The sequence below is a fragment of the Stegodyphus dumicola genome, chromosome 4, assembly GCF_044657685.1.
Source record: "Stegodyphus dumicola isolate Sdum_Otavi_A_Nest chromosome 4, ASM4465768v1".
Taxonomy (NCBI): domain Eukaryota; kingdom Metazoa; phylum Arthropoda; class Arachnida; order Araneae; family Eresidae; genus Stegodyphus; species Stegodyphus dumicola.
The window spans coordinates 251,854,100-251,911,809 of record NC_140771.1 but is presented as its reverse complement, the minus strand read 5'-3'; the positions used below and the strand labels follow the sequence as shown (position 1 = coordinate 251,911,809).

Below are 57,710 nucleotides of genomic sequence, written 5' to 3'. Positions count from 1 at the left end.
CAAATAGCACTGCATCGTCAAATCTTGTTACTTTTTGCAGTTTTTAATGAACTCTCTACAGAACAGTAGCAGCGAAGTTTTTTTACTATTGTGCATTTCTAGATGAGCAAATTCATACACTTTTTTCTAAAAAATTTAAAATCAAAGATTAGAAAATTTCCCAACCACAATCATACTTCATAAGAACAACGCAAAGCTAGAATTTAATGAATGTAGCTGGTAAGTCAATTCTTTGTTATTGAATATACCATTTTGGCGGACATTTCCTGACTCTCCAGGCTCTTGAAATAAATCATTGATGTATTTTACCTTCCGATAGTGAACAAGATCAGCCATTTACACAAAGATGTAAATAAATAAAGAGGAGAGAAAATTCTCTTTTTAATGAGGCTCTTCCCCCCTCCAAAGAGAAAGTACGGAATTCGAGTGGAAAAAGGTGGGAATTCTAAAATATCCAGGCAGTTGCAAAATAAGAGTACAACAAGAGGATAAATTGCATAGACTCAGAAAAATAGAAATCAGACTGTTTCAGTCTCCAATAACTCCTTTAAAAAAATAATAAAAGGCCTCCTACGACGCATTTCTTTTCAAAAGGAGATAAGCTTAAAAGGTTAAAGATAAGTTTTCAGAAATTTGATGCACGAAAGGTGTTGCCAAATGAAAGTGCTATGAGTAAAGAGGTTATCACACATGGTTACAGTCCCTGCTAGAGGGGACTTTTCTGAGAAACGAGATTCTGGTAGCACTGGTTTAAACGGGAGGATGCCTAGAAAAACGATCCCCGCCTAGCTATGGAAGCAATGTTGCGGCTACGCGGGATTTTTTCTAACCTCACCGAAAATGTCTCGGGTCCCGGGTAGAGACAACCAATGAGACGAAAGTTCTGCTTCTGAAGGATCCCGATGTGAGAGATAATAGATTACTATTTGGCATTTAAGTCTTTGTAGTAAGTGAAAATGGTAACCTAGCTACATGCGTTTCCTGGAATTGTGCGGGTTCTTAGAATTGTCCTTTTCGACATCAAGTCCCGCATAGCTCAAACATAATGTAATTGGGACTTAATGTAAGACGAATTTCAAAGATGAATTCACGACTATTTCTTCCAGTTCTGTGATAGAAAACTCTTAAAATAACGGCAGTTTTTCCTCTGATTTTGAATAATTCACGTTAGAGCTCCAGAGTGTACTTAGAGCAGATTATGTGAAACAGACATTTGGAGTATATTAGGTCCCACTCACATTATGTTTCGGCTACGCGAGACTTGACGTTGAAAGGAACAATTCTCAGAACCCGCACAATTCTAGGAAACACACGTAGCTAGGTTACCATTCTCACTTACTACAAAGACTTGAACGCCAAACAGTAATCGAATATCGCTCAAATCGGGATCACGTGATCCTTCAGAAACAGAACGTCGACTATAGGACTATTAAAACAGAACGTCGACTATAGGACTATATAAATTGTCTTGTTTGGTCTTGATTGGTTGTCTCTACCCGGGACATTTTCGGTGAGGTTTGAAAAAATCCCGCTTAGCCGCAACATTCCTTCCTTAGCTAGGCGGGACTTCGCTTCAGGCGAGGCTCTTTTTCCTAGGAATCCTCCCGGTTAAATCAGTGTCTCCAGAATCTCGTTTCTCAGAAAAGTCCCGTCTAGCAGGGACTGCAGCCATGTGTGATAACCTCTTTACAGATATGACCAAACTGCAGCTCGCGAGCTACTTGCGATCCTTTGCCATCTGAAATGCGACTTGTTTTGAATAAATATAATTTAATTTTTTAATACAAATGGAATTTGAAATAGAAATCATGCAGTGCCATGTTTCTTTATTAATCACTAATTTAATTTCTGATGTTATGTACGTAAAAATTTGATAGATTTCAAAACTTTCCACTGCTGGCTTATCTGCTTATCGTATTATAGAGTAACAAATATGTAAAATTACAAATAATTCCATTTTTGGTAATTACTATTCTGGTTATATTACTTTTTGAACAGGTAATATTCATCGGAATACACTAATACCAGGTTAATCTAAAACTCAATGCTAATATTTTTATTTAATTACACTCCCTAATATTTTTTCTCTCAAGTTTACTTCAGGCAGTATTTGCTTACATTCCTGTGTGATCCCATTGTTCACAACAGTTGTGATCCACATGGAAGATTTGCTATTCTATATAGGGTACTACTTTTATTCAGTCCTTGAATGGCGGGAGTAACTGTTGAAGAAACCTGTTTCGCCTTGCATTCCATATAGAGCTCTTTTAATCTGTGGAAGAAATTTATGAGGATTTATTTTTGGTGGAGTGAACATTCAGCCTCTTACTTGGTTAGGAGATTTAGCTTAATTTTTTTATTTCTTGTTTGACCTTTCTTTCTACTTCGTACTAGGTTAGAAGTATTTTGCTGCAATTGGTTAGCATAGCCAGTAAATATCGCACTAGGTTTTTGCTGCCCGGCATATTTAAATTTTTCACCCCTAGTACTGACACTCTGTAACTGCACCAGCTCTGATGCCAGCATTACATTCTTTTAATCTGTTGATACCTTTTGTCATTCTAATTTTCGATCATCATGTACATCTGACACGTCCTTCATAAGAGCTTAGTAGCCAAACGAAAAGTTGCACAATGATTCACTGTTTGATCACTACAAATTTCAAGCAATAATGTGAAATTTTGCTCTTGTAAAAATTTATTTTTTAAGTCTGTTCTTTTATTTTTTAAAGTATCCTCTGCCTACAGATCCCATTTGAGATTTATTTTCTGTACACAGGTTAGATAATCCAATGGAAAGTTGTACAATGTAACCATTAGGCTGATAATAATTTTATCTTAAACTTTCTTCTGAGTTATTTTACTTAGAAATTCAAGAGAAGACGGTGAGTCATCTGACCACCCATATTGTTCCAGCAGTTAAAATATGGTGGATTTGTTCACCTATTTGGCAAGAACTTAGGAACTAAACTATTGTGCAGATGTCTGCTGTGTTACAAAACGCCTCCACATTGAACATCTGTGCATGTCCATAGAAATATGAAGAGTTACGATCTGCATTTGTGAAATAAATTCATTATAGTAGTGAATGGTATACTTTCTTTCTGTAACATTAGTTTTAATTTGCCCCATATCTGAAAAACAGCTCAAAATCAAACAGCTAGGTTGAAGAGGTTCGGCTGGTAGACGGATGGAATATGTGCTCGACGAAGCGTTTACATAGCCAGACATGAACTATTAGTTTTATTAGCAATAGTTTATATATGTTCAGAATTATTGTAATGATACAAGAGGTGGTTTCAAGAATTTTCAATGATGTGCATGAACTTCATTATCTATGTAAAAAATTATTAGGATAATTCGACAGATAGTTTTGAGAATTTCCAATGATGCGCAGTGCACTGATTACTAAAACATTCTGGCAAATTCTGTTGTATACCACACTGAAATACTGTACAAGTCGATGCTGCCATGAGAGATACTGAGTATTCAAATACCATTGAAATTGCAATCATACTCTTTTTTTTTTTTTTTTTTATATATATATATATATGTGTGTGTTCTTCTATACTGGGTATCAGTAAAAGTAGTTATTCCAAAGTTTTAGGGGGGGGGATATTTAAGGATTTCTTAGCTTATCCAAAGATCCAAATGATCTCAGTATGTTGGTCTTTATGTTGTATAATTGTGTGGAGAAACAAAATTATTTTTTAAACAAAAGCCTAAACAAGTTAACAACTTATTTTTAAATAAGTATTCTTTCTCGAGTAAAAGTTTTCTTGCAGCGCGCATTGACACGTATCATTTAATTTTTCCTTTCTAAAAGACTGCTCCCGAGTTAAAAAAACGCTCAATTTTCTCTTAAATAATGATTTGTAATTTACTCAAATAACATTTGTTATGTAATTGTAGACCAATGAATATGCTTCCGATTCATTTTACTTCTTAAAAAAAAAAAAAAAAAAAAAAAAATATTATAATTATAATAAACGGAGAGGTATAAAGGAAATCAGAAGAAAATATTTGGTTTCTCTTCCTGAAGAAAAAAAAGCTCAATTGCCCAGTACAAGAGTTATAAATTTTTATTTTCTTGGGCCTTAACTTTTCTGAACACAAAACAGAAGATATAAGATCTATTTATTCATATTTAATGTAATCATGTTAATCACTTATTCACTAATTTACTTCCAAAAGTTTCTTTATATTCAAAACTTGTCTTGGGTTCAAAAGAAAATTGACAATGTTTTCACACTATGGTATAACAATATATCTGACAAATGACTACTACAAAAATGCTGAACTATATGTCAAAGATTTTGTTCATTATGAGTAATGTTGTATCCTATGAAGACTTAATTAAAACAAAATAAGTACAAATAATTTTGCCATACCACATATTTTATGTGCATATGTCTTATGTCAAGGATTAACAAATGCATTCAAGATCATATAAAAAAAGCTATTATTGCACTCTATTTTATCAAAAATTTTTATCTCTTTCAAATATTCAGAGATCAGCTAAATCTGTGACAATTTTAGATGCAGCCTGCTGAATGTTACAGGTGTGGAAAGTGTTAGCTCAAACTGCATTCAAAAATATTTTCAGGAGGTGAATTTTTTTAAAATTAATTTAACTGAGACAGTGATAATGACACAAATTATCAAACAGCTCTTTTCAAGTTTTGATAACAGAATGTAAGCTGAAGAGTGCACCACATTTGATACGTACAGAAGATTTTATAAAAAAAAAATTAAATGTTACACACACACACAAACACACACACAAAAAAAAAAAAGAAAACTTCTAAGAGAAACTAAAAACTGGGAAGCAAGTAATGTGGTAAATAATAAAAATGTTCTGAAGTACTTAAAAATCATGCAATATCTTGATGCATGTGTTTCATTTAGTTTTTAATTAAAGATAAGTTTTTTAAAAAATATGAATTGCATAGTATATTTACTTTTTTCACAAACTCATTCACTCATAGTTAATTAGTTATGTATACTTTATGTTATGTTATCTATACTGTTGCATTCTTAATAGGGCAATTTTTAAAATTTTCTATGCAAAAAATAAATTTATTTCCAGATTATATATTTATTTGCACTCCTTGATAATGAACTAAAGCCTTGGTATCATGAGGTCTCCTAACAGGAAATTTGACTATATCATAATAAATTTGGGTGAAATGCCTTAAAATCTATTTCACTCTATCACTATCCAAAAAAAGAGGAATGTCCAACTAGAGATGATAAAAAGTCTCAGGATTTTGAATGTTGTTTCAGAAACACTTCCATTTATACTTACACCACTCACTTTCTTTAAACTATGGTCTTTGATGTCTTTTTAATGGAGATTTATTTCTCCTGGAAATGTTTCTAGCTTTGTTACAGTTGCTAATTTTTTTTAATGTAATTTCAGCTTATTGCCTGACTTGCCTCAATGGGAAATACCTGACTTTCAAATTAAAAGTATTTATATTTATAGTTCGAGAAAGTATCCAAAAATAATTACACTACCCTGTCTAATTAAAAAAAAACATCAAAAACTCAATATTTATCATATAAAGACTATAGGCCCTCTTATAGCAGCTAAAATGATAGCATTCTGCACCTGATCATCTGACCAAAGAAGAGTTTCAAAATATGTTCAGTCACGTGATTGTTCAAAAGTAATCATGCATCACCTTTATGTATATAGCATATGAAAGCTAAATTAAATGGAGACCTACATGTAACAGGTCTACATATTCAGGAATACATATATATATAAAGAAGGAGTAACCCTTAAAGAAATAACATGAAATGTAATAAGCACTATAAGAATAGCAATGTAATTAATTTTTAATAAAACTAAATAATCTAAATATGCTTGCTATTTTCCTCTGAATTTAAATTAACCAAGTCAGTTGCACATTAAAATAATACTGGGTAATGAAAAGTGTTTATCCATGATAAAATATACTGGAAACACAACACGTGAAATGTTAAATAAAATTTTTAATAAGCATGCACCATTCAGTTTTATCCACATTTAAAATACAAAGACAAAATATTAAAATACTATACACATGCAATGGAATCAACACTAACACATATCACAACATGTTTTTTAATATTTAAGGCACATTCAGACATCAACAAGATAAAGATTCAAGAAGAAATTCAAAATTCACAAGTGGAAAGGCACTTAAAATTTATTCTCTCTCTCTTTATGAAAAGGCAATAATAATAAATATATTTAGGAATTTTAAATGCATTTAGTATTTTTTAACATATAAAAGTTCTTAGTTATCATAAAACAAGAATATTAAAATAAATGCTTCAAAATGAGCTAATTAATTCTAAGGCTTTAATTAAAACTCAGAATATGAAAACATGAGAGTAAGATATTTTGCAAATGGTGAAACTAACTTTATAACTACCACATGAATATCTGATCACTAATAAAATTTTCATATTTAAAGAAAACAAACAAACAAACAAAAACAAAAAAAAAAAAAAAAAAAAAAGCCTTAAATTGTGCAACTCATATGTAAATTCATTATAAACTTTCTTAAATAAATACTCATGTTCATTGATTTTATAATACTTGAGTACAATAATAAACACTCCTTTTCTTTCCTGTTAAGATCATTATTAGATGAAGCTAAAAAATTACGTTAAAGTTAATAAAATTAATTAAAAAAATCTTTATTAAGCTATAGAGGTGAAAATATTCTAACAAAATTGCAAAAATATTCTAATGAAACAATTAAACAATAATGAAATTTTTTAGTTAAGATCAATTATGAATTAGAAAATTAATTAAAAGCAAATCAGAAAAATTACATGGTATATATATATATAGAGTAGTACCTCGGTATATATCATTAATCCTTAACATATACCAAATGAATTTTGGCAGTAAGAAAAAAGTGAAAATAATTAATCCATCCTTATAAAAATAAATCTTACTGTTACTACCGTAACATATTTTAATACTAAAATACAAATGTATTAGCTGAAATATATACTGAACATATATAAATCACTGCACATGATATTGTGTGTAAATGCTTTTCTGTTATCCAGATTAAAAGCAGTTTTTCCATGTTCCCTCCCTCCCCCCAACCTTCTCTGACCTTTGTTTGGCAATCAATTTCACCCTCTTTGTAACACTAGAGGATTTAATAGCCTCTTTCTTTTTTATAAGTACCCCCTTACACTCGCCATTCGGTATGCAAGAGCCAAGTCCTGGATATGTATCGAGGTGATTAATTGGATACATTAATCTCCACACTTTTCAATAATCCCCTTTTTTCACCTCCATGATGATGTGATCCTAACCATTCTCATCTTTGCTTGATTCTTCTCATTTACTCACTGTTAATGAATTTACAAAAATTTTAAATGAAAAAACACAAAATCACTTGAAAAATCAGTTATAATGCTGGTTGTTTACAGGAGCAAAAGATGCTCTGGGAAGTCATGGCATTGTTTTGAAAGAGATAAACAAGCGGAGTGTGCACAGCCATGACTGATCGAACTCGGAGCATATGCCAAGTTGGACGTATTTTTAAAATAGATGTATACCAAGGTACCACTGTATATATGTTATAAAATGAACAATAATATTTGTTCAAATAAACATTACAAATTACATCTGCTGTCACAATGCTGAAACACTGATTATCCTACTTTCAATCTAATGCTAAATTAAAAGCATCAAACAAACAGTAAAACACAAACAGCAGCAATAGCATTAATAAGGAAGGGGAAAAAAAGCGGTACTTACGTATTAACGCAACCAGGCCAAAATTCGCATAAATTACCAAATTTGGTGACCCTACTTACGGCAACCCTATGTGTTATACATAGTTTTGCAAAAAGAGCATGTGGAGATTCACAAAATTTTCCTGCATTTTTGTGCAAATTTTTGTAATTTATGAGAAAATAGCAGTGTACATGGATAAAGTCAAGAGTGTGCGCAATGCCATTTTTTTTGCAATTCTGGAATGTTTTTTTAAGTAAAAATAAGTCGACGTGTACATGGTTATGGCGAATACGGTTTTCAATCAGTGCTAAAAGCAATAGCCAAAAGATTTCCACTGAAAAAATAATTCTGCAACTTATTCAAATTTGAAACCGGAAGGGTTTAATTGCTATTTTATATTTTAAAACAAAATAATATAAAAAACTGTATTAAAAATTATCTGTAACTAATAAATGTACATTTTCTTTCTATTGATACTTTTTTACTCAAACTTACAAATAGCGCCAACCTGGTTGCGATAATACGTAAGTACCAAAAAAGCCTATACAAATACTGTGCACATGCATGTTCTTTTCTGAAACTCAGTTTAATGATGAACAGATATTTTCTCATTATATTTATTTTGAATCATTTCTGACTAGATTTGAAATAAAGCACACACATATATTTATATGGTATAGTAAATAAATATTACAAATTTATATACAAACAGAATTCTAAAAAAAAAAAAAACACATTAAAATACATTGAAAATATCTTATGTTTCAAATACTTAAATTACTGTAAATACTAAAATGTTTTCAGAGCTATGGAAGCTTATTAATTTTATAAATATTAGAAATAAATTTATATTCCATAATAAAAGTTCAATTTTATATAAATTGAATTTTATATAAATTGAAATAAAATTAAAAAATTTAATAATACGCGAGTTTCTGATTACATTACATTTATCGATATGAAGTATCTTAACATTTGAAAGAAAATTTATTACTATTATTTTTCAAAACTAAACAGTTGCAAATATCTACCACATTGTAATTAAATGTACTACAATTCTAAAATACAGTCAAAAGTCGTTAATTCGGACACCCATAATCCGGAACTCAAAGCTAAAAACTTTCTGCGCATGCATGTGCCGCGTTGGCACATGCGCACAGGCGTTTTACGCGTGCGCGTAAGACCTTGACTACTGCGCATTTGTGTGTGGGCAAGTGCAGAATACGTTTTCGCCTGCACGTTTAATATATAAGTAAGCTAAAATTATCTAATTATCTATTTCAGTTAATGTTAATGATTGCGTTGTTCCTTAATCTTCGAATTGGATCCCGCTTATTATTTTTTGCAGACTGTAAGAGCAATTTTATAAAAGTAAACTTGAACTTTTGATTATGTCAAATAGAATTTCCGATGCTGGAACTTCCATAGGATTTACAAAACGAAAGTATGTTTCGATGTCCAACAAACAAAAAGTGGAATTGCTGCAAAAAATGGATAACGACATGAAGAAGGTGACAGAGAGGTTAGTGAAAATGAAAAAATTTCGATTGACAAGTTAGTCGGTATTCTCGGCACAGCAATTAACGGGACTTGAACAGCGGAACTTTGTAACTGAACAAGAAATTATCTCTGTTTATAGAATTAAAGAGAAAGTATTATCACATAAAACGAAGCAACTTAAAAACTTGCATTGAAAGAAATGTTTAATAAAGTAAACAAATAAATATTAAGCTTTTTTTTTTTTTTTTTTTTTTTTTTTTTTTTTTTTTTTTTTTTGTAAATTTTGATATCCTTTAGATCATAATTTTTCTTTATTTCATAAATTACGGTTTCATATTTTTAATTTTAGAATTTCTGCTTACGAGATTTAAACTGATGATCTATAATCCGGAAAAATCGATAATCCGGAATCGCCGAAGTCCCGACGAGTCCGGATTAACGACTTTTGACTGTATAAAAGTATGGATTTCAAAATACATGTATATAAATTATATATTACACATTTAAATTACCATTTGAATAATTACCTAAAATTATTGATGTTTTAAAAATTCATTTCTACAACAATCACTTAAAAATGGAATTAAAATTTCTATTTTTATGACATCTTTAAAATAAATAAAACTGGGAGGGGAATGGTATGTAAAGCAAGACTGACTGTTGGTGACTGTTGAGAACATTAACAAAAATTAAATATACAAAGGGCAAAAAAATATAATAAAAACACACGCTTCAATTTTTACTAATCTGGTTGATTTATTATTAAAGTAATAAGTTAAAGAAATTAGTATACAGGTATCCTCTGCTTTATGAAAGTTAACTTATACATTGAAAAGTAAATAAAAGTATAGTTCTGAAAAAAAAATTGCAGAAGAATGTGATTAATTATTACATAAAATATAGGTTTAATGCAGTTTCTGCAAGATATTTTGATAACCTGCAAATTATACGCTAGAATAAAATATGTCAGTTTTAGTGGCAAGGCATTTAAAGCATTCCAGAAGTAGTTCAATAAACCATTGTCATTGCCCCCACATTTATGGCTCACAGTGCACTTCTGCTTTAAGTTTTAAAAGATCCTGTCAATCTTGAAAGTAATAAAATGTGGAAAATTACATCACACATATGCTACTTCTATTTATGTAATTTATGTATTTGTTATACAATAACTTTTATTTTAAGTTTTAAGAGATAGATGGTATGATTTGAAAGATTTTTTTGCAGAATTGGGAATGCCCAATATCTTTTTACATGTAAATTAATGGCAATCACTTTTTTTAAATCTCATTTTGATTTTAAAAGGTTTCACAGTATTATTCTAATTCTATAAGGCAAGCCTAATTATATAACTTGAATAAGTTATTTCAATTTTATTTAAATATATAAGATAATCTTTTGCTTTTAATGTACTATATGCTTCTCTATAATTTGGTAACTTCTGCTGTAAAAACAGTAACATACTTATAACTAATCCTTCTAAGTTGCACCACTCCTGTGTGAATGCATGACTTCTTTCTGAATACATTGCAATATGTAAAATTTTCAAAAGGGAGAATGCTTCACATTTGCACCTATGGCCATTTGTACCTAAATCTGCAATAGTGGTTATTTTGACTGCCCCATTAATAGATTTCTGAGAGTTTATAAAAGTAATTCATTAATTGTATATTAAAAATAGAAGAAAATAAAATAATATACAAGCAAAACATTTTCCAAAACAGCAGTGAACGCTACACTTATCAAGAAATATGTAGTACATCATATTTTTGTAAGTGTGGATAATTTTGATAAATCTCTTTCTAGTGTGCTAAGTAGATTAGCCATTTACTTCATTGCGTTTTGCAGTGAAAATGCATCCAATACTTAAAATGGGGGAATATAACAGAGTTTACAAATCCTTTTCTCAATACAGAAAGAAATACAAATGCTGATAATTCCCCTATTTTTCTAACACCTGAAGAAAATTTAAAAATCTAAATAAGTTTAATTGGAATAATGAACTGTTCTAGAAAATAAAATACTATTTCTAGCAAAATGTTTTGGAACTACCTTTCGCACAGCAGGCATTTAAAAAAAAAAAAGTACAACTAATATTAATGCAAAGTCGAGGACTATTAGGAAAAAATATCTTGATCACATTATATTCAAATGAAAAAGTAACAGCCACTGTAAAATACTATAAAAAGTGGCATTTCCGTTTCAAAAAGAAAAGAAAAAACAGCATTTTAAAATGTCATGAAGTATGGTATGGATGTTTCAAACAAAATGGTAACATATATTTGATATTAGAGATATATTTCTAGATATTGGTAAATATCAAATATTTTATATTTATAATTATATGGAAGATTATGTACAAGAAAGTTATTCATTGTAGAATTATCCAATAGAAGTTATTAAAATGCTCAGAGAAACTTTAAAAAAAGAGAAAATAAAGCTCATCATTAAATAAATTACAGCATTGTTTTTCTAAAATAGAAATGCCAACAAAAAAAGAAATACCAAGAGAAATGCTGCTAGTGCTATGCCCAGAAAAATGCATAAAAAAAAAAAAAAAGAATAAATAGGTGTAATACATAAAAGATGTATCTATATAGAAAATGGATATCATATTACTGGACACTGTAACAACATAAATAGGGTAAAACTGGTGCATTTTGCAGTTAAAATTTCGTATTATATAATGCTTATATCTATTGCAAAAGGTTTGAGATAAATAAAAATGTTTCTCTAAAATAAAAAAGTATGATAATATTTAACTTTCTTTCCCTGAAGCAGTTCAATCATTCATAAAAAGCACCATTTAGGCACATTTTAAAACAGATAAAAGAGCGCAAAGTTTGTTCTTGACTAGAACTGTACCGATGCCTAAACATCAATCAATTTTCAATAAAATTTAAAAAATAATTTATAAAGCAACTTAATTGCTATATACTTTATTTTCTACTTAGCAGATTATTTAAGAAATATCATATAGAATATTTCCAATTTTAAGCAATAAAACTGAAATCTTTATATGTTACAGTTTTATGCATTTAAAAAACTCAACAGTTCTAGTGTTAATGTTTCAGTCAAACCCAGTCAGTAGTGCCAAATCTGTTTTAACTAGCATTACTTTCAATTAATTTGGCTATATCATTAAATAAATTTAAAATTAATGTTCCAGGCAAACATTAATTTTTTTCTTGAACTTAAAATATGAGCAACAGTATTTTAGTCATACTCATTTCATGCCCGATCTTACACGGAATTTAGCCATTCATTGATTATCTAGCTGTATAGTTACTTGGTGACATATAACACTATTTATCAATTCAGATGACTGATAAATAGCTTTTCTATTAAATTTCTTTTTAAAAATTCAGAAATAAATATTAAATAAATTTCTTTTTTAAATTATATAAATTCTTTTTCTTAATTACTGTTAAGGCAAAATTTAAGACACATAACAATAAAATAAAAATCTTCACTTTTCTTTAAATTCCTATAAATCAAGACTTGTTTAAGTACACTTATTATAGCTGCAAGTAAAGCAAGCAAGTTTTCAACATTTATCAGACTTAAAATGCTACAGATCAGTGCTTCCAGTAGAGAGCTCTATTGACACATGTGATAGTTTTTTCACAGCACCTTCTACTTCAGATAAAGCATTTAAAACTTTTTCCTTTTCAAACTCGGAATCATTTGCTATAGCTAGAAAAGGGGGAACATATGTAACTGTAATAAAAATCAGAATATAAATACTATAATGCATTTTATATATTAAACATAACATTCATTTTGTTTCAAGTACTCCTGCATTTAGCTTTATTCTTAAAATTATAAAACATACCCAATATGTGTTTGTTGCTTTCTTACTTACAGCAAATGGCAACATATTTTTTAGGCAGCTAGGCATTTTGAATTTTTATTTTTTCTCAAATAAAACTCATTTCAAAACTTTTTTTTTTCATAGAATTCATTATGACTTAACAAAATAATTTAAAAGAATCTTTAATCCATCTGCAGTGGTGTTGCTCTAAAAGCTGGCGGTGTTTATAACTCTGGCTTAAGAAACTCCCCCCCACACTTCCTACTTAAAAAGTAAGGCAAGTAGTGCACAGACGTCAAGGATTGTTCTACGGAGATTATAGATCCTAATATGCTCTGTCGAGCTGTGCATCTGGGAGCCATGGGTTCGTTTGGAAATCGGTGTATAAGCATTTGATGTGATGAACCAGAAAACATGATTCATTGGACCATGCAACTTTCTTCCATTGTTCTAATGTCCAATTCCAATGTTTCTTGGCCCATTACAGATGCAGCTGGAAATGACGTGCTGTCAATGCAGGGACATGCTTTGGCCTCTTGCTGCATAGGCCCATATGCAGCAATGTGCACTGCACAGTGTGCTGAGAAACACTGTATGGGTTGCCACTGTTGTAACTCTTCGGTCACGGCAAACAGTACGTAGTAATCTCCATTCTCCTCTGGAATCAATGCACCATTGATGACAAACTGCTGGCCGGCGACTTGTCATTTCACTATTCATATACCACTTTTGATATATGCTCACAACAAGTGCACGTGAACAGCCCACTAAATGTGCCGTTTCTGAAATTGATGTTCCCAGTCGCCGAGCCATAATGATTTGACCTTTATTTAAGTCTGATAAATTAGCTGCTTTCCCCAGTATGTCGCCATGTTTGGAAAGACAATGCATAGCCACTTTATATGCTCCAAAATCAGCCATGCACATGCAGTGGTTTTGTTCCTGGTCAAGCCTATTGTTACAGAAGGAGGTTGGTAATAATGTAATGCCTTTGGTGTATATTGAAATTAATCTTCATTTACTAACTTTGGATTAATATTTACTAAAAATTCAAATTGCAGGTTAACCATCATAATTCAGTTATCCAAGCAATACAGAATTAAATCATTCTGAAATCATGGTTACCGAGTTCAGAATTAAACTCTATTTAAAGTGAAAATGGAAAGACATCTAAAACCAATTTTTAGTAAACATTTGGCATATAAATGTAGTTTTACAAAGTTACTTTGTTATGAATTTCTTTGTCTTGATATTATGAGAAATGCTGAAAACAGCGATAATAATAATAAGAAGAAATAGCTAAAATCATTCTGTTAATTTACATTCTTTCTGATCCAGTTCTTGTTAATATAGACTTTTTTAATCATTCAATGTAGATAAATATGATAAGTAACACAATCAAAATAGCAATTTTAATTTTTTTTAAATTGAGACAGGTTTCTACCTAAGAGAAAGAAACACTTCATAGAGCACTTTTTAAATGAAGCTGGATTACTTTCATATTATCGAAGGAAAGAACTACGAAAATGCACATGCAGCCAAACTGTTCATCACCAGGACATAAATCTGGATCAAGCTAGAAGCATTCAGCAATCTAATCCACTTGTCCACTGGTGGTTTCTTAGACTTTACAGTCCCTTTCATGTATAAATATTAACATGATTAAGATGTTATATATTCTACTGGTTTATTTTCTGCCTACTGAATAAAAAGATGCGTGCAAATAATTACAAAATGCAACATTAATGAAATTATGTATATGCAACACAAAAGCAATTCTAACTCATTTAGCATACATTCTAAAAGTCTTTTTATTTTACATGTTTGCCTTGTGGACTACTAGTTTTATTTAAAAATTCTATCAGAAACTTTTTCAAAACAATGCTAACAGTACATCACATACAATAATATGTTAAAGTTATTTTACTAGGATGAGAATGCACCTTTATCTGCAACAGCAGGGCCATCTGATTGTTTGTTTTCAAACAACATATAACAACTAAATGAAAAATTGTCAAAAATATATATATATATATATATATATGATCTTTCAGCAAATTTTAACTGCATTCTGAAGTGCAATAGATTAAAAAACTCATAATCAAGCAACATGCAAATAATTATTCTGTACTGAATCAAGTAATACAGAGGATTAGAAATGCCTCTCATAATTATAATGATGATATAAAGTTTATAAAAATCCTTAGTTAGATACTATATAAATTATATGAATTAAAAGTATAATGAATTACTTCAGTTAAATCAGCTTTAAATATATTAAAAATAAAATAAAAACGTGATATAAAGTATATAGAGGCTAATTTTTCAATTTGAAAGCTATATTAAATACTTTAATGAATGGCAACATTGTTCAGAACAGACAACTGACAGACCAAAGACATGATCTCATATTGTGGGGAATGGCACCATTTGCCTGGTTATATGCCTTTCTAATAACTGAATCATGCCTCCACAAACACTGATTGGTTCTTGGATGTTCTCATAATTAATTTTCAATTCTGAATTGTTAAATCATATACATGCAATATCGTTAACATCTATCAATGAGTAATAAAAATGTTTTTCTAATAAGAAATTGTTCACGAGATTTAGGGAATTAATGCTAACATACACTATTTCAAAATAGTTAATGCAACAATTTGATGAAAGCACAAGTGTAAGACTTAGCAATTTAACACTTTTGCTGGCTATTATGCTCAAGAGTTTTAGTTGCTTATTAACCTGAAACTGTAGCTATTTAAAGGGCTAAGTATTAAAATTTTTAATCTTTATCGTTTAAATTCTACCAAAAATTTAAATATCTGCTGTGAATGGGTTAATAAATTTCTCTAATTGGTATTATAAATCTTCAAATTTTATCGTAGCATTTACTACAACAAAAATGTTTAAGATCAAAGAAAAATGCATTACAAGAGTTACTTTTTAAAACTGTCAGATGCACAAAATTACGATAAAATTTTTAAAAATGACATTTGCAAAATAGTATTATTTCAAATTGAACAAATGTTCTGTTAAAAAGGTGACTTCTGTCTGATTGCAACAGACATACAATATGATTTGTGAAATGTAAACCTGTTGCAACAGACCTTTTAAACCCTCCAAGCAGCCAAGGGTTTGGTACCAAATCTTCACAAAGAAGACTTTGAGTTGTCCAGACCAGGGGTGACAAACCTGTGGCCTGTGGCAAATATTTTGATGGCACACCACATGTATATATTTACTTTTATTCACTTACATTCATTAAAAATGATATTTTAAAAAGTTTGGAACGGTCAATATTGCCCTCCTCCACCATGGAAGTCCCTGTAAGGAAGACACTTTTTCTTAGAGAAGTACGCGAGTGGGATGAGAAAGAACTCTACAAATTATGACATAGTCTCCATTTTCTTTTCTTTTATTTGAATACGAAGGCGGCATGCAATAAAACTTATGTTTCAAGATACAGCGAAATGATTTTTTGTGAATGACAGCACCCATGAATGCTATCATCTTCTTTACTGATTCAGGCGATTTGATTTTCTACATATAACAGTCTGAAAATGTGAAAGGTTAAAAGGCTTCAACATCATACAAAAACTTAATTTTTAAATAAATGTCACATAAAATATTTATATTAGAGCAGTGGTTCTCACACTATGCCAAGGGGACAAAGTATAATTTTGAAAATTAAATATTTGTTATTCATGTACTAAATCAGCAATCCTGTTTGAAAAAAGGTCCATCATGCCCATAGTGTTCAAAAAGGGGTAGTGCTTGTTTACCTTTCTCCTTTGCACCAATGCAAAGAATCCCACAAAAATAACTGCTTGCAGATACAAAGATCTGGTGAAAAATGAAGGCATATTTTGAATTGTGCTGATATATCTAATTATTCATACTAAAAGAAAAGCATTACCTTTTCACTTGCAATAAAGGACATATACTTTAAGACACTTTACATTATCTTAATATCAAACTGAAATATTTTTAAAGTACCATTTCTTCAGTTTACATTTGATGCAAGTTAATAACTAAGCAAATATAGTTACAAAATATAATTTGATAGCTTGAAATCAAAGCAGGTGTTTAAAGGTGATTTCTAAAAAGAACTACAACAAGTGACACACTAGGCACATAAAAATAATAAACTGTAATTTAACTAGCATTCTAATCAAAAGGGGTTCACCATCCCTGGTCTAGATACATTTCAAGATCACCAAAAATATTTTTGTGTGTGCATATTTGAATATACGCATATGCCTAGGATGCTTGAAGAATTAAGGAATTAAATCTAGCACCTATATAAAGTAATGAAATGAAATTAACTTACAGGACACTTGAGGAAGCAAATCTTCTATTTGTAGCATTATTGCATTCAGCTCTAATTCTAACTTTTCCAAACTTCCATCTTTATTCACAGTATAAGTGGATTTGTGATTATTTTCACTGTTGTTTGCTACAGAGAAATGTGCTGAATTTCTGACTGGAGAAACAAAGCAACTATACTCAGTTCCTCTTCTATTTAAAGATTCATTCCATTCACTCTCAGAATACAAATATACTGGGCTTAATTTACTTTCACCTCCAAGTTCCGCAATTTTTGCAGATAAATTTAAGGAACTAGAACTGTTCCAAGCATTACTCAAGTCAAATGACGACGAATGATTTTCTTTTAAATAACCATTGGAAGCAGAAGATAAGAGCTCTGTATTTTCGGAATGGCTATTGGTAAACATACCATTGGAAAAGTCTAGAGAAGTATCACATGCTCGCTGTTTTTCTGTAGTAACATTGCTGTTGTCAAAGTACACTTGCGTCTCATCTTTTGTTTGAACAGGACAAGTAGCAGAGTTGACTGGAGTACTTTCAAAATAATGATCCATTTTGCTGAATGGAGCATGAGGCACAGGTGAAACCCCCATTTCCTTCTTGGCTAAAGTTGATTTTTTTAAGTTCTAAAAATTAAAGAAATAGGAGAAAATAATTTTTAGTGAAACTGATTTACAATATTTCTAGCAAAGCATACTAATTTGTTAACTATATGTAAAAGCACAAATATATAAATTACATCAACTGAAATTTAGTAGTAGAAAACAGCTTAGTTCAAAATAAGATAATTAAATTATCTAGTTCTACAAGAAGTAAGCAATTTTTTAATACGTTAAGATTATATCATATCTGTCTGATACAGTATATGTATTTTTCTTCAATAATCAGACTCACAGAATATATAAAATCTGCTGTATTAGAAATTTTGTTTTTTCCTCACAAATAAAAGAATTTCTGCCAAATCATTAACTAGAAATTTTCGATTTTTGAATTTAAAAAAAAAAAAAAAAAAAAAAAATATCAATCATATCTTTCAACTTATCATGAGAAAATGTTAAGTTCCAAATAGAATTTAGTTACAAAACTGGCTGATCTAACCAATTACAGTAATTAATTTTGCAAATCCAGGAATACACTGAATATGAGCACATATACATGGCTATTCATTTTTTTAACTGATTTACAATACAGCAACAACAACTTACTACTTCACCATTAACAACATTATGGTTAACAACTTTATGAGAAAATATTATGTTTTAAATGGAATCTAATTACATAATTGGCTGATCAAATTAAGCACTCTAATTAACTTTGTAAAATGCAGGAATGCACAGAAAATGAGAACAGACACATGGTTATTCATTTTCATAAATATATAGTTATTTGTATTTGAATATAGCAAGTCAGACAGTAGAAATCAGCCAGTTTTGTAACTAGATTCCATTTGGAACTTAACATTTTCTCATGTCAAGTTTATTAGGAGAGCCGACTGCGATACCAAAGGGCCTGGAATCGAATCCCAGAGAAGGGCATGAATGTAAATTGTCTATCCCCTCATAGGAGGTAGCGGTGGCCACCTATTAGCTGCCTCCACAATAAAATGATGACTACTTCTGGGCTCAGGAGTCTCCAATGATAAAAAAAAGGGAACTGCCCACCATTCAATACATATATACAGTCAAATACCGAATATCACCGACATGAAATCCGTGTTGCCTCTCAAAATATAAATATTCAGTTTACAGATTCTGGAAACTGCAACATTGAGTACAAAATATCGAAAAAAAAAAATACTTACCGAATAATTATGTCATAATTACCGAATAATAATGAGTCATAACGGAAACACCAAATTATTAACATTATTGATAATTCCCCCCCCCCTCTAATCTGCATCAAGGTAAAAAAGCAGACAAGTCACTCAACTCTTCTTTCAAGTTCACGATAATTTCCCCCCCCCTAATCTGCATCAAGGTAAAAAAGCAGACAAGTCACTCAACTCTTCTTTCAAGTTCACGATTCCCGTTGTATTTTCTGAGCTTTGTTATTTCACGAGACTGTTTAGTGCTGCCTTTTTTTTAATCCGGACATTTTGTGGATAAATTAAGAATATTTTAACTTGCAACGTTGAAAAACGTAAACACGTTGCATTGACAGTAATACAAAAAATGCAAATTCTGCAAATGATGGAGGCAGGTGCTACTCCTCGGTTTATAGCAGAATCGTATGGAATTGCGACACGATTGTGTATGATATACAGAAAAATAAAGAAAAGCTGTTGAAATTTTACAGCAACAGTGAGTCTAACACAGGAATCCGAAACTGGAAATCTTTGCATGAGGCGAAATCGACAAACCTCGGTGCTGCACTTTACCCATGAATTACAATAATATATATAACAATTTAATTAAATGTAACTAATACGTCTTATTTATTTTGCGCTTTTAGTCTGAATATTATGCTTTATCTTTTCTGTCCTGAAATCCACACAACCTCTGATCCCAAGCTTTGCGGATTTCTGGACTACCACTGTATAATGAATAAAGGGTGTTCATATTCCTGATTGCTTTCGGAAACAATTCAAAAATTAGCAGTATCATACCTGCCAACCTCTAAAGATAAAAATTCAGAAGATTTCTCCCGCAAATTCAAAAGAACACGAAGAATTAATATCATGCTTTGATATTAAAAAAATAACAATTTTTACAAATAGAAAAAAGAAAATTGTACTTACATTAGTAAATCTCAATTAAGTAGTAACTAAAAAATTTATTAGGAAACATAAAACAAGAACTTAATGTTACACAAAAAAAATTATTGCAATGAATTTAGAGTGCATTTTTTGGCTTTAGCCAAAAATTCTTTGGAAAACTTCCTGTCATAACAATTAGTTTCCTCATAACATTTAGCAATTAAAATGTTTTCTAGAGTTTTTGGTGAAATTGAAGAACGAAACATAGTTTTGTTTTTCTTCACAACACTGAAGACTCTCGCACTCAGCATTACTGTGTGGAATTATGAGAATAGCACATAAAACTCTTGCTAGTTTATCATATTTTGGTGTTCCATCAGCTCTTTTTATTCTTTTTATAGTACCAACGAGGACATCAAGTCTATCTTCTCCAGAACTGGCAAAGTCCTCAAACTGTGCAGCAGAAAATGGGTTCTGTAGTTCATCTAAAGCATTATTATGGCATTCATTTTCTTTAATTGTTAACAAAAATGGAAATTTATCAATAAAAAAACGAATCTTTTCAAAAGATGAATTTTCAATTTGTTTCAAATTTGCCATTTCAGCATTTAAAAGAACTTCATTTTGCAAAGGAAACTTCCTTACAATGTAATCACAGGCTGAGGAAAAGTACTTTCTAACACATTGAAAAAATTCTTTTTTCTCATGATCTTTCAAAGAATTTACAAGTTCCCTGGTTTGATTTCCAATTATAAGATCATTGTCATCCTTTTGATTTGCCAAACTATTATAGGCAACACGAATCAACACACTGTTTTTCACAACGGACAGTTTTACAAACTTAGTATAAAGTTCTTTCAAAAGATCATTAAGAATTTGGATAAGCAGGGGAGATTTTGACGCCCACAAAGAAAAGTGTGGGAGAAACAAGTTCAGCGCATTGGATTGGCTGGTTAAGCGGCGAGTTGGGAGAAACCGCAGGTTACTGGATTCGAAGTAGTCGGTAGTTGGCGATAAAACACGATGCAATTGGTGAAAAATTCTAAAATTTCGACAAAAATCACTAAAAACACTTGAAAAAGGAAAAAAAATCGTAAAAAAATGGATTACGATCGTAAAATCGTAAAAACAAACACATTTTCGTAAAAATTACGAAAAATTCGTAAAAGTTGGCAGGTATGCAGTATCTTAAATATAACAATTTTGTTAAAAATCATTATGATTATGATATTTATTATAAAATAATTCTTACCTTTCTCCTTTTAGAAAAATCTGATTCAATGCAATTAAGTATGAGCATTTTAAACAAAAACAAAAACAAAATTTTAAAAAAAGTTACTACTGAGAGTTTTGTGAGTAACGTATATATTTATTCAATAATTTAAGAGTATAAAAATTACTGTAATTGGCATACAACATTTTTACAAAAAGTACTTTTGATGTATTTTTATGAAGGAGTTTTTTTACTTTTCAAAATATTTCCCTATCATATATCCTTTTTTTCTTCACTAGGCTTTACCTTTTGTTGATATTATTTTCTTCATATATAAATCTTTTAAGAATATACTTTTGTATTCAATAAATCTTGATTAAATAATTCTTAAGGTATCACTGTAGTACGGTTATTTATGTACAAATTAACTAAATTTAATATAAAAATTGGAAAAGGGAACAAAACTCAGAAAGGCATGATCCATAATCTGCATAACATTCCAATCCACATACCCATTCCCAGATTTGTGCATTATAAGAATTCTACTGTATATCATTAATAATAAAGTTTAATAAGGGAAACCACTTCCCTGATTCATACTTTTTAATACACTAAATTATATTTTAATAATAAATAATATATTATTTTTAATATACTAAAAAGGGCATAATTCAAGCAATGTCCTTACTTCTAACAAGGTTTTTAGTCTTCCGAGTTGTGTTTCTAAATTAGAATTCAGTTCAGATAATGCTGGTTGATCGGGTAAACTTCTTTTATCTTCATGTGCATCATTAGACTTCTGCTCTGCATTCTGCTGCATGTTTTCATTATATAAACCTACTACAGCAGAAATTTGCCTGAAATAATAAATTTTTATAATATTTATATTATTTTATATAATTATAAGAATATACAACAAAGCTGCAAATATTTTCATAAAATAATCCATGTATAAATGTAATTTAAATTTCGTAAAAAATATTTGATCAGATTGAGAATAATATGAATGCAGTTAAGAGATTCACTGCCTATTGCTCCTTACTATGTCATTTAAAAATAATTTGTTAATTGTAACAAAAAATCATTAAATCCATGAATTGAATAGAGGAAAAACTATCTTTAATTAGAACTTATCTTTCACAGCATAGTAAGGAACTGTCATTACAACAATAAAAGCAATTTAATATAAAATGCAACTTTTTTTAAAAATTCCCATGCAGCAGCAATATTAAAATATTTTTATTACACAATGATTGTGACTTTAATCCTTAATTCAATACAGGCTCAAACAGAACAAATTCCTTTTTAAAGCAATTATGATCTTTAACATGTTTGAAGATGTTTAATGAATACATATGCTCATATCAAATGAATTAAATACAGGGTAACTGTAATTCAAGTAATTAAGAAAACCAAATAAGAATTATTATTATCTTCAACTCCAAAAGTGCCAAACTTCAAATTTTATATTTTTCTTATGCCTCATTGCAGTGATTTATTACACTGGCTTCTAAATGTTAAATACACGAAGCTTTGGAAAGCATAGTTGATTTGTGTGGCTGAAGATCACAGAGGGTGCAAATGGCAGTATCGAAATACCATATGTTACAACCAACCAAAACTAACTGTTTAACTCTTTGTGGCTCAGTGTTCCACTACATGGAACACCCAAATTGAATCGCTTCTGAAACCTTTAAATTCAACCGTAAATAGATAAAAATGCCTTTGTAATATACTTTGAACTTTTCTTTTTAAACAGTAGATAGCAGCATATCACAAGGAGACACAGAATTTTCATTCATTATGTGTTATTAAAATCCACTTTTTTAAAGTAATTTTCTCTATTTTTTTTAATGATATAAAAAATTTTATTTGGAAAAAAAAATTAGGCATAATCCAAATTGTTTGTTCTACACTTTTTTTTTAATCTTTCATACAAAAACCATATGCAGAATCATTGAATAAAATCGGGTGTTCCATTAGCAGGAACACTGCGCCTTTAGCGATCTCATGCTGTTACGAATCAGAACATCTGTGCTTAGGAGAAAACATCCATTGCTTACGTTGTTTTTTTTTGGGGGGGGGAGATGAATTCAAACAAAGCAGTATTGAGGGGTGAGGTGTGCTTTGTGTTATGAAAGCCCTAATATTGGCATCTTGAATTTTTTGGGAGAAGTTTTTAGGCGGGAATTTTATTACTAGCTTGACTCATCTTTACTTAGACCTGTGCGAATTTTTTGCTGTCGCTTTTTAGTCTCTTTCCCATCTATTTTCAATAATTGTGTAGATATTTTTCGTGTATGTATATATTATAGGCTTACTTTTCTTTATTGTTAATATTAATCATAGTTAATTTTTTTATTATTAATTTTCCATAAATGGCGCGGAGAGGTCTAACTCTTTCCGAAGCTCTAAAAGTGTTTCATGAATTACCCTCGGATTACAGTCCAAAGATTTCCATTTAAATTTGCTGTATTCCCTCTGTGCCATGAAAGCGTCAGAGATTAATTTGAAGAGGCAACTTCCTTCAAGACCTGAAGATACTCCCAGGCATAAAGTAAAGGTCTCCGGGGAAAAACGCTACAGTAGTGTTGAACACATACCAGTGAAGGGTACGCGTAGACGATGTGCACATTGTAGCACAAAGCAGAAGCCACACAAAACAAGTTTTATGTGCAAAACCTGCAAAGTTGGTCTGTGCTTCCATCAAAAAGGTGTGACTTGCTTTGAACAATTTCACAAACCTAAGAAATAAGAAAATTTGTGAATATTTTTGTATATAGGACTTGTGTGTATAGATATTTATCTCATTTATCCATATATGTTCAAGAATATTGTGTATATCCAGGAAACCATGTATACAGCCATAATACAGTATTTATTCATTACTATAAAAATGCTCCTACTCATTTCCGTGCTTCACTGCAATGCTCGCTTAGTCGCACTTTTAAAAGCTCTGGCGGCGCAGTGTTCCACCTCATGGAACACCCACAGAATTAAACCGGTAAGTGCAATTTTTACAAAATTTTACCTGTATGCTCCTTTAGGACTAAATAGACTGCATACAACTTTTTTTTGTTGAAATTCTGACGTTAATGTATAGTGCGCCGCAAAGGGTTAAACATATGCTAATTAAGCAGTCGTTGAATACACCAGCATTCTGAAGGACTTGAGAAGATTAATTTAAACGCTGATATGAAGTGCTTAAAACTTTTATAGCATAATTTTTGATTATATTTGTATTTCTGTGGCTGAAAGAAGACAAATGGTTCATAGTATGTATTGCCATGCTATCAGATGCATTGAAGCAGAACAGCCAATCAAAGATGTTGCGCTTTTCTTTGTCGTCGATCATTTAGTAATTTTCCAAATTCGGAACAATTCCAAACCAGTCAAACAGATGTCTGGAGATCCAATCAACCAAGGATTAACCCTTTCTCAAGATCAATATATTGCTATGGTAGACAAACAGAATCGACGAAGCACCTCCACAACTCTTACATCCATGATTGCAGTGTCCTCTAATAACAGAATATCTGCCAGTACTATGCACTGAAGGCCTCACAGGAAGAGACTGTACCAAGAATCAAACATTTGTGTTCCAGTAACCACCCAATATAGAAGAATACGACTAAAGTGGTGTCATCAACATCTCAGTTTGCCCTGGAATCAGATAAGCATGTAAGGTCTGTTAAGAACAAGGGGGATGGACTCAGGCCCAGAACATCAAACATCACCAAACATCACACATTTGGAGGTAACAACATCATGATGTAAGCTAGAATTTTTGTGGGATGTTGCACCCAGCTGAATATCTTTATGGACGGTTCTTTGATGGGGGTTCGGTATGGGGATAAAGTCCTGCACTGCATTGTGTAGGCCATTTTTGCGACATTCAATATTTTCTTTTAGTATATATCACCACTAATAGCTATGGAATTATGCTCATCTGAATTTAGGTCAATCAGTCTGAATATAACTGTATTTAGAAGCAAAAAAATTCACTTCAAACAAAAAACATTTTCAAAACCAAACTTCCAGACGAGAAGGTATAATAACAATTAAGAGATCATATGTTAAATTTATGAATGGATATCTTCATAAAAATTTAATCTTCAATGAAATGCATTAATTAAAAAAAAGAAAGGAAAGAAAATGAAACTTTCATTAAATTAAAAGAAAAAAATTCAGAAACAAATGGGAACAAAAAATCATAAGATTGATTGTAAAAATATTCTTTAATAATTTATTATGAATAGTTGTATTTATATTTCAAAATCAGCTTTTAAATAAACAATTCACTGTAAAAAAACAAAAGAAGATACCTTATAACAGAAATAAAATATCATATTAAACAATAACTGTTTACTTACTTTTTCTCCTCTTCTAATTTGTTAATAATACTGGACAATTCCTAGCAAGATTAAAAAAAATGCTATTAAAATATAAGAAGTTGTTAAAAACTGCTTGAATATTCTCAGAATTCAAGTTGGAAGAAGCCTTCTTCCACTAAGTTATTTTGGATTTAATCTCTTTAAAATAAGTTTATAATTTGTTTAAAATAATTTTATAAATAAGAAGGAAAAACAAAATTCTGCATCAGTATCACTTCTAACAAACTTAAGTAAATAAAAATTTACCAGCTTCAGTTTTTATGGAACTGTCCTCTTTCTTTAGACAGTTCATGTTTATTAGTTTCATTTTAATATATATTTACAAAAAAGAAAGTATGTTTTGTTACATATGAATGTATATACATATATAACTATAAAATAAACACCATGCATTACTTATGAGAATACTAATTAAAAGTTATAACAGAATCTAAACGAAAATGAAAGGGAGGGGGAAAAAAGGCGAATGCAGAAATTAAAGCTATTAAACTGGTAATAAAATTCAGAAAAAAACATTTAATCAACATAAGAAATACAATGTACAAGTTTTTGGTAAAATTACTATTTTTTAATAGCTAATCTCCCTATCATTTTATAAGTTTCTGCTGCCCCAGCAATCTCAGGTTAGTTTTTTTTAATTAAATTATCAAAAATTCTTTATCTTTTACTCAAAGTCATAAAATAATTATTCCAGATACACCTCTTTTTTTTTTTTTCCTTTATCTAACTTCCAAATAAAATTTATACTGACAGTTCCAATTTTTCAGTAATTAAAATAAAACTTTACATTTCAAAGAACATAAACCTTTTTTTACAATAGTAAGAATTAGAATTCAAACACATAATTTTTTAAATTATTAGGTTGGCAAGAACGTAGTTTTGTTTTTTAGTGTGAAATAAAACTCATCTTTTTTCTGTTTAGAAAATTATCTTTAATCAATCAAATATCTCTCATTCTGTTCACTGACTTTTTGCCATCTTTCTAGTGACTTCATGATTTCATGCTCACAGAGCTTCTGGTCTTTATCAGCAAAAAACTTAACCAAGTGTGATTTAGGTCAGCATTATTACTGAAACTTTTACGGTTTAAGAAGTTTGTAAACTTTGAAACACATTATAATCTGGTTGAGTAAGGTTGAGGCTATATGGGGGTTGTGACTGCTCCAATAATTTCATACATGTTGCTAAAGATCTATGAAGCTTCGCAATGTTCGCAATATAAGCAATTCCTTTGCGATTTACCAATTTTGGCTTTTTCTCTTTGATTGCTTCCACCAATTTCATAAGTTACTTGCCGTAAACATTGAGTTGAGCATCTGTTTGCTTAAAAGCAGCCCAAAACAAACAACACCTTTGTAATCCCACAAGATTGACAGCATGATCTTTTTGTGATGCAGTTCAGCTTTTGATATGATTTGTCCTGATTCATCATGCTTGAATCGTGATCTTTTTGATTAATATATGTTCCATTTCTCAGCCCCAGTAATAATTAAGTTTCAAAAAAAGGTTCAACTGCATTACGTTTGAAGTGCGTACCACAAATATTGATTCGTTGCGATAAGTACATTTTTTTCATTTCATTTGGAACACAAATATTGAGCTCCTAAGCAAGTTCAAGACATCCTACGAGATTTTCAGTCACTGCATGTGATACATTAACCTTTTTGCAATCACTCGCACAGTTATATACAATGTAATTTAATTATAGCCTTAATTTTGTCATCAGCATCTTCAGAAGGTCGGCCAGAATATTGGCCATCTTCATGTGAAAAATCTCCTCCCCCCCAAAAAAAAAACACAATTCTGACACATGCATTTTATTAATCAATCAACACCATACATTCCAAATATCATATTGGAAGCCTCAGCCACTTTCTTGCCTTTATGAAAATTAAAAAAGTAAAGTATGTCAAAATTGTTTATTTTTGCACACCATGTTAAAATTGGCCATAAATTAATAATTGGAAATAATTATACATGGAATTTGTTTCTGTAGCAGCCTAAAAGTGTCAGATGCTAAAGCTCAAAAGAATAAATATATAAGATTGATAGAAGAATAACAAAACGAACATAATACTATCTGTTTCTGCAAACAGAAATTACTTTCCTGCCAACCCAATAAAAACAAAAAATTGTTTTATCTTCTGATTTCCCAATAAAAACAAAAAATATTTATCTTCTGAAGTATTCTTTATCATCATAAATAATGAGGACAAATCATTAGTTACCATATAACATAAAAATGAATCTATAAGCAATTTATGTGATAGTGTGATTTACAAAATTAATACTATAGTCAAGTAAGATGAGAAATGGAAGTTACAGTTAGGATACCAAATACTAAAGAGCAAAATAATATACATACTATGATAAGATCCGCATTAGTTGTCATTTTCATAGAACGATTTTGGACTGTTTTTACAGATATATTTTTGGACGGATCTCTGAAACTAAAAATACACAGATATACGGTATGTAATATTACTTTTAGCATATGGAATCCAGAAATTTTTACAAATATTCTAAAGCTTTAAATATACAATCAATAACCATTTTATAAATCCCATACCTTCAAATATATATATCATAAAAATTACAGCCACCTAACACATAATAAATTATACACCCCCCCCCAAAAAAAAGCATTTTCTGCATTGAATAAATTAAATTACAATATATTATTATGTAAAATGAATTAAAGTCAACATGGAATCAACTGACACATTTAAAATTTGAATATTGTAAGAGAGAGAAAGAGTTTACAATTTGCAAGTAATAAATAGCACATTTTGATATACTTATAGTTTCATTTATTTTTCTCCCTACATGCATATATTATATATGACATGACCATTTAAAAACTGTCAGATGATTCTATGCCCATAATATAAGCAATTTAATTAATTATAAATTAGATATAATCTTCAAAAAAAGCTTTAAGAAAATAATTTGTTCACTATGTATGTTTGTTCACTATTTGTGTAATATTTCACTTGTTTTTTCCCCTGCACACATATATTATCTGTGACCATTTAAAAACTGTCAGATGATTCTATGCCCCATAATATAAGCAATTTAATTAATTATAAAATAGATGATAAATAATCTGCAATAACAGCTTTAAGAAAATAATTTAACTCAAGAAGGGAATATAAAGATACTTGCCCTTTAGCACAGCAAATAAGCGAAGTTTCATAAATTTTTACAGAACGAGAAGAATGATGACTGGCAATTGCAAAAGATTATTTATTATGTGTATATTTATTTTCTGTTTTAATTAGGAATTTATCCTGAAAATCAATGCTTTTTTTCTTTCTTTGTCCTGACAGAAATTTTGTGCATTCACTCTAAAAACCTATTCAACTGTTTCTTTTAGTGATTTTATGGTAAAATATTGTATTCCTGCAGTTTCTTTCATTGCAGACAAATCCTATATGTGCATACTTAAAAACTGATTTTAAAGCAAAAAAATATCACACTTTGTTTACAAAAAGTGTGAGAATTTGAAATACAACAAAAAGAATTTATATGTTAATGATGAAGCTGCTGACTGTCAAACTGCAAAATTGTTATGCACATGGTTGCCAGAGTTTCATACCGTTTTGAAAATTTGGTGACATTTACTACTGTGATTAAGTTCTGTCTGAAAAGCTCAGAATATGCCAAATGCCAGATAGTTGAAAATTCCACATAATTTAGCATATAAAGAACACTATTCATGGCATAAAAATCAAGTGTATGGAACAAATTTTTTAATCTAAAATTACAAACATTAAAAACAAATATCTTATTTGATATCAACTTAAATATCAAAAATCTACATTTAAAATTATGTAAGATTTTAAGATAAAAGTGCTTTCAAACATAAAAACCATTGGTTTTTATAGACTTTAAACATATGAAAACAAATGTTTTATTTGATTATAAAATCACACTGACCATGTAGGATGGCAGTGATGTCACCAAACACATGGCAGTCATTATGGTAGAAATTTAAAGGAAAAGAGTGTTCTTTATTTAATTAAATAATTCACAGACATAACTTACACATATAGCATATAAAATCTTATAGTGCTAATCATAATTTTTCACATTACATCAACAGTATTTAATTATAAATAAAGTCACATATCAAGTGCATTAACACTCACTTCTTTTATGCCAGGAAAGCATAACTTTACTCCATTGCATACTGTTTCATAGAAGGCAGAACCAATTATTGTTTCAAAATATGAGGAAAAAGCAGATATTAATTAATTAGGTTTGCATAAAGCCAAGCTAAAGATCTAATGATTGTGCTGTAATATTCCGCTTATCCATTATTGGAACTAAATCAAACTGCTTTGTGATAGTGTTCTATACATGATAGTTGAATGCCAGATATTCAGGCCTTTAAGATACCAACATAAAATTATGCATTGAAGAGAAATATACAGCAGTTTGACAAACTAAATATGTTTAATGAAGCTGTAAGATTCTCCACTGTGTTAAGTTGCAGTACCACTAAGTTACAGTTGAAAGTATAGAATCTTAAGAACTAGTAAGCAAATAATCGCTTGAGTTCATGTGACAGGAAACAACATGATAGAAGGGTGAAATAACCCTTTATTATTCCAACTAAAGTTTAACAAAACTTCGTCTTGGAGTTATAAAGCCAACACTCGGGCTTCAACTTAAGAGACTAAGAATTAAATTAAACTAATCTTAACTAAAGAGATATAGTCGAAGATATCAAGATTCTAACACAGTTGGCCCCTTAACGTTAATTGACTGTGAAGCTATCAAGGGGCTAAAGTACGGCCGAGCATAATAATAGCTTACGAGAGAGTAGATTAAAAAAGTGGACGCGTGCTAGCCAGAAAATCTAGTATCTCTCTCACTAAGGCAGTAGAACTTCACAGTTAAATACCGTTCTTCCTCATTAGCATTCAGACGTGATTCTAAAACTACGTTTTGGCCGGAAGTGGTTAAGTTGAAATTAAGAAGCGATAGGAAAGGCAGTTTAACTCAAAATTTAACTGTTAATAAAATTAACATAATCCTTACAAAGCTAGAAAAAATAATATTATGTTAATTATACAATTAAAAAAAACTAAATACTTTTAAAACTAATTATATAGGTATCAGAAAATCTTGCTTTTTCCTAAAAATGCATGCTTTTCTAATATACTTAAAACAATATTAATGATTATGACGACTGTAAGATATGGATGAAAAACTTTGTTTATTTTGAGCAAGAAAGTATGTTAAAATCCATTTATATTTTGTAACATTACCTTTCATATAAACTTTCATCATCAAAACTTAAATAAGGTCTAGCTGGACAGCGTGCAAATGGAATTTTGTTCTTTATAGCATTCATTGTAGCTTTTGTTTCTTCCCATACGGATGCCTAATAAAACACATAATTATTCTTATATAGAAAATATACAACACAAATAGATAAATAAATAAAAAAGATTATTAAACCCTATAAAAAGATGTCTAAATATACAGTGAAATTCCAGTTTCTTGGATAAATTATTCTTTTAAAATCATTTAAGATTCTAGTTATATATTTAAATATTCCATAACTTCTTCAATGATTTAAGTAATACAAAAAAATGAAATAGTATGGTGTATATATTGCATGTGTAATAGGTGATGTATAAGAAATCTATCTATCTATCTATCTGTATATATACAGGGTAGTCATAAAACAAAATACTCTGATATATGAGCTCCCAGGGCCTATCCGCTCAACCACTTGAAATGAATTTTCAGATATTGAAGGTATGCGTTCAACATTGTGATGATTTAAAACAATAGGATTCACACAATTATGGTTAGAGTAAAAACATTTTGAAATTTTCAAAGGACAACACTACTTTTTCCTGTGCGAACTAACCAGTGATTGAAAAAACATAAATAACATTGGAACAAAACATGTATCACGAAAATTGCCAATGTAAAAACTTTTGCAAATACAAATGTAAGGGACCAACAGCAAGGCACAGAAGAGGTGCTTTCATGTACTTTGTACGCTTTTTCGAAGAGGTCACTTCCACGGGTATGAAAATATGTTCCATCACAAGTGATCAGTATACACAACAATATTCCAGAATTGTAGCAGTGAAATGTTGCTAATGACATTGCAAAGATGCAAGATGGTGTTCATCCACATGTCGTCACATGTGTTTGGTAAGTGCTGCAACAACACTTTGGAGACAGAGTCATTTTGTAAAACTTTGCAGTTTTGTAGTTGATGCAATCCCCCGACCTCACTCTGATAGATTTCTGGTTCTGGGATTATCTGAAAGCTACGATGTGCAAATCAAATCCATGAGATTTGTCAAAACTGAAAGATGACATAAAACCCAAAGTTACACATGAAGTTCCTCCTGCAATATTAAGTTTGTCATTGTTGTCAACAATCTCCCGCTTGCTATGTGTCACCATCTGTGAAGGTAGGCACGTTGAAAACTTGTAATTCCAATATCCCCCCTTCTCCTATCTTGTCAGAATAATGCTCCTCCTATCTTGTCAGAACCCTTTATAATGCTCTGCTTTGAAAATGTTTTATGCTAGCAATTTTTGTCAAACTTGTATCATTCCAACACCATTTATGGTTTTCCAATGCACTGATAAGTTAGTGAATAAAATAAATAAATAAATAAATAAAATAAAAATAAAATAAAATAAAAAATAAAAAAGTCCTGCCATTCAAAAATTTCAAAATGTTTTCACTCTAACCATAACCGTAAGAGCATTTGTTTTAAATAGCCCATACCTTCAAATTACCTCATCTGAAATTTTATTTTGATTGGTTAAGTGGGTTATGAACACCTCGTACATAAGTGGCATGATTAAAGTAATTTATTGCAATGCAATTAACTTGATATACATAATAAAAATCTGTGCAACTGTCTACCAAAAAGGTGCAACCAAAGTAGCACCTTTTTGATAGACGGTTGCAGGGATTTTTGGCATTTACATTGGCACAAATGTTGGCATAGTTTTACAATCGTCAGCCATCTTGAAAAACGCTGTTTTTACGTATTTTACGCATAGTAAAGTATTCGAAACTTAAAAAAATAAATATCGTTAAAAATAATAGATTAATTTTTTGTTAAAAACATTGTTTTTTAAGATGGCTGGCAAATGCAAATAAATACATTTACTAAGAGTATAAAATACTAAAGTAAGGTTAAATTATTACTTTCTTAAAGCAAAAAAAATGGAATAAAAACACTGCTATAAAAACATTGCGCCAACGTTTAATTGGATTAAAATATTAATTGAATATCGAATTAAAAACATCATACCAATGTTTAAAAGAATTAAAATATTACTTAAATTCAAATACCTTAAAATAAGTTTTATAGAATATAATTATTTGACATTAAAATATATGTGGCAGTAAATATCTTTGCAATTTTTGAAAACAGTGTATTAATTTTTTAATAAAAATTGAAGTATACAATTCTAAAGTAAAAGAAAAATACTTAATTGCATTTTTTTTATTATTTTACCTGTCGTATATTCATAAGTACCACAAAAAAAATCGGAATTATAATTTAGATATCAATGAAAAATTTGTCAGTAAAAAAGGAGGAATGTCTAATACTTTTTGTACCGTTACAGTGGTTATTTCTTCCACCGTGACCACAATACCATACAGCCAATCAATAATTTATAAGTTGTTTAAGTGTGGCTAAGCCTAATTTTTTCCCCAAAGCAGCCATATTTGTTTACATTTAAACTTAGCAGAATAGTGATGCACCTTCAGTGTCTTTCTGTCGAGTACGACCAAAAGCAAACTTTTAGTTTTGTGCACCGAAAAATCTGCCTTCTTGCCCGCTGGCCGTATTGCTTGATTTTGCATTAGCCCAAAGGGGTAATTTTTGCCCAGAAGGGCTATTAATTTCGTTTCGGCATTCTGTGTCAATTCACTTCTGAAACTGTCGAAAATAAAATGATCATGTGATCTCTGGCAATAGTCTGATATCTTTTTCCCGGAAATCCTTGCAATAAATGTTTATGCAAACAAATACTTCGAATTTGGAATGTAACGGATATTTTTTTTACTAGGTTAGTTTATTCTTTTTCTCTGATTACTTGATTAATTATGCTTGGATTACATTTCGGTCTAATATGTTTACGTTTGAGATGTGTTGTGAATAAAAGTAGAAAAAACTTGCATGAGGGGGTCTTCATGCAAGACTCACATTTATTCTTTAGTGTGAGATATATTTTTTTTTTTTTTTTCCATGTGATATTGCTCTTGAACTTTTTTATTGAGTTTTATGGTTTAAGTGCGAAGACTATAATTTTTAATAAATAAAGGCAACACACAAAATGTTAAAAAAAAGCTGAGTGTAATATAAAATCTGAAAAACTACCAAGATTACCCAACTACCATACCAGATTTTTTTCTTTTTATATTTTTCTATATTTTTCAACTTTTAATAAAGATATTTTGAAGTTTTATGTATTTTTCCTTTGTTGTGAAGTGAGAACTGAATTAATTGAATGAGAAATATATATCTAATGAAATTCGAAGAATTAAGGTTAAATGAAATACAGCAAAAAATGCGTATAATTTAATATTCCGTACAAGGAAGTCATGCAGTGTACAAATCTACATTTACCTTTTCGCCATCCTCTCCTGTGCACAAAAATTTCTCCCCCGCGGCCGCCTGTTTTTTGTAGCGTGTAATGTTGTTTTCTCTGTACATCTTAACTTTCCATATATAACTTTCGTAGTGGATGACTGTCAATGAATATTAAGTAAAATTATAAGGAAACAAAGCATAATGGGAAAATAATATCTCTGCTTATTTATAACAGCAGGATAATTTGATAACATCTGTTCCAGGTGGTCCACTCCCCCCATTTCGTTGTTGTAATCTTTTACAATTGTTGGTTTTTTTACAGTTCTTTTCTGTGTTCCAATACCAAACATCGAGTTATTATGGACTGCACTCATCAAACATGTATCCCTCTTGTCTTTCCAATTCATAACCTCATTTTTTCTCTTTTTCTGCTGAGTAGACGTTGAAGCCATCTCTCACTGTCTTGTATTTTATGTAAAATAGCGCGAATATTCATAAAACCCGGGGAAAATTCAATTAGAAATAGAAAACCTGATTAGTACTGCCCTCTAGGAGGTATTAGAACAAACAAAAATAAAAACTCAAACAAGTAAACATTTAGGAAGCGTTTGAAGTGTTTAAAAGTTTTAAAATGTAGAAGAATGCTTGTAGCGTGTTACAGCCGCCCTGCGGAAGTTTCACTTGAATGCGCTAGACACATTACGGACGACGAAGAAGTTAAGAATATGGGGGGGGGGGAATAGAAAAATTACTTGTTCAGTTTATGTTTTATTATTGTGTTACTATTGTTCTTAGTTTTACAGATTTCAACAAGTTTTCAGAAACAAAATCAGATTCAAACTGCGTAAAAGTTCAATTTTAATTAATGTGACAATTGTGCTTGATGTAGTGACGCAATTTTTTTAAACATTTGGGGAAAAAAAAAAAAAAAAAAAACCACCTTAACATAATCTTTTTAATCGTCTCATTCAAAATGTTCAAGCTGCTTCTTATTTTTTTTAAAGTAAATTATTGACTTAACTAAAACCTGCTTCCACTTGGTAAAAAGCAGAAAAAGTCAATTATGTTGGTTTGATAACAAATTTTACTTTGGGAAAATTCCTTTCAGATGACTTTCAATACTCATGTGTTTTGAATCAGATTTGTGCTTGAACATCCTTCTTCAGAGCAATAAACTCTTCTTGCATCATAATATCAAGATCAAATGTATCGTAGTTCAAAGCTTCTTGAGCCATGTTGGCATATTCAAATATTAAATGTTTGGCAGCAAACATTAAAATACTTTAAATTTTGAAAAAACAATGTATCTTCAGAGAAAATAAAGTCCTTTTCAAAAACAGACCCTTGCAAAGTTTTGTTATCAACATAATTGAATTCTTTTAGATTCAATATCAGTATAAGCAGGTCACTGTCAGAATGAAAATTGAATATAATCGATCTAGATTTGAATGAGACTGATAACTCTTCTTTTTGTGCGGTGTTGAAAAATGAATACATATCAGCTAAGTAGTATATGTTTTTTTTTATTGGTATTATTTTATTACCTGTGTCACCATAAGATTTTCAACATCTATCACGGAATTTAAAATACCTATAAAATACTGCAAAAATTTATCTTAGAGAGCCACCATACCTCTGTGTGAAGAAGCAAATTATTAGGGTCTCTTTGGGGGCAACAGGGATTTTCAGAAAGCTGGTTATTCAAATGATTTCTTTTGTACTACACAATATAGCTTTATATCAGTTGACAATTAATTATCAATTTCATTAATAATACTAGCAGCTATGCTCTGGCTTTTAAATCTACCTTAAAAATGCCTGAAGGGAACAAAAAACATTAAATTTAAAACTGCGCAGAATTTTACTCTGCAGAAAACTTCCGGAGGGGGAAAAAAACACAAATTTTTTAAAAAATTAACCAACTTTCTATTGAAGGAAAAAAAAATAATAATGAAAAATTATTCAATATCTTACAAACACAGCAATAAGCAAAAAATAACATGAAAAAAACTAGGGGGAAAAAAAAATCCATGCAGAATTTTACTCTGCAGAACAACTTTATCAAATAAATAAATAAATAAATAAATAAAATAAATAAATAAAATAAAATAAAAATGTATTATATATACAAAAAAATGACAATGAAATGTGCCAATCTCTTAAAAACAGTGACATAAGAAATACGATGAAAAATTGCTGCCAAACCCATTTTTCTAAAAGAATGAAACTATTCAAAATGATGAGATTTCATCAAAAATCTATCAGCAACAATAAGAAAGGAAAATTGTTGCCAAAATCACATTTTTAAAGATGTGAGATGTGAGAAGTGTACTCGGAAGCTTCATTTAAAAATTTTTTAAAAAATACAAAATATTATTATTTTTCCAAAATTCGTTTTGTAAAAGCAGTCGCAAGGATGAAAGTTTAATGTGTCCAAAAATCAAAGAAAAATAAACTGTACATTTTTTAAAATAAACTTTTTAAGAAAAAAATCCCATTGAAAAGGTGTTAAGCTCACTTTGTTAAATAAATTCGTATTTAATTGATTTATTGAAACACGAAATTTATTTTAAGGTTGTAAAATAGCTAAGCGCCTACGTTTCATGACGATGTGAAAGTGGAGTGTGTAGAGTAAAATCTCGCTTTCCTATAGCCCATTATGTCTCAAAATGACGCGATTTCGTCACAAAACATAAAATAAAAAAAATTCTAATTCAAATTTAAAAAAAAAATCACTTCGAGGTGAACTGGCTCTTGTCTAAATGCACCTATGTACCAAATTTCGTAGCTGTGGGTCTATTAGCTTACGCGCAGTGCGAACAAAAGACACACACACACAGACTCTTTTTTTTATATGTAGTGATTTTTTAATCATGTTAATGCTAAGAATCACTGCTTATTTGGAAAAAAAATATATATATATATATTTTGAAAAGCAAAATAAACAAAACATGTTCATCATCCATCTTATTTTGGTTTTGTTAACTAGAAATATGTAGTGTGACATATTTCCCACAAATAAAAAGTAATTTCTTTGTTTAACTTTAGTTCAATTAAAAAATATGATTGTATGATTAATTTTAGGATCAATGGAAGTAATTAGCTCTCTTATCTTGCTTGAAAATGGATAAAAAAAGATGAAAAATTGTTAACCCAAATAAAAAGTAATTCAGTTGTTCAAATACTGCTAACATTTGCATTTTGTTTAAAAGAAATAAAATAGCTTATTTTCTTTAACTGTTAAATCTTTTTTGAAATATAACATGATAAATAAAATAATAAATTGTCTTATTTTGTAATGCATTGAAAGCATGATTATCCAGGATTTTCAGTCCTGGATAAGCCCCAATTAGTCTGGATAATACAAGTTTTGCTGTATTTCTATAGATCATACGACTGCTAATAAACTGGATGTTACATAAGAGATGACACACACTTACTGGTAAACAAAATTCCTGAACAGGATGTCTTTCTTTATGTCCTTGATTCCTTTGTCCGCACAAGAAACAGTTCTGGCACAAATTATAATTGATACACTGCAAACATCGATACCTATAATTACAACAGCAAGAGAGATTCTTATTACAATTTAACAGGAATAAAAGTCAATTTAACAGGAATAAAGAATGTTCATCATAGATGCATTATTTTTTATGCAAACATCCAAAAATATGCCCAAAAAATTCTTTTAAAATAGCAATAGACAACAAGTTACAACAAATTAAGGTTTGTGAAGCTGAAATTTGAATGCAAGAATACCTCAGATAGCGTGAGTTATCGATTATGCCAATATCCTGGGTCATTTGAAATTGGACTAATCAAGGAACTAAATACATGCAAAATATAATAACTGATTTAAAAAAGTCTCCATTTTTTATAAGCAAAACATGATTAATAAAGTCAAACTTCTTTATTACAAACAATTTTAGAACACGCATGTTTTCCATAATTCATTTTTTGTTCTTTAAAAATTACAACATCGATGTCTGCTTATTTTTTTTTTTTTTTTTTCATTTTCCTTTCATAAATTTTTTCTAGCAGCCAGCTGCATGGTTTATCATTCAATAAATTGCAAGTTTACATTCAATATTGAGATCAACTTCCAGAATATAACTTGACAAAGTTTCAACCATTCAAAGAATTTTAGGGATTTTTTCCACTTTTGATTCTGTGCACAGGATTCAACTGCGGATTTTGTCTTCAACTTTGCACAGGAACTTTAACAAAGTTATTGTCCTCCATTTCTTCATAAACCCTTTGTTTATCTATACTAATAAGTGCTTCATGAATGAGGTTGACTGTCTGACTTCATGCTGATGTTAAAGTCAACATGGGGCACTTTTCATCAGAGTTCCCACCTCCTTCATGGAAAGCTGTCAAAGCTGAAGAACAACCAGATAGCTACAGCACATGTACATATAGTGGTGACAAAAGTCATGGGATACCTCCTAATATTTTGTCAGTCCTCCTTTTGCCCGGCGAAGTGCAGCAACTGGACGTGGCATGGATTCAACAAGTCGTTGGAAGTCCCCTGCAGGAATATTAAGCCATGCTGCCTCTACAGACGTCCATAATTGTGAAAGTGTTGACGGTGCAGGGTTTTGGGCATGAACTGACCTCTCGATGATGTCCCATAAATGTTCGATGGGATTCATGTCCGGCGATCTAGGTGGCCAGATCATTCGCTGGAATTGTCCAGAATGTTCTTCTAACCAATTGCGATTTGTTCAAGCAATGGGGCTGGGAAGTGTTTTACCATCCACCATACTCCCCAGATCTAAGCCCTTGTGACTATGACTTAATTCCTAAGATGAAGGAACCACTTCGTTGCATTCGCTTCCAAACTGTTTCTGAGATTTTTGCGGCAGTAGACCGGTCCATTCACACTATCAACAAAACAGGCATTGCTACAGGTATTCTGCGACTTCAACATCGTTGGAAACGGGTTGTACACAATGCCGGCGACTATATTGAAGGACTGTAAAACATGGTGACGTGAATCACTTTTGTATTCCTTGTAAATAAATAGTTGCCACTATTAAAGTTCCAACCCTCGTAATTTTAGAACTGTTATGTATTAAGATTCATCATATAATAATGATTTCAGTCCAGTAAAGCTTAAACATATGTGTTTACACATATATGTGTATAAATGTAATTTTTTTTATTTGCAGTGTACATATAGTCCAGGTGGCTTTACAACACAAGTTTAATTTTGCTCCTGTAACTTGCATTATAATGAGGCTGTGTTTGACATATATATATATATATATATATATATATATATATGTATATGGAAAATTAGGTCGCTTTACAGTTACCAGTAAAATAACCCTTTCCGGCATGCTACCTTTAAAGTTGGAGTTTTAATTAAAAAAAGAGAGGCAGGCAGTCTAATTAGGCCTAGAGGAGTACACAAGTAAAATTTTGTAAAGATAGCACTTATCGTTTTAATTCTGTGGGTGTGCACAAAGTGGCACACTGATTGAATAGAGCTTCGAAAAGAGTGCTGAAACGAGCATCGTTGTCAATGAACTGACTGATAAGATGCGGAGAAACAAAGAATACAGACTCTCAGTTGTCCTAGATGATTGGTGAGCCCGGTTGGGGCACACCTAGGGTTCACCGTTTGATTTTAGGCAAGATTTCAAGGTAAAAATTTAAAACTAATATAGAATAAGGAGATTAGCATACAGCAAAAAAAAAAAAATAACATAGAAATTTCTTCTCAAACAATTCCTTTTATACCCTAAAAAAAATGTGGAATATTTCTTTGAAAAATGAGGGTCTTAAAAAACTAAACATGGCTAAAATATATGGACTGGTTTGTGTTGAGCTGCCATTTACTATAAATAAAGATGGTTCAGAGTAACCTATAGTAACCTATAAACCCTGTTTTATTCAATTTTTCTGTGTGTATAGAAGGAAATTTTTAGGCGTTTCCAGACCAGACACACTGTGCCGCGACGGGTTAAACAAACCACTATGCTCTTTAAAAATAATTTTTATGATAAATTAACAACCTTAACAATTATTTTGTAAGAGTTTATCCAAAATTTCCAATTTTTTGTAATGCTGAATTTTAAACTTTATTATGAATATAGAGTACTGCAAACAACAATTTGACAAATTATTCACTTAAGGGGTAATTAGAGAGTATTGAAGAAAGGTTAATCTCGAATATACTCATTGCTTTTAAAAAGTAACATTACACAGAATAAAATATGTTAAAAGCAAAAATTTGTCTGAATTTCTTTCAAAACTATTTATAGTATTTTTGCTAAACAGTAAAAATTAATAAAGGTGTTCCAGTAAAGGGAAATTTTGGAGGTGTAATCCAATGGTGGAAAAATTGAAATGCATTCTTGATCTGTTGTTGCTTCATTTACACTGTCTGTATTAGAAGTGTTGCTTTCTGACCTGCTAAATTTTATATCAAACTCTTAATCACTGTCCATAATAAAAAGAAAAGAAAAAAACTTAAACTCTTAATCACTGTCCATAATAAAAAGAAAAGAAAAAAAGCCAGAATATAAGATAACACAACACAAGCACATGGCTATTAAAATTACTAATCTTGACTTCTTTAGAAGCAGTTTTTAGCAGCTGCTTGACCTTCAAGTAGCTGTAAGGTGGCTGCATTTGTAACTAAGGGAAAGCAACATATTTATTTGAATTTAAATTTATAAATATTGTCATGATAAATGAGTATTCTTGGGTTTTTAAGTTTACTTAAAAATTTAAATCCCGAGTTTTCTTGGGCTTTTAAGTTAAGGAATTAAAACTACATTTACTCTCTCAGATTATTAAAAAAAACCAAATAACAAAATATTTACTCTGCCACTATGAGTATTCCTATATTTTACAAAGATCATTATAGATCTAGACAACTTTGTAACTATAAGAGATTTTCCTATAGTAACTTGAATTTTTCATTTCCATTTCATTGACAAAGTAAAAATGCTAATATTGGATTTTGCAAATGATAATGAAAGGAAACTATGCATATGTAGCTATCAGTTTTAAAAAATTTCATATATTTCATTCACAAAAGTATTCTCAGTTCCACACAATTTAAAAAAAAAAAAAAAAAAAAAGATAACCATCCCCATTAATCTAAAGCTCTATAAACTGAAATTAATTCTATGTAAACACAATATATGTGTGCATCATATGCACATATAATTACAAGCATACATGCGTAACATATCTTAAGAATCAAGTAACACATAAAAACAAAAATGAAACTTACCTTAGACCAATAATAGGGTTCACTTGACAGTGACTGCATGTAACAGTATGTTGAACTAAGAATCAAAATTTGAATTAAATTCTCATATATAAAAGAAATACAGAATCATGAATATGTCAACAAAATTTATTACTAACAATGAAATAACATTTTATCATGCATTTAGTTGCTATAATTACTCAGCATGAAACAAATTGTTTTCTAATTATAAAAAAAAGTTAGTTTTTTTATTAAAAAACTTAAAATTTAAGAGATTTTTTATTTTTAAAGCCTTAAAAATGCAGTAGAACTCTAGATCATGAATGCCCCTCTTTAGGAGCAATTTGGTTCACAAGAAAATTACCTTGACAACAACAAACTGCCTTTTTATTTATTAAACATCATTTTGTTTTCACTTACATCATATTAAATTCAACAGTAAAATTAAAAAATATTTTAAAGTAGCATACATTTAGAATTCCGATAGATTTTAAGTGTTGCCATACATTTTTTATATTCCGTATTTTTCTAAAAATAATACGAGGCGTATTTGCAAACTAAGTACCGTTTTGGAAGAAAAAAAAAAAAAAAAAGTAAAACAATTTTTTCAAATCCAATTTTATTTTTTAATGAAAATACATGTCTTAAACTATTTTTCAACATAGTTTCCGCCAATGATCAAACACTTGTCAGAGCGGGTGACAGTTTTTGTAAACCATCGTCAAAGAAACTTCCCGTCAGTTTCGATAACCACCACTCCACAGCATTTTTCGTGTCATCGTCAGATCCAAAGCGCTTGCCACCAAGCTCGCACTTCATGTGCAGGAACAAGTGATAGTCGGATGGTGCCAAGTCCGGGCTGTACGGCGGGTGATCGAACTGCTCCCAATGAAACTGTCGAATTAACGATTGGGTGACACCAGCAGTATGGGGCCGAGCATTGTCATGGAGCAACACAATTCCTTTACTGAGCATTCCTCTTTGTTTGTTTTGAATGGCACGCCTTAGTTTTGTTAAAGTCTCACAATTTCGTGCCGCATTAATGGTTTCACCTCTGGGAAGAAATTCAGTAAGCAAAACGCCTTTCCTATTCCAGAAGACAGTGCACATGATTTTTTGTGATGACATTGTCACTTTGAACTTTTGTTTTTTTGGAGAATGAGTGTGTCTCCACTTCATCGATTGTAGTTTCGATTCTGGTATGAAATGACACACTCAAGTTTCATAACCTGTCACAATTTGGTTTAAAACGTTTTCTCCCTCATCACTGTACCGCATGAGAAATGTCAAGGCACTACCAAGTTGCTTTGTTTTGTGAACATCAGTGAGCATTTTTGGAACCCATCGGGAACACACTTTGCGAGAATTCAAGTGGTCAGACACAATTTCGAACAAAACAGTACGTGAAATTTGTGGAAATGCTTCTGAAAGAGTTGTCATTGTGAAGCGTCTGTTCTCATGAATTGCTTCATCAACTTTCCTAACCAAATCATCGGCGACAACTGAAGGCCGACTACTCCGAGTTTCGGTGTGGACATTTGTTCGACCTGCATTAAACATTCTTACCCACTTTCTCACCATACCATCACTTATCGCGTATTCACCGTAAACTTCTGGCACTTGACGATAAATTTCGGCCGGTTTAACATTCCTCGCGTTCAAAAATTTATTCACGGCACGAATCTCACAGTCAGCGGGAGAACTAATTGTCTTAAACATTTTGAATGTGCACAGCAAACTGAAAACACAACATAGAGCAACCAAAATGGCGACAATTGAAAGTCAGTGAACAAGAAAGACTAGTGCGCATGCACGGGACGCCTACCACAGCGCTGCGACGGCGCTAGAATGAAACGGTACTTAGTTTCCGAATACGCTACGTACTTCTGGTCCAGGAGATGAGATTGACTGAATTTTGCAGACAACTTAAGATGAACCATATGATTGTTGATTGGAACAGTCACATGCTGGAGGTTTGCACAGCAGCTTTAATAGCCAGGCCAATGGTGAAAATCGGCAGGAGCACAAGTTTGTAGAAATAGAATCATTTTCACTAGGAGAAAGAGCAATATTGGGTGTATTCTTCCACAATAATAGGTTTTCGGTGTATTGTAAAAAGAAGAAAATGGTTTTTTAGTTGTAGTTCCTAATCAATCAGCAAAAACGTTGTTGGCTGTCATTAAGGAAAATGTTATGGAAGGAACAACTATTTATATAAATTCTATGAATGAACGAGCTGTGAAATTCCGGCTTCAAACATTTCACTGTGAACCACAAATTTTATTATGTTGATCCAGAAAGTGGATGTTACATCCAAACAGTACAGTGTCTGTGGGGAAGTGCAAAATGACACAAACATTGAGGATCAAATACAGATTAAAAAAAGTAATCTTATAAACAAATGAAACTTTACTTTTCTCCGATGCTGATATCCTATGAAGAGTAGATATCCATACTGTTGTCTGAGGTTCCAGAGAAAGCCATTTGTTAAATTTCTTTTCTGTTATTTTACCTTTGCACTAAAATATCATATAAATAAAATATATTAAGATGGTTAAAACAAAATAAATGAAGGATAAATAGTTTTAGTAAATAAATATACTTACAAATTTTAAACAATGCTTTACTGCAGCAGGCACTAAATGTGATCCAAAAGTGACTTGCTCTCCAACAATTTCAGCCATCTAAAACAAGAATTAGAATAAAATCCACCTTTACAGAAACTCTACTCTTCAATAAAAAAATTTAATAAATGAAAATATCCGAACTTGATTATTAAAAGAAATAATGTTTGATTATGTGTTGAAAAAAAAATCTCCTTCCCCCAATGAAATAAATAAAAGTAATAACTATGACAATACTATAACAAAAAATGAAACAAAATGTTGCAAAAATGAAACAAAAGTTAAAATAATCTAAATAGTTGTAAATAATATAGAAACAAAAGTTTGAACACACTTACTAACAATAAAACAGGTTTTACTATTTCTTACATTTTTAAATGAATGCAAAAATATACGGTATTTACGTATTATCGCAACCAGGTTGGCGCGATTTGTAAGTTTGAGTAAAAAAGTATGAATAGAAAGAAAATGTACATTTATTAATTACAGATAATTTTTAATACAGTTTTTTTTATTATTTTTTTTTAAATATAAAATAGCAATTAAACCCTTCCGGTTTTGAATTTGAATAAGTTGCAGAATTATTTTTTCGGCGGAAATCTTTTGGCTATTGCTTTTAGCACTGATTGAAAACCGTCTTCGCCATTAACAGCTTGAGCTTGGCGCCATATAAATTCGATAAGGTATGAGTCAAGATGATGACGGGCTGTTCCTCTCTGTTTTTTGTTGCGCCATTTGGCTGAGCCTCCACATGCGCTCTACATGTTGTGTGTGAACGCCCGTGTTAGGATCCACAAATATTTGTGATTAACAGTTCCATGCAGAAATCCAGCATTTTCAAACTCACTCGTACTGTATCCTTTCCAGCAATCCGAATAAATGATGCTTCCTTCCTTGATATTTTCGCAAATTTTTTCTATGAGGGTAACGGCGCTTCTGTTAGGTACAGTAACCAAAAAAGTCTCTTTCTTTTCTCGGCAAATTCCGCCGAAAATCCATTGCTGTGGTAGTACACGCCCCATAACACGTAGGGTTGCCGTAAGTAGGGTTGCCAAATTTGGCGATTTATGCGAATTTTGGCCTGGTTGCGTTAATACGTAAGTACCAAATATACATACAAAACCTGATATAAAACAAAGAAAATATTAATTTATGCTTACAAATGTAATAAGCACAAACATTGTGACAAAATTTTGAATCAAAAAATCTGAAATACATTTTGAAAATGTGTCTATCATAAACACCAGAATTATTTAAATAATCTTTAATAAAATGTTCTGAAAGTTAGGTAGCTGACTAATACATTTAAGTGTATTTAAATTTTTATAAATTATTTTTATGTAAAATTTTAATGCAATTAAATCCAGAACTGCAGGTAGAATAGATATTACAAGAAATGGAAACACAAGAGAAAATTCATATTTAAGAGCTGTTTTATTACACATATTGCAGTTTATGATCATCTTAGAATCAAATTTACTATAATTGTAGTTTGCAAGTGTTCACACTGGAATAATCATAAATATACTTGCTTTGGATAGTGACTTCAGCAGCAGTTCTAGGTTTTCTTTACTTATGCTAGTACCACCAGAACAATGATAAAACAGATCTAAGGAACAGATAAATACAATGAGTGAAATATAATCTAAATAGTTTGGCTTACACAATAAAAAATAATAATTTACTTACATTTATATTTCTCCGAAAGTTTTGCAGCAGAAAACAATGTCAGTGCAATTTTCACATGAATAAACAGAAGAGGTTTCTCCGCTCTAGCAACAGAAATATAAAATGCATTATCACAAAAATGTTAATTGGTACTGATAAGCAGTAAAAAGTTCCCCCCCCCAAAGTGCTTGTACAACAAAATTCATTAACATGATTAAAAAATCCTAAAAGTTTTAACTCTAATACAATAACACCGCCACTTTAAAGAAATGTTTCATTAGCTTCACCGTGCCATAATACATTTTGGCATCGAATCTTTTTTAACTTTAATGTATCTGCCATCAAGGTCACTTTAATTACTATTTATAACCTTTGCTCTTTGGAGAAGGAAGACAACAATTAATGCAGGTGAAAGAGTGATGAGGAAGGCCTCTCTAGAAAAATCATCTCACCAGATGACAAAGTGAAAGATGAAAAACATTTCTCTCTTTGATAAAAAAAAAAAAAAAAAACTATTCATAAGGTTAAGGCACAGACATCAATTAAGTACCATCATTTTTTTCCCCAACTAAGTCTTGTTTTCTCTGGAAATCAGAAGAGGAGAAAATGATTAACACAAATTGTGTAAGAACTGTCAGTATTTTGCAAGCAAATTTTCCAAAAGAAATTTGTGCATTTCTGCTTATATAAGAAAAGAAGGAGGTAGGGGAGAAGCATGCAACTAAACCTGCAATAAATAAAAAATAAAATAAAAAAGAGCAAAAGTTCAAAAGGATAGGAAAAGAAATTTTGTGATTTAGAATACAATCCTTTCTTTAGTAAATACCATTTTTAATGTAAAAACAATTTTCTTCCAAAACTAATTCATAACTAAGTACAACAATTTTCAGAATATTACATAAAAACATAAAAATAATCTTTATTTCATACAACAGTGAACAGAGAATATTATGATAACACAATTTTTTTAACATGCTTTACATACAATACAACAACTGTATAAAGAATATCAGTGCTTATTTTATTTATTCATGAAAATTACAAATATAGAGAGATTTAACAATAATCAGGTTTTAATTAATCTTTATATTAAATAATTACACGATCTAGTTCATTTTGTCAAGTCTTCATTTTTAAAGCAAGTATTTTTATTTCCTAACACAGTGAGAAAGCAGGAAAATATTTAAAAAAATAATAATAGTATTTACTATTAACAAAGCATATAAATTTTGATATTCTTTGGATTTTAACAATTTATGTACATGAGATTAGGGATATTAAAAAAAATTACATGATGTCATTGCAAATTGATTAAATTATTGAACCTTTGGTTTGTGAATTTTATGAAAATTCTGGACAATAAAAACTAAATAACAAGCAATGTTTTCATTATCAATAGCAATGAGGTAAAGGAGACATACAAGTCAATCAAAATTCACTTGGTAACAAATTTCCAGTTTGCGAAACATTCTTTAGAAAATTACTGACCTTTGGTGGCATTTCGCATATAGGCACTGTGGAACAACAGCACCTCCTATTTCCACTTGATATTATTAATAACACTTAAAATAACAATTTTTTTTTCTTTTATTCATTCTTTGTACAATATATAATCCTTAAACTTAATGTCAGTAGTCATCTTCCAGTTTATGAAAGATATAAAAATTTTTGTATGGAACTGTGCGCTTCACATTTCCAACGGTATGATGTTTGGCAGTTGTGCGCATTCATACGCAGGAAGTTCCACGAGAGGCTGGAAGGTAGAGAGAGCACTGTTGCTCTTGCAATGCCAACCCTGCTGGTAGATGGTAGTTTACTTTTTTTTTTTTTTTTTTTTTTTTTATTCTGTATGTGTCATGTTTAAAAATCGTGTACCATATTCTTGAATATAATAAAATGGTAGAATTAGATTATTATCCATTTTCAGCTTTTCAGTTTGATTCATTTTTGGGGGAGGGTCTTTTATTTTACAGAAAACTTTAACCAAGCCCTTGCATCATTGCAAAAAATAAGTTCTGTGACTGTAATTGAACTTCAACAGCTTAACTTTTCACAGCTCCATGAGAAAGTTAGTTAAAAAATTGTGCAATACCTGATATTCTAATATCTCAGCCATGCACAAGCAACAATAAAGAATATATTCATAGCTTTAATTCTGAAGGGTACCAACAGAAAAGTTAGCTGTGTGGTTGTGAAGTAAAAAATGCACTGCTTTGCTCCTGCGTTTGCTGTTTGGAGGTGATGTAACATGAAGAAAAGATGGTTTTAGAAATGTAAACAAAATGATAGAAAAGTCTAAAAAGCATGAAAAGTCAATAAAGTATCTTGATAATGCAGTTTCACTATAACTTTTAGGAACTTCAAGTATTAAGAAGAAACTTAGTGAGGCATACAGACTTTCAATGAGTCTAATATAAAATTAAAAAAACTGTGAAATTTTGTCTAAAATAACAGACTGCATTTCCCTTTGTAAAAACTTTGGAACTCCCTTATGTGACATGATGGAAAAGATGATTCAGTAAATCCAGGAGTATTTAGAGGATCAGTAAATTTTGTATCTAAATTAGACTTGGATTTTGAGGAATCACTTAAATCAGTGCAGTCTTCAAAGATATTTTTAAGACCACTCAGAATAAGATACCTGACTGCCTCTACAAATATATCATGAGGAGACAAAAGAAATTAAAAAAAACTTCCTTTGTAACTGTCATGACTGATGACACAATGAATGGTCCATGTTCTAAGGTACGTATTGAATGGACAATTTGGGGGATTCTTCATTCCAAAAATTCAAACTGCAGATGGCATATCAAAACATATTGTAGAACAACTGAACATAATCCTTCAAGGCAATGGACAAAAACTGATAACTGAGACATTTGATGGCGCAAATGTCATTAAAGACAAAAATGCAAGAGTAAAAGCAGTTTATAAAGGGTGTCCCAAAATTAATGCAAGATTTGAATTTGCCACTGTTCGTGCAGTAAAGTTTTGGCAACCCTATTAAAAAAAAAAACCATTTGACAGCTGATAGTTTAGGGTTAGTAGAAAAGAAGCATTACGCGATAGTACAAAAATGTGTTTTCATTGTTGAAAAATATCACAAAAACAATGAAAGTCTGGCGGCCACAGTTCGTAAATTTCAATGAAGCCCATTTTCACCTTGATGGCTTTGTTAATCATCAATACTGCTGCATTTGGGGTTCATAGAACCCACATGTAATTGTTGAAAAACAAATGTATCCTTAAACATGTCACTGCTGGATGCGGATTTGGGGCTAGAGGCATCATTCGGCCAGAAAGCTAGTCAAGCAATGAAGTTACTGGTGCTCGATATAGCGACACGAAAACACAGTTCTTTCTGCCTGAATTGGATATATTGATGTGGATGCCATGTGGTTTCAATAAGATGGTGCCACATGCCTCATTGCCTGTGAAACAATTCAATTACTGCATGAGACATTTCCTGGCCGTATACTCTCTCGTTTCGGTGATGAAAATCGGTCCCCTAGATCGTGTGATTTAACACCATTAGATTTCTGCTTACAGGGTTATTTGAAGTCAAAGGTTTATGCCAACAGGCCAATGAGCACATGCGCACTGAAGGATAAAATTGAACACTGCATCAATGAAATTCAGCCATATTTATGCAAAATGGTCATGGAAAATTTCGACAAAAGTGTGAGTATGTGACAGCAAAGCCGTTGAGGCCATTTGCCCATGTGTTCTTCCGTACATAACCCTATCCTGTGTACTCTACAATTCAATAAAAAATATCAATTTAAAGAAAAAAAAAACTGTGTTTTTTATTTAATTCAAATCTTGCATTAATTTTGGGACACCCTTTAGAAGAGCTCATTTTATTTACTGTTATGCCTACCAATTTAAGAACAAAAAATGCATAATGAGAAATACACAAAATGCAAGAATATTTTTCTCTAACATTCTGGCTATTCCAGTATTCTTCTCAACAACACAGTCCATTCTCAAGTGCATTCAACATGTGTACATTCTCAAGAAGCATGTAGACATCAGCATTCTGCATCTATGCTCTATAAAGTGGCGCTTCAACATACAAACTATAAAAGAGAGTTCATGAAAATTTGCAGCTTTTTAAAAACTTACAGAAATTTAGTCAACATCAGATGCAGATCAAACCATTGCAGAAGCAACAGGAATTTTAAAATACTTGAATGATAATTTTAAGTTTAGGTTAAAGCTTTTTCATGAGATTATGGATCATATTGAAATAATTTACAACCAAATGCAATCTCGAGAAGTTAGTGTGTTTAAAGTTAATGAATATATGACAAATTTCAAAACTGCTATTATTTTAAAATTAAGAAACTCGAAGTACTGTGAAAATCCTTCGAAGGCCCTCATGGCAGAAACTTAGGAAGTGTGTGACTGTATATGAGCTTATATAATGGACAAAGCTGCTAAACGTTTTAATAAGAAATGCTTCACTAGTTTTGAAAATGAACATCTAACAGAAGAGATAGTACTAACCACTGAAGCATATCAAATGCTTGATAAAGAAAAGCTTGAAACTGAAATTAAAGTATTATATTGTAGATCTGATATTCATGAATATTGCAAATTAATTGAGCTGCTGCAATTTATCTTGGAAAATAATCTAGATGTTGTTCTTAGTGAAATTATGAAACTGATAAAAATCCTCTTAACAATTTCCATGGCTACATCATAGGCAGAATGCTGCTTTTCAACACTGAAAAGAATAAAATCTTTTCCAAGCACTATGAGTTCGGAAAGACTAAATACAAAAGCAGCATTTGAGATATAGAAAAATTTTCTCAGCTATAATTCAGAGATCAAGGAGAAAATTAAAACAAGAATGGATTTCATTTGTAAATGAATAGATCAAGCTTGAACTGCAATAGTTTAAATTAAAGTAAATAAAAAATGTTTGATTTTGACCTTTTAGGATTTTATTTAATTTCTGAATAAATTTTCTTTGTATACATGTTTGTTTCCTTTTACACAATTGTTTACATGTTCGTTTCCTTTTACACAAGGCTAAAAGCAAATGTTTGGGGATTAAAACACTTACTCAACAAATGTATTCTGTAAAAATGCAAGAAACAGAAGAGCCATTAAATTTGGCTCTTCAGTGAAACCAATTTTTTTGCTTGCTTCTGTGTATAAGGCACACAAGAGATTTTCAGCTTTCGAAGGGGTTATAGGCTCTTCTATGGATTGATTAGAACACTCATAATCTTTCAAAATGCTTCCTATTACTGATAAATCCACCATATGCACTGCAGATAAAAAAAAATAATTAATTTAATATATGCAGTAAAATTGAAAAACTACACACAAATACAAAAACAGTTAAAATACACCACTGCTTAACAACTTTTTAAATGTGAAATAATTATGACAATATTAACAAAAGAAATGCACATATACCAAAATATCTATTGCATTTTCATCTCTTTAAATTTTCAAATTTTCAAAGAAATGTAAAAAAAAGAAGCTTAATTTCTATGTAAATCATAAAAATTCCATATTTCTTAATTCATCATCCATTTTGACAAAAATATAAATAAGACAGGATAAAAACTGGGATGATCTGGATTTGATAAAAACTTTTAATACTTTTCAGAAGGTATTTTTCTTAAATTCCTACATTTATGGAGAAATGAGAAATCAAAAATCAAATATTTTCTCAGTTTTCATTATGATTACCAAATTACATGACAAGAACACATCAAAATAATAATTTAAATTTTGCAAAAAGTAATCATAAGTGACAAGAGATATAGTTTTTATTGCCATATTTGCTCTTTTTTTAGATACTTTCCACTAATATACAAGCAACTGTTTTCTTTAGCTTTATTCCTTAATTCCTTAAAAACATTTTAAAATCACTTTTGAAAATTTTAAATTCTACAAATCATTTTGTGTTATTATACATATAATTACACTTATGTGAAAAATTAATAGAACTAGCAAATTATGTTTATTTTTACAAAAAGTAATGAATTAAAGGTACTAACTATGCTGACAAAGAATTATGCAAATATTCAGAATAGAATACTTAAACATACATGTGCATGTCTAAAGGAGTTGTGATTGTAGAGGTTATATTAGCACAAACGGGTTTTTCGGCATTTTATGTGCTTGTACTCCTTCCCAACATTTGCCATGTTTCTTGCAATAATTGGGTAAATTTTATATGTTATCAGGTAAAATGAGTAGTTACAAATACATGGCTGATGGAACAAGATGGAGAATTATTGGCAGATTAGAAGCAGGCCAAGATGCTACTTTGATATACAGTTGCATGGATTTTCGGCGATATACGTTGGCGTGTTTTTTACAATCGTCAGCCATCTTGAAAAACGCTGTTTTTAGTATTTTACTCATAGCAAAGTAGTCGAAACTTTAAAAAAATAAACATCATTAAAAATAATGGATTAATTTTTTGTTGAAATCGTCGTTTTTTAAGATGGCAGGCAAATTTAAATAAATACATTTACTATGAGTATAAAATACTTAAGTAAGGTTAAATTATTACTTTCCTATAGCAAAGAAAGAATAAAAACACGGGTTTAAAAACATTGTGCCAACGTTTAATTGGATTAAAATATTACTCTAATTGAATATTGAATTAAACTGACTTTTAAAAGAATTAAAATATTACTTAAATTGAATATTGAATTAAAAACATCATACCAACGTTTAAAAGAATAAAAATATTACTTAAATTCAAAATCCTTTAAAATAAGTTTTATAGGATATAATTATTTAATATTAAAACATATGTGGCAATAAATATCTTGGCAATTTTTGAAAACAGTGTATTAATTTTTTTAATAAAAATTGAAGTATACAATTATAAAGTAAAAGAAAAATATGTAGTACTTACATTTTTTTTTAGTATTTAACTTGCCGTATATTGATAAGTACCACAAAAAAAAATCGGAATCATAAGTTAAATATCAATGAAAAAAATTTGAAAAATGTAATATAATTCAAAAAATGTAATCTAAGGCAAAAAATTTCTAAAAAAATTTTTTAAATGTAATCTAAGGAATTTGAAGAGATGAATAATAAAATTTTAAAATGGTGCAGTAATGCACAAATATTCAGTAACCAATTAGGGAGCCGATTACAGCTCGTTAATGCACAAATGTTCTGCAACCAATCAGGGAGCTGATTACATCATGAATAGAATTAAAATTATTTAAATAATCATACATAATGAAATCATTTTTTAAAAAATGCAAAATTAAATTGTATTTTAATATTTAAAAGCCATAAATAATGTTTAAAACATTAGATTAAATTTATAGATATAAAAACCAATTACTTTTTAAAGTAATGTGACATCATTCATTACATCATCCACAACATAAAACTCCATAAAATATCATAAGCAATTAAATTTTTATTTTAAATAAAAATGCAAAATTAAATTGATTTTTAATATTTAGAAGCCATAAATAATATTTAAAACACGGAATTTATGCATAATAAAACATATTATTTTTAAAATAAAATGACAACAAAGTATCAGTTACCATAAATAACTTGTCTAGCAATGGATTTACCATAAGTCGTATTGCTCGCCAACATTTGTGCAACCATCTACCAAAGTAGCACCCAAGCCAATATCAAGCTCAGGTGGCTACAATGTAACACCCAATAACATCTGCAGTTTGTAGAAACATTTCAGGACACTGTATGTATAACAAGAATAACTAGACAAGGCCGGCAAAGATTTACAATGTTGAAATGAGGATCATTATTTGGCACTTTCACAACACAGGACTGCTATAGCACAGCTCTCACATGAGCTGTATGCTGCCACTGGAACTCAAGTTTCCTGGTCTACAATTGCCTAAAGGCTTTATAAGATACAGCTGTATGCCTGAAGACCCGCCTTTTTTGTGTCTTGCTCATTGCAGTACACAAGACAGCAAATTTAGCATCGTGCAGACAACATGCGTGTTGTGACAGACTTTAGAGCAGCACCACCCCTTTTTACAAATATGTTGAGATTCAGCCTGGATACTGATTCATGGCATAATTGTATCTGGGAAGATCCTGAAACATGATATCATCCTACCTGATCAGGGAAAAGGATCATTACAGTGGTGGAAGTATAATGGTTTGGGCAGGCATTAGTTGCTCATACAACCCCTGCATTTGTTTGACAAAGGCTCCCTGACTGCTATGAGATATAGAGAGATCTTAGAGCCCTATATTTAACTTCTCAAGGGCACAGTTGGTCTTGGGTTCCTCGTATTGGATGAAAACACTCTTCTAAATAGGGCTCAGCTGGCTGATGATTATCTTGAAAGTAAGGATATTCGCCACCTGATTTGGCCAGCCAGATCTCCTGATTTAAACCCCATAGAACATCTGGGACACATTTGAAAGACAATTTTATCTCACCATTATGGAGTTGAAATCTCCTTGCTTCAGGAGTGAGATGGACTGCCACAGGAACTCCTCAGCTGCCTCCTATCCAGTATGCCGACATGTTACATGACCTGTTTGGCTTTGTACCACATATTACTCATTTTCAGTTTGACACTACAGAATTTATTTTAGACATCTTTGCACTATCAGCTTTACTAATAATCAAGCATATATAATATGACTTTTGAATGGTACTCCTCCTTCTCTGCTATAAGCATATGTTCATACCAAATTTCATTAAAATTTGTCCATTAGTTTTTCAGAAATTTGACATAATGTGCAAATTCTCTTCATTTTGCACATGGAAGCACTTCCGCAGAGAACCCGGTAAATGTAAACATCGCCAACTTTGGCGATAATAGTTCAAACCTGGTAACCTAGCTAATTCATCCTATTCGCTTATGGGAAGGTTGTCGTTGTTTGCATTTGGAAATTTACATTAGTCTTCTCTTATTTATTATTTTTTTTCCTGAATTTTTTAACAACGAATAGAAATATTTTCGCATAATTAAAGAAGTTTTCGTCGAAAGATGCCGGTTCTCGGCTCGTCAGTTCGGTATGAAAGGAAGAAAATATGGCAGGAGGAGTGAATGCTAACATGGCTGTTAACGTTATGTTCTTAATTATTAACAGCTGTAAGCACGCAGAACCATGAGGTTTCCAACCCCTATAATAATTTTTAAATGCATAAAGTTCTAGTTTTATTAACAATGCTACTGAAGAAAATTTGATTCATAATATATATATCATCATTTCATAATATATTTCACAATAGTGAAATATATTATGAAAAAGGATAGATATTTGTTTCAAAGTAAAATGCTTTAAGCTATATGCAAGTAACTTAAAAAAAATTACTGAAAACTATGTAAAATGGATGTATTAAAGATCATGCATTCATTAATTTATTACATGGGCATGGCTCTTACTGAAATATATCAATCAACAGGCAAAGTACTTAATAATGAAAAAAGACACTTCTAATAGAAATATTAGTATTCTAGGTATATGAATTAGAGAAAATACATATAAGTATAATGTAAACGTAAGTATAAGATTACTAATTGTTATTTTTTAAATGAATTTTTACTTCCCGTTATGTTTAATACATTGTTTTCTGTGCTAACTTGAATTTAATACAAATTTATTTTCGTATATCACGTTTAACCTGTTAGTTTTACATCTACATACTTATTATCAGTGAATTTTTACTACCATTGCCTGCTAACCTGAATTTACATACATTAAAAACGACGTTTACAAAACATCACGCTTATGGCTTGGCTCATCCTAGATGAGTCGCAAGCTTGGCGAGTAAAAATGCTACGGCTCCAACGGGTTCTTTCCCGAAGCGCCAACGGTTTCTCTGTGGATGAAACCCCTTGCACACAATTGCACAAAAAACAAATAACAGTCTTTAATTAGAAATAAACAAATATAAAAAATTTCTTACATTTTGACGCTTTTTGAATCGTTCGCAATTTGAAAGCAGTCCGATATGCAGAATACTTAAAGACATCATACTGCTTCAAGGATTCAATGATTTTTGAAATGCGAGGCATATCATCTGTACTTATAGTTGAGCTGTACAGGAGAGAAAACATAAATCAAGATTTTTTAATATAAGTGTACTTTTAAAAGAAAGCAGTCATTCATGTGAATAGTTGAACGATCATTATTTAATTAATCTCAATAATTTCATAAATTCAAATAATAGAAATGGCATCATACGAATTACATTCACTAAAAATAATAACAATAAAGAAATTATGCAAAACAATCATTGAAATTCAGTAAAATACATTAATTTATAATAATTATTTATAATAACTATCGATCCAAGTTATTCAGTGTGATCGAATGAAACAAATTTGATACATACCTCGTATAAAGTGCACCTTGCGTATTTTCATAACTTTTCCTCCAAAAATTAGAGGTTCCTCCTATAAAGATACGAGTGTATGTTTAATATAATGTTGAATCTTACACTGTTAACAGCAATTAAAATAGCACTTTTTTACAAACTTCTTACCTTTAAAACATGATATCATGATTGAAAACCAGACACTCAAATTTTTAAAACTAACGAAAAGGCAATTTAAAAAAAGCGGTTTTACTCCAGTTACAGTTATAGTTAAATTCTAAAATTAAAATACTGCTGTTGAATATTTCCAAAACAGTTCACTTTAAAACGATCGTCGAAATGTACAAAGTTAGAACTTTAGAGTTAATAAGATGGAAGATATATTTATAAACATCCAACCAATAATAAACACATCCTGTAACAGATCGTAAAATGACTAGCTTAAGCAACTAGACTTGGCCCCCGCTGTTGTATATATGTGTTGAACTGAACTGCGGTGCTTCATGTTATATATGTGTGTGCGTGATTATATTTTTCTCACCAGTTTGGCAAATTTTCTATTTTTGGACAAAATATTTAGCGCTGCAGATGTTATTAATTTTTCTCCTTTGTCGTACTTTTCAACATCATTCACATCGCTGATAAATTCTGTAATGATATATTCGAAAGTACCTAATTTCTTCGTGGAAAGGGGGGTCTTAGCGACAAGATATACGTTGTTGCACCACTCCTAGAACTCGTTTGAATAACAAGTCTACGGGGAGTCATTACTTTTAATTAATCATAAAATTCCTATATATTAGAAAAAGACAAATATACCAGAAATACGACAACACATTAATGTCCATTATTATCTTAAATGTTTAAAATATCATCAGAGGGGGGGGGAATAATCATTGTGAGAAGCTGTGAGAAGCTTAGTAATCCCCGAAAACACAGAGGATAAGACTTATTAAGAAGAAAAAATGTTAATATATTCCAGTGATTTGCTTCTTAACTCAAAATTATGCCTTTTACAAAAGGGGGTAAGATCTTCCACTCCCTCATAATTTTTCGCTGCATTAACGTATTGAAATATAGGGTAAGTGGCAAATTGCATTGATGATTTTTTAAGAGGGCAAAAGATAATTTTGAAAATAAAGATATAAGAAGCGTCCTTGGGAGGTCAACGATGAAGAAACTGAATTACATTAAATTATGAATGATAGGTTTGAAAGGATGACTTGCATAGTATAAAGCATTATCATTATCAAATTTCATATTTATTTGATTCTTTATTCCTCAAATTTACATAGTGGAAGATATGCAGGGGAAAAAAATCTAGAAACCTTTGAAAGACTTGTTTGATTTTGAACGACTTCCGTTTATGACCACCGAATTTATTAATTAGCCTATATTTTATCCTCACTATCCTTTGTGTGGTCAATCAAAATAAACTTTTAATCATAACTAATGGATACGGATCATTCTCAAGAACACAATAACTTTAAACAATACTACGCAACCGAATTCAATTATGCAGTGCGTAACGCATTCTCATTCACCTAATTTCAAATTATTCATTTAGTGAGTCGCTTATTC

General features: G+C 30.5%; 1 protein-coding gene across 1 annotated transcript; it reads right to left on the bottom strand.

Moving 5' to 3' along the window:
* Positions 1-5,979: 5,979 nt before the first annotated feature.
* LOC118189753 (uncharacterized) lies at positions 5,980-56,531 on the bottom strand. Its single transcript, XM_035360415.2, has 16 exons — positions 56,298-56,531; positions 56,148-56,208; positions 55,719-55,849; positions 50,886-51,093; positions 45,836-45,918; positions 45,679-45,755; positions 44,129-44,206; positions 43,936-44,041; positions 41,544-41,598; positions 37,732-37,843; positions 30,974-31,089; positions 28,063-28,147; positions 25,677-25,717; positions 21,992-22,160; positions 17,397-18,021; positions 5,980-12,948 (listed from the first exon to the last, which is right to left on the bottom strand). The coding sequence occupies exons 1-16, from the start codon at positions 56,314-56,316 to the stop codon at positions 12,824-12,826; spliced, it is 2,091 nt and encodes a 696-aa protein (XP_035216306.2). The 5' UTR covers positions 56,317-56,531; the 3' UTR covers positions 5,980-12,823.
* Between the last annotated feature and the right edge of the window lie 1,179 nt (positions 56,532-57,710).

What these genes read in the sequence shown, in the direction of transcription:
- LOC118189753 (XM_035360415.2), bottom strand. An exon ending in TGCTGAAGTCACTATCCAAA is followed by an intron (nt 44,207 to 45,678) that starts GCAAGTATATTT and finishes TTCTTGTTTTAG; the next exon opens with ATGGCTGAAATTGTTGGAGA. An exon ending in TTCAGGAATTTTGTTTACCA is followed by an intron (nt 31,090 to 37,731) that starts GTAAGTGTGTGT and finishes GTGTTTTATTAG; the next exon opens with GCATCCGTATGGGAAGAAAC.